Here is a 70,918-nt window from a genome sequence, read left to right as displayed (position 1 = left end):
TGCGTCTGTGTTACTGGGTATCAGTGTCTGTCTTTGTTACTTGGTGTAAGTGTGTGTCTGTGTTACTGGGTATCAGTGTATGTCTTTGTGACTTGGTGTCAGTGAATGTCTTTGTTACTGGGTGTCAGTGTGTGCCTTTGTTACTTGGTGTCAGTGTATGTCTTTGTTACTTGGTGTAAGTGTGTGTCTGTGTTACTGGGTATCAGTGTATGTCTTTGTGACTTGGTGTCAGTGTATGTCTTTGTTACTGGGTGTCAGTGTGTGTCTTTGTTACTTGGTGTCAGTGGATGTCTGTGTTACTTGGTGTAAGTGTGTGTCTGTGTTACTGTGTATCAGTGTATGTCTTTGTTACTTGGTGTCCGTGTGTGTCTGTGTTACTGGGTGTCAGTTTATGTCTTTGTTACTTGGTGTCTGTGTATGTCTTTGTTACTTGGTGTAAGTGTGTGTCTGTTTTACTGGGTATCAGTGTCTGTCTTTGTTACTTGGTGTAAGTTTGTGTCTGTGTTACTTGGTGTAAGTGTGTGTCTGTGTTACTGGGTATCAGTGTATGTCTTTGTTACTTGGTGTAAGTGTGTGTCTGTGTTACTGGGTATCAGTGTATGTCTTTGTTACTTGATGTCAGTGTATGTCTTTGTTACTTGGTGTAAGTGTATGTATTTGTTACTTGGTGTCATTGTATGTCTTTGTTGCTTGGTGTAAGTGTATGTCTTTGTTACTGGGTGTCAGTGTGTGTCTGTGTTACTTGGTGTAAGTGTGTGTCTTTGTTACTTGGTGTCCGTGTGTGTCTGTGTTACTGGGTGTCAGTGCATGACTTTGTTACTTGGTGTCAGTGTATGTCTGTGCTACTTGGTGAATGTGTGTGTCTGTGTTACTGTGTATCAGTGTATGTCTTTGTTTCTTGGTTTCAATGTATGTCTTTGTTACTTGGTGTAAGTGTATGTCTTTGTTACTTGGTGTAAGTGTGTGTCTGTGTTACTGGTTATCAGTGTCTGTCTTTGTTACTCGGTGTAAGTGTGTGTCAGTGTCACTGGGTATCAGTGTCTGTCTTTGTTACTTGGTGTCAGTGTATGTCTGTGTTACTTGGTGTAATTGTGTGTCTCTATTTCTTGGTATCAGTGTATGTCTTTGTGACTTGGTGTCAGTGTATGTCTTTGTTACTGGGTGTTAGTGTGTGTCCTTGTGACTTGGTGTCAGTGTATGTCTTTGTTACTTGGTGTAAGTGTGTGTCTTTGTGACTTGGTGTCAGTGTATGTCTTTGTTACTTGGTGTAAGTGTGTGTCTGTGTTACTGGTTATCAGTGTCTGTCTTTGTTACTTGGTGTAAGTGTGTGTCAGTGTTACTGGGTATCAGTGTCTGTCTTTGTTACTTGGTGTCAGTGTATGTCTGTGTTACTTGGTGTAATTGTGTGTCTCTATTTCTGGGTATCAGTGTATGTCTTTGTGACTTGGTGTCAGTGTATGTCTTTGTTACTGGGTGTCAGTGTGTGTCTTTGTGACTTGGTGTCAGTGTATGTCTTTGTTACTTGGTGTAAGTGTGTGTCTGTGCTACTGGGTATCAGTGACTGTCTTTGTTACTTGGTGTAAGTGTGTGTCTGTGTTACTGGGTATCAGTGTATTTCATTGTTACTTGGTGTCAGTGTATGTCTGTGTTACTTGGTGTAAGTGTGCTTCTGTGTTACTGGGTATCAGTGTTTGTCTTTGTTACATGGTGTAAGTGTGTGTCTGTGTTACTGGGTGTCAGTGTGTGTCTTTGTTACTTGGTGTCAGTGTATGTCAAAATACTTGGTGCAAGTGTATGTCTTTGTTACTTGGTGAAATTGTCTGTCTTTGTTACTTGGTGTCAGTGTATGTCTGTGTTACTTGGTGTAAGTGTGTGTCTTTGTTACTTGGTGTCAGTGTATGTCTGTGTTACTTGGTGTAAGTGTGTGCCTGTGTTACTGGGTATCAGTGTATGTCTTTGTTACTTGGTGTCAGTGTATGTCTGTGTTACTTGGTGTAAGTGTGTGTCTGTGTTACTTGGTGTCAGTGTATGTCTTTGTTACTTGGTATAAGTGTATGTCTTTGTTATTTGGTGTCATTGTATGTCTTTGTTACTTGGTGTCTGTGTGTGTCTGTGTTAATGGGTGTCAGTGTATGTCTTTGTTACCTGGTGTCAGTGTTTGTCTGTGTTACGTGGTGTAAGTGTGTGTCTGTGTTACTGGGTGTCAGTGTATGTCTTTGTGACTTGGTGTCAGTGTATGTCTTTGTTGCTGCGTGTCAGGGTGTGTCTTTGTGACTTGGTGTCAGTGTACGTCTTTGTTGCTTGGTGTAAGTGTGTGTCTGTGTTGCTGGGTATCAGTGTATGTCTTTGTTACTTGGTGTCAGTGTATGTCAGTTTTACTTGGTGTAAGTGTGTGTCTTTGTTACTGGGTATCAGTGTATGTCTTTGTTACTTGGTGTAAGTGTGCTTCTGTGTTACTGGGTATCAGTGTTTGTCTTTGTTACATGGTGTAAGTGTGTGTCTGTGTTACTGGGTGTCAGTGTGTGTCTTTGTGACTTGGTGTCAGTGTATGTCTTTGTTACTGGGTGTCAGTGTGTGTCTTTGTGACTTGGTGTCAGTGTATGTCTTTGTTACTTGGTGTAAGTGTGTGTCTGTGCTACTGGGTATCAGTGACTGTCTTTGCTACTTGGTGTAAGTGTGTGTCTGTGTTACTGGGTATCAGTGTATTTCATTGTTACTTGGTGTCAGTGTATGTCTGTGTTACTTGGTGTAAGTGCGCTTCTGTGTTACTGGGTATCAGTGTATGTCTTTGTTACATGGTGTAAGTGTGTGTCTGTGTTACTGGGTGTCAGTGTGTGTCTTTGTTACTTGGTGTCAGTGTATGTCAAAATACTTGGTGCAAGTGTATGTCTTTGTTACTTGGTGAAATTGTCTGTCTTTGTTACTTGGTGTCAGTGTATGTCTGTGTTACTTGGTGTAAGTGTGTGTCTTTGTTACTTGGTGTCAGTGTATGTCTTTGTTACTTGATGTCAGTGTATGTCTGTGTTACTTGGTGTCAGTGTGTGCCTGTGTTACTGGGTATCAGTGTATGTCTTTGTTACTTGGTGTCAGTGTATGTCTGTGTTACTTGGTGTAAGTGTGTGTCTGTGTTACTTGGTGTCAGTGTATGTCTTTGTTACTTGGTATAAGTGTATGTCTTTGTTATTTGGTGTCATTGTATGTCTTTGTTACTTGGTGTCTGTGTGTGTCTGTGCTAATGGGTGTCAGTGTATGTCTTTGTTACCTGGTGTCAGTGTTTGTCTGTGTTACGTGGTGTAAGTGTGTGTCTGTGTTACTGGGTATCAGTGTATGTCTTTGTGACTTGGTGTCAGTGTATGTCTTTGTTGCTGCGTGTCAGGGTGTGTCTTTGTGACTTGGTGTCAGTGTACGTCTTTGTTGCTTGGTGTAAGTGTGTGTCTGTGTTGCTGGGTATCAGTGTATGTCTTTGTTACTTGGTGTCAGTGTATGTCAGTGTTACTTGGTGTAAGTGTGTGTCTTTGTTACTGGGTATCAGTGTATGTCTTTGTTACTTGGTGTCAGTGTATGTCTTTGTTACTTGGTGTAAGTGTGTGTCTGTGTTACTAAGTGTCAGTGTGTGTCTGTGTTACTTGGTGTAAGTCTGTGTCTTTGTTACTTGGTGTCCGTGTGTGTCAGTGTTACTGGGTGTCAGTTTATGTCTTTGATACTTGGTGTAAGTGTATGTCTTTGTTACTTGGTGTAAGTGTGCGTCTGTGTTACTGGGTATCAGTGTCTGTCTTTGTTACTTGGTGTAAGTGTGTGTCTGTGTTACTGGGTATCAGTGTAAATTTGTGACTTGGTGTCAGTGAATGTCTTTGTTACTGGGTGTCAGTGTGTGCCTTTGTTACTTGGTGTCAGTGTATGTCTGTGTTACATGGTGTAAGTGTGTGTCTGTGTTACTGGGTATCAGTGTATGTCTTTGTGACTTGGTGTCAGTGTATGTCTTTGTTACTGGGTGTCAGTGTGTGTCTTTGTTACTTGGTGTCAGTGGATGTCTGTGTTACTTGGTGTAAGTGTGTGTCTGTGTTACTGTGTATCAGTGTATGTCTTTGTTACTTGGTGTCCGTGTGTGTCTGTGTTACTGGGTGTCAGGTTATGTCTTTGTTACTTGGTGTCTGTGTATGTCTTTGTTACTTGGTGTAAGTGTGTGTCTGTTTTACTGGGTATCAGTGTCTGTCTTTGTTACTTGGTGTAAGTTTGTGTCTGTGTTACTTGGTGTAAGTGTGTGTCTGTGTTACTGGGTATCAGTGTATGTCTTTGTTACTTGGTGTAAGTGTGTGTCTGTGTTACTGGGTATCAGTGTATGTCTTTGTTACTTGATGTCAGTGTATGTCTTTGTTACTTGGTGTAAGTGTATGTATTTGTTACTTGGTGTCATTGTATGTCTTTGTTGCTTGGTGTAAGTGTATGTCTTTGTTACTGGGTGTCAGTGTGTGTCTGTGTTACTTGGTGTAAGTGTGTGTCTTTGTTACTTGGTGTCCGTGTGTGTCTGTGTTACTGGGTGTCAGTGCATGACTTTGTTACTTGGTGTCAGTGTATGTCTGTGCTACTTGGTGAATGTGTGTGTCTGTGTTACTGTGTATCAGTGTATGTCTTTGTTTCTTGGTTTCAATGTATGTCTTTGTTACTTGGTGTAAGTGTATGTCTTTGTTACTTGGTGTAAGTGTGTGTCTGTGTTACTGGTTATCAGTGTCTGTCTTTGTTACTCGGTGTAAGTGTGTGTCAGTGTCACTGGGTATCAGTGTCTGTCTTTGTTACTTGGTGTCAGTGTATGTCTGTGTTACTTGGTGTAATTGTGTGTCTCTATTTCTTGGTATCAGTGTATGTCTTTGTGACTTGGTGTCAGTGTATGTCTTTGTTACTGGGTGTCAGTGTGTGTCCTTGTGACTTGGTGTCAGTGTATGTCTTTGTTACTTGGTGTAAGTGTGTGTCTTTGTGACTTGGTGTCAGTGTATGTCTTTGTTACTTGGTGTAAGTGTGTGTCTGTGTTACTGGTTATCAGTGTCTGTCTTTGTTACTTGGTGTAAGTGTGTGTCAGTGTTACTGGGTATCAGTGTCTGTCTTTGTTACTTGGTGTCAGTGTATGTCTGTGTTACTTGGTGTAATTGTGTGTCTCTATTTCTGGGTATCAGTGTATGTCTTTGTGACTTGGTGTCAGTGTATGTCTTTGTTCCTGGGTGTCAGTGTGTGTCTTTGTGACTTGGTGTCAGTGTATGTCTTTGTTACTTGGTGTAAGTGTTTGTCTGTGCTACTGGGTATCAGTGACTGTCTTTGTTACTTGGTGTAAGTGTGTGTCTGTGTTACTGGGTATCAGTGTATTTCATTGTTACTTGGTGTCAGTGTATGTCTGTGTTACTTGGTGTAAATGTGCTTCTGTGTTACTGGGTATCAGTGTTTGTCTTTGTTACATGGTGTAAGTGTGTGTCTGTGTTACTGGGTGTCAGTGTGTGTCTTTGTTACTTGGTGTCAGTGTATGTCAAAATACTTGGTGCAAGTGTATGTCTTTGTTACTTGGTGAAATTGTCTGTCTTTGTTACTTGGTGTCAGTGTATGTCTGTGTTACTTGGTGTAAGTGTGTGTCTTTGTTACTTGGTGTCAGTGTATGTCTTTGTTACTTGATGTCAGTGTATGTCTGTGTTACTTGGTGTAAGTGTGTGCCTGTGTTACTGGGTATCAGTGTATGTCTTTGTTACTTGGTGTCAGTGTATGTCTGTGTTACTTGGTGTAAGTGTGTGTCTGTGTTACTTGGTGTCAGTGTATGTCTTTGTTACTTGGTATAAGTGTATGTCTTTGTTATTTGGTGTCATTGTATGTCTTTGTTACTTGGTGTCTGTGTGTGTCTGTGTTAATGGGTGTCAGTGTATGTCTTTGTTACCTGGTGTCAGTGTTTGTCTGTGTTACGTGGTGTAAGTGTGTGTCTGTGTTACTGGGTATCAGTGTATGTCTTTGTGACTTGGTGTCAGTGTATGTCTTTGTTGCTGCGTGTCAGGGTGTGTCTTTGTGACTTGGTGTCAGTGTACGTCTTTGTTGCTTGGTGTAAGTGTGTGTCTGTGTTGCTGGGTATCAGTGTATGTCTTTGTTACTTGGTGTCAGTGTATGTCAGTTTTACTTGGTGTAAGTGTGTGTCTTTGTTACTGGGTATCAGTGTATGTCTTTGTTACTTGGTGTCAGTGTATGTCTTTGTTACTTGGTGTAAGTGTATGTCTTTGTTACTTGGTGTCATTGTATGTCTTTGTTACTTGGTGTAAGTGTGTGTCTGTGTTACTAAGTGTCAGTGTGTGTCTGTGTTACTTGGTGTAAGTCTGTGTCTTTGTTACTTGGTGTCCGTGTGTGTCAGTGTTACTGGGTGTCAGTTTATGTCTTTGATACTTGGTGTAAGTGTATGTCTTTGTTACTTGGTGTAAGTGTGCGTCTGTGTTACTGGGTATCAGTGTCTGTCTTTGTTACTTGGTGTAAGTGTGTGTCTGTGTTACTGGGTATCAGTGTATGTCTTTGTGACTTGGTGTCAGTGAATGTCTTTGTTACTGGGTGTCAGTGTGAGCCTTTGTTACTTGGTGTCAGTGTATGTCTGTGTTACTTGGTCTAAGTGTGTGACTGTGTTACTGGGTATCAGTGTATGTCTTTGTGACTTGGTGTCAGTGTATGTCTTTGTTACTGGGTGTCAGTGTGTGTCTTTGTTACTTGGTGTCAGTGGATGTCTGTGTTACTTGGTGTAAGTGTGTGTCTGTGTTACTGTGTATCAGTGTATGTCTTTGTTACTTGGTGTCCGTGTGTGTCTGTGTTACTGGGTGTCAGTTTATGTCTTTGTTACTTGGTGTCTGTGTATGTCTTTGTTACTTGGTGTAAGTGTGTGCCTGTTTTACTGGGTATCAGTGTCTGTCTTTGTTACTTGGTGTAAGTGTGTGTCTGTGTTACTTGGTGAAAGTGTGTGTCTGTGTTACTGGGTATCAGTGTATGTCTTTGTTACTTGGTGTAAGTGTGTGTCTGTGTTACTGGGTATCAGTGTATGTCTTTGTTACTTGATGTCAGTGTATGTCTTTGTTACTTGGTGTAAGTGTATGTATTTGTTACTTGGTGTCATTGTATGTCTTTGTTGCTTGGTGTAAGTGTATGTCTTTGTTACTGGGTGTCAGTGTGTGTCTGTGTTACTTGGTGTAAGTGTGTGTCTTTGTTACTTGGTGTCCGTGTGTGTCTGTGTTACTGGGTGTCAGTGCATGACTTTGTTACTTGCTGTCAGTGTATGTCTGTGCTACTTGGTGTATGTGTGTGTCTGTGTTACTGTGTATCAGTGTATGTCTTTGTTTCTTGGTTTCAATGTATGTCTTTGTTACTTGGTGTAAGTGTATGTCTTTGTTACTTGGTGTAAGTGTGTGTCTGTGTTACTGGTTATCAGTGTCTGTCTTTGTTACTCGGTGTAAGTGTGTGTCAGTGTTACTGGGTATCAGTGTCTGTCTTTGTTACTTGGTGTCAGTGTATGTCTGTGTTACTTGGTGTAATTGTGTGTCTCTATTTCTTGGTATCACTGTATGTCTTTGTGACTTGGTGTCAGTGTATGTCTTTGTTACTGGGTGTCAGTGTGTGTCTTTGTGACTTGGTGTCAGTGTATGTCTTTGTTACTTGGTGTAAGTGTGTGTCTTTGTGACTTGGTGTCAGTGTATGTCTATGTTAGTGGGTGTCAGTGTGTGTCTTTGTGACTTGGTGTCAGTGGATGTCTTTGTTACTTGATGTAAGTGTGTGTCTGTGCTACTGGGTATCAGTGACTGTCTTTGTTACTTGGTGTAAGTGTGTGTCTGTGTTACTGGGTATCAGTGTATTTCATTGTTACCTGGTGTCAGTGTATGTCTGTGTTACTTGGTGTAAGTGTGCTTCTGTGTTACTGGGTATCAGTGTATGTCTTTGTTACTGGGTGTCAGTGTATGTCAAAATACTTGGTGCAAGTGTATGTCTGTGTTATTGGTGAAATTGTCTGTCTTTGTTACTTGGTGTCAGTGTATGTCTGTGTTACTTGGTGTAAGTGTGTGTCTTTGTTACTTGGTGTCAGTGTATGTCTTTGTTACTTGATGTCAGTGTATGTCTGTGTTACTTGGTGTAAGTGTGTGCCTGTGTTACTGGGTATCAGTGTATGTCTTTGTTACTTGGTGTCAGTGTATGTCTGTGTTACTTGGTGTAACTGTGTATGTGTTACTTGGTGTCAGTGTATGTCTTTGTTACTTGGTATAAGTGTATGTCTTTGTTACTTGGTGTCATTGTATGTCTTTGTTACTTGGTGTCTGTGTGTGTCTGTGTTAATGGGTGTCAGTGTATGTCTTTGTTACCTGGTGACAGTGTTTGTCTGTGTTACGTGGTGTAAGTGTGTGTCTGTGTTACTGGGTATCAGTGTATGTCTTTGTGACTTGGTGTCAGTGTATGTCTTTGTTGCTGGGTGTCAGGGTGTGTCTTTGTGACTTGGTGTCAGTGTACGTCTTTGTTGCTTGGTGTAAGTGTGTGTCTGTGTTGCTGGGTATCAGTGTATGTCTTTGTTACTTGGTGTCAGTGTATGTCAGTGTTACTTGGTGTAAGTGTGTGTCTTTGTTACTGGGTATCAGTGTATGTCTTTGTTACTTGGTGTAAGTGTATGTCGGTGTTACTTGGTGTAAGTGTGTGTCTGTGTTACTGGGTATCACGTGGATGTCTTTGATACTTGGTGTAAGTTTGTGTCTCTGTTACTGGGTATCAGTGTATGTCTTTGTTACTTGGTGTCAGTGTATGTCTGTGTTACTTGGTGTAAGTGTGTGTCTGTGTTACTGGGTATCAGTGTGTGTCTGTGTTACTTGGTGTAAGTGTGTGTCTGTGTTACTAAGTGTCAGTGTGTGTCTGTGTTACTTGGTGTAAGTCTGTGTCTTTGTTACTTGGTGTCCGTGTGTGTCAGTGTTACTGGGTGTCAGTTTATGTCTTTGATACTTGGTGTAAGTGTATGTCTTTGTTACTTGGTGTAAGTGTGTGTCTGTGTTACTGGGTATCAGTGTCTGTCTTTGTTACTTGGTGTAAGTGTGTGTCTGTGTTACTGGGTATCAGTGTATGTCTTTGTGACTTGGTGTCAGTGAATGTCTTTGTTACTGGGTGTCAGTGTGTGTCTTTGTTACTTGGTGTCAGTGTATGTCTGTGTTACTTGGTGTAAGTGTGTGTCTGTGTTACTGGGTATCAGTGTATGTCTTTGTGACTTGGTGTCAGTGTATGTCTTTGTTACTGGGGGTCAGTGTGTGTCTTTGTTACTTGGTGTCAGTGGATGTCTGTGTTACTTGGTGTAAGTGTGTGTCTGTGTTACTGTGTATCAGTGTATGTCTTTTTTACTTGGTGTCCGTGTGTGTCTGTGTTACTGGGTGTCAGTTTATGTCTTTGTTACTTGGTGTCTGTGTATGTCTTTGTTACTTGGTGTAAGTTTGTGTCTGTTTTACTGGGTATCAGTGTCTGTCTTTGTTACTTGGTGTAAGTGTGTGTCTGTGTTACTTGGTGTACGTGTGTGTCTGTGTTACTGGGTATCAGTGTATGTCTTTGTTACTTGGTGTAAGTGAATGTCTGTGTTACTGGGTATCAGTGTATGTCTTTGTTACTTGATGTCAGTGTATGTCTTTGTTACTTGGTGTAAGTGTATGTATTTGTTACTTGGTGTCATTGTATGTCTTTGTTGCTTGGTGTAAGTGTATGTCTGTGTTACTGGGTGTCAGAGTGTGCCTGTGTTACTTGGTGTAAGTCTGTGTCTTTGTTACTTGGTGTCAGTGTATGTCTTTGTTACTGGGTGTCAGTGTGTGTCTTTGTTACTTGGTGTCAGTGTATGTCTGCGTTACTTGGTGTAAGTGTGTGTCTGTGTTACTGGGTATCAGAGTATGTCTTTGTTACTTGGTGTCAGTGTATGTCTTTGTTACTTTATGTAAGTGTGTGTCTGTGTTACTGGGTGTAAGTGTGTGTCTGTGTTACTTGGTGTAAGTGTGTGTCTTTGTTACTTGCTCTCCGTGTGTGTCTGTGTTACTGGGTATCAGAGTATGTCTTTGTTACTTGGTGTCAGTGTATGTCTTTGTTACTTTATGTAAGTGTGTGTCTGTGTTACTGGGTGTAAGTGTGTGTCTGTGTTACTTGGTGTAAGTGTGTGTCTTTGTTACTTGCTCTCCGTGTGTGTCTGTGTTACTGGGTGTCAGTTTATGTCTTTGTTACTTGGTGTCAGTGTATGCCTTTGTTACTTGGTGTAAGTGTGTGTCTGTGTTACTCGGTATCAGTGTCTGTCTTTGTTACTTGGTGTAAGAGTGTGTCTGTGTTACTGGGTATCAGTGTATGTCTTTGTTACTTGGTGTCAGTGTATGTCTGTGCTACTTGGTGTAAGTGTGTGTCTGTGTTCCTGGGTATCAGTGCATGTCTTTGTTACTTGGTGTTAGTTTGTTTCTGTGTTACTGGGTATCAGTGTATGTCTTTGTTACTTGGTGTCAGTCTATGTCTTTGTTACTTGGTGTAAGTGTATGTCTTTGTTACTTGGTGTCAGTGTATGTCTTTGTTACTTGGTGTAAGTGTGTGTCTGTGTTACTGGGTGTCAGTGTGTGTCTGTGTTACTTGGAAAAAGTTTGTGTCTTTGTTACTTGGTGTCCGTGTGTGTCTGTGTTACTGGGTGTCAGTGTATGTCTTTGTTACTTGGTGTCAGTGTATGTCTTTGTTACTTGGTGTAAGTGTGTGTCTGTGTTACTTGGTATCAGTGTCTGTCTTTGTTACTTGTTGTAAGTGTGTGTTTGTGTTACTGGGTATCAGTGTATGTCTTTGTTACTTGGTGTCAGTGTATGTCTGTGCTACTTGGTGTAAGTGTGTGTCTGTGTTACTGGGTATCAGTGTATGTCTTTGATACTTGGTGTAAGTTTGTGTCTCTGTTACTGGGTATCAGTGTATGTCCTTGTTACTTGGTGTCAGTGTATGTCTTTGTTACTTGGTGTAAGTGTGTGTCTGTGTTACTGGGTGTCAGTGTGTGTCTGTGTTACTTGGTGTAAGTGTGTGTCTTTGTTACTTGGTGTCCGTGTGTGTCTGTGTTACTGGGTGTCAGTTTATATCTTTGTTACTTGGTATCAGTGTATGTCTTTGTTACTTGGTGTAAGTTTGTGTCTGTGTTACTGGTTACCAGTGTATGTCTTTGTTACTTGGTGTCAGTGTGTGTCTTTGTTACTTGGTGTCAGTGTATGTCTGTGTTACTTGGTGTAAGTGTGTGTCTGTGTTACTGGGTATCAGTGTATGTCTTTGTTACTTGGTGTCAGTGTATGTCTGTGTTACCTTGTGTAAGTGTGTGTCTGTGTTACTTGGTGTCAGTGGATGTCTGTGTTACTTGGTGTAAGTGTGTGTCTGTGTTACTGTGTATCAGTGTATGTCTTTGTTACTTGGTGTCCGTGTGTGTCTGTGTTACTGGGTGTCAGTTTATGTCTTTGTTACTTGGTGTCTGTGTATGTCTTTGTTACTTGGTGTAAGTTTGTGTCTGTTTTACTGGGTATCAGTGTCTGTCTTTGTTACTTGGTGTAAGTGTGTGTCTGTGTTACTTGGTGTAAGTGTGTGTCTGTGTTACTGGGTATCAGTGTATGTCTTTGTTACTTGGTGTAAGTGTGTGTCTGTGTTACTGGGTATCAGTGTATGTCTTTGTTACTTGATGTCAGTGTATGTCTTTGTTACTTGGTGTAAGTGTATGTATTTGTTACTTGGTGTCATTGTATGTCTTTGTTGCTTGGTGTAAGTGTATGTCTGTGTTACTGGGTTTCAGAGTGTGTCTGTGTTACTTGGTGTAAGTCTGTGTCTTTGTTACTTGGTGTCAGTGTATGTCTTTGTTACTGGGTGTCAGTGTGTGTCTTTGTTACTTGGTGTCAGTGTATGTCTGCGTTACTTGGTGTAAGTGTGTGTCTGTGTTACTGGGTATCAGAGTATGTCTTTGTTACTTGGTGTCAGTGTATGTCTTTGTTATTTATGTAAGTGTGTGTCTGTGTTACTGGGTGTAAGTGTGTGTCTGTGTTACTTGGTGTAAGTGTGTGTCTTTGTTACTTGCTCTCCGTGTGTGTCTGTGTTACTGGGTGTCAGTTTATGTCTTTGTTACTTGGTGTCAGTGTATGCCTTTGTTACTTGGTGTAAGTGTGTGTCTGTGTTACTCGGTATCAGTGTCTGTCTTTGTTACTTAGTGTAAGAGTGTGTCTGTGTTACTGGGTATCACTGTATGTCTTTGTTACTTGGTGTCAGTGTATGTCTGTGCTACTTGGTGTAAGTGTGTGTCTGTGTTCCTGGGTATCAGTGCATGTCTTTGTTACTTGGTGTTAGTTTGTTTCTGTGTTACTGGGTATCAGTGTATGTCTTTGTTACTTGGTGTCAGTCTATGTCTTTGTTACTTGGTGTAAGTGTATGTCTTTGTTACTTGGTGTCAGTGTATGTCTTTGTTACTTGGTGTAAGTGTGTGTCTGTGTTACTGGGTGTCAGTGTGTGTCTGTGTTACTTGGAAAAAGTTTGTGTCTTTGTTACTTGGTGTCCGTGTGTGTCTGTGTTACTGGGTGTCAGTGTATGTCTTTGTTACTTGGTGTAAGTGTATGTCTTTGTTACTTGGTGTAAGTGTGTGTCTGTGTTACTGGGTATCAGTGTCTGTCTTTGTTACTTGGTGTAAGTGTGTGTCTGTGTTACTGGGTATCAGTGTATGTCTTTGTGACTTGGTGTCAGTGAATGTCTTTGTTACTGGGTGTCAGTGTGTGTCTTTGTTACTTGGTGTCAGTGTATGTCTGTGTTACTTGGTGTAAGTGTGTGTCTGTGTTACTGGGTATCAGTGTATGTCTTTGTGACTTGGTGTCAGTGTATGTCTTTGTTACTGGGGGTCAGTGTGTGTCTTTGTTACTTGGTGTCAGTGGAAGTCTGTGTTACTTGGTGTAAGTGTGTGTCTGTGTTACTGTGTATCAGTGTATGTCTTTTTTACTTGGTGTCCGTGTGTGTCTGTGTTACTGGGTGTCAGTTTATGTCTTTGTTACTTGGTGTCTGTGTATGTCTTTGTTACTTGGTGTAAGTTTGTGTCTGTTTTACTGGGTATCAGTGTCTGTCTTTGTTACTTGGTGTAAGTGTGTGTCTGTGTTACTTGGTGTAAGTGTGTGTCTGTGTTACTGGGTATCAGTGTATGTCTTTGTTACTTGGTGTAAGTGTGTGTCTGTGTTACTGGGTATCAGTGTATGTCTTTGTTACTTGATGTCAGTGTATGTCTTTGTTACTTGGTGTAAGTGTATGTATTTGTTACTTGGTGTCATTGTATGTCTTTGTTGCTTGGTGTAAGTGTATGTCTGTGTTACTGGGTGTCAGAGTGTGCCTGTGTTACTTGGTGTAAGTCTGTGTCTTTGTTACTTGGTGTCAGTGTATGTCTTTGTTACTGGGTGTCAGTGTGTGTCTTTGTTACTTGGTGTCAGTGTATGTCTGCGTTACTTGGTGTAAGTGTGTGTCTGTGTTACTGGGTATCAGAGTATGTCTTTGTTACTTGGTGTCAGTGTATGTCTTTGTTACTTTATGTAAGTGTGTGTCTGTGTTACTGGGTGTAAGTGTGTGTCTGTGTTACTTGGTGTAAGTGTGTGTCTTTGTTACTTGCTCTCCGTGTGTGTCTGTGTTACTGGGTGTCAGTTTATGTCTTTGTTACTTGGTGTCAGTGTATGCCTTTGTTACTTGGTGTAAGTGTGTGTCTGTGTTACTCGGTATCAGTGTCTGTCTTTGTTACTTGGTGTAAGAGTGTGTCTGTGTTACTGGGTATCAGTGTATGTCTTTGTTACTTGGTGTCAGTGTATGTCTGTGCTACTTGGTGTAAGTGTGTGTCTGTGTTCCTGGGTATCAGTGCATGTCTTTGTTACTTGGTGTTAGTTTGTTTCTGTGTTACTGGGTATCAGTGTATGTCTTTGTTACTTGGTGTCAGTCTATGTCTTTGTTACTTGGTGTAAGTGTATGTCTTTGTTACTTGGTGTCAGTGTATGTCTTTGTTACTTGGTGTAAGTGTGTGTCTGTGTTACTGGGTGTCAGTGTGTGTCTGTGTTACTTGGAAAAAGTTTGTGTCTTTGTTACTTGGTGTCCGTGTGTGTCTGTGTTACTGGGTGTCAGTGTATGTCTTTGTTACTTGGTGTCAGTGTATGTCTTTGTTACTTGGTGTAAGTGTGTGTCTGTGTTACTTGGTATCAGTGTCTGTCTTTGTTACTAGTTGTAAGTGTGTGTTTGTGTTACTGGGTATCAGTGTATGTCTTTGTTACTTGGTGTCAGTGTATGTCTGTGCTACTTGGTGTAAGTGTGTGTCTGTGTTACTGGGTATCAGTGTATGTCTTTGATACTTGGTGTAAGTTTGTGTCTCTGTTACTGGGTATCAGTGTATGTCTTTGTTACTTGGTGTCAGTGTATGTCTTTGTTACTTGGTGTAAGTGTGTGTCTGTGTTACTGGGTGTCAGTGTGTGTCTGTGTTACTTGGTGTAAGTGTGTGTCTTTGTTACTTGGTGTCCGTGTGTGTCTGTGTTACTGGGTGTCAGTTTATATCTTTGTTACTTGGTATCAGTGTATGTCTTTGTTACTTGGTGTAAGTTTGTGTCTGTGTTACTGGTTACCAGTGTATGTCTTTGTTACTTGGTGTCAGTGTGTGTCTTTGTTACTTGGTGTCAGTGTATGTCTGTGTTACTTGGTGTAAGTGTGTGTCTGTGTTACTGGGTGTCAGTTTATATCTTTGTTACTTGGTATCAGTGTATGTCTTTGTTACTTGGTGTAAGTTTGTGTCTGTGTTACTGGTTACCAGTGTATGTCTTTGTTACTTGGTGTCAGTGTGTGTCTTTGTTACTTGGTGTCAGTGTATGTCTGTGTTACTTGGTGTAAGTGTGTGTCTGTGTTACTGGGTATCAGTGTATGTCTTTGTTACTTGGTGTCAGTGTATGTCTGTGTTACCTTGTGTAAGTGTGTGTCTGTGTTACTGGGTATCAGTGTATGTCTTTGTGACTTGGTGTCAGTGTATGTATTTGTTACTGGGGGTCAGTGTGTGTCTTTGTTACTTGGTGTCAGTGGATGTCTGTGTTACTTGGTGTAAGTGTGTGTCTGTGTTACTGTGTATCAGTGTATGTCTTTGTTACTTGGTGTCCGTGTGTGTCTGTGTTACTGGGTGTCAGTTTATGTCTTTGTTACTTGGTGTCTGTGTATGTCTTTGTTACTTGGTGTAAGTTTGTGTCTGTTTTACTGGGTATCAGTGTCTGTCTTTGTTACTTGGTGTAAGTGTGTGTCTGTGTTACTTGGTGTAAGTGTGTGTCTGTGTTACTGGGTATCAGTGTATGTCTTTGTTACTTGGTGTAAGTGTGTGTCTGTGTTACTGGGTATCAGTGTATGTCTTTGTTGCTTGATGTCAGTGTATGTCTTTGTTACTTGGTGTAAGTGTATGTATTTGTTACTTGGTGTCATTGTATGTCTTTGTTGCTTGGTGTAAGTGTATGTCTGTGTTACTGGGTTTCAGAGTGTGTCTGTGTTACTTGGTGTAAGTCTGTATCTTTGTTACTTGGTGTCAGTGTATGTCTTTGTTACTGGGTGTCAGTGTGTGTCTTTGTTACTTGGTGTCAGTGTATGTCTGCGTTACTTGGTGTAAGTGTGTGTCTGTGTTACTGGGTATCAGAGTATGTCTTTGTTACTTGGTGTCAGTGTATGTCTTTGTTACTTTATGTAAGTGTGTGTCTGTGTTACTGGGTGTAAGTGTGTGTCTGTGTTACTTGGTGTAAGTGTGTGTCTTTGTTACTTGCTCTCCGTGTGTGTCTGTGTTACTGGGTGTCAGTTTATGTCTTTGTTACTTGGTGTCAGTGTATGCCTTTGTTACTTGGTGTAAGTGTGTGTCTGTGTTACTCGGTATCAGTGTCTGTCTTTGTTACTTAGTGTAAGAGTGTGTCTGTGTTACTGGGTATCAGTGTATGTCTTTGTTACTTGGTGTCAGTGTATGTCTGTGCTACTTGGTGTAAGTGTGTGTCTGTGTTCCTGGGTATCAGTGCATGTCTTTGTTACTTGGTGTTAGTTTGTTTCTGTGTTACTGGGTATCAGTGTATGTCTTTGTTACTTGGTGTCAGTCTATGTCTTTGTTACTTGGTGTAAGTGTATGTCTTTGTTACTTGGTGTCAGTGTATGTCTTTGTTACTTGGTGTAAGTGTGTGTCTGTGTTACTGGGTGTCAGTGTGTGTCTGTGTTACTTGGAAAAAGTTTGTGTCTTTGTTACTTGGTGTCCGTGTGTGTCTGTGTTACTGGGTGTCAGTGTATGTCTTTGTTACTTGGTGTCAGTGTATGTCTTTGTTACTTGGTGTAAGTGTGTGTCTGTGTTACTTGGTATCCGTGTCTGTCTTTGTTACTTGTTGTAAGTGTGTGTTTGTGTTACTGGGTATCAGTGTATGTCTTTGTTACTTGGTGTCAGTGTATGTCTGTGCTACTTGGTGTAAGTGTGTGTCTGTGTTACTGGGTATCAGTGTATGTCTTTGATACTTGGTGTAAGTGTGTGTCTTTGTTACTTGGTGTCCGTGTGTGTCTGTGTTACTGGGTGTCAGTTTATATCTTTGTTACTTGGTATCAGTGTATGTCTTTGTTACTTGGTGTAAGTTTGTGTCTGTGTTACTGGTTACCAGTGTATGTCTTTGTTACTTGGTGTCAGTGTATGTCTTTGTTACTTGGTGTAAGTGTATGTCTTTGTTACTTGGTGTCATTGTATGTCTTTGTTGCTTGGTGTAAGTGTATGTCTTTGTTACTGGGTGTCAGTGTGTGTCTGTGTTACTTGGTGTAAGTGTGTGTCTTTGTTACTTGGTGTCCGTGTGTGTCTGTGTTACTGGGTGTCAGTGCATGACTTTGTTACTTGGTGTCATTGTATGTCATTGTTACTTGGTGTAAGTGTATGTCTGCTTTACTGGGTATCAGTGTCTGTCTTTGTTACTTGGTGTAAGTGTGTGTTTGTGTTACTGTGTATCAGTGTATGTCTTTGTTACTTGGTGTCAGTGTATGTCTGTGCTACTTGGTGTATGTGTGTGTCTGTGTTACTGGGTATCAGTGTATGTCTTTGTTTCTTGGTTTCAATGTATGTCCTTGTTACTTGGTGTAAGTGTATGTCTTTGTTACTTGGTGTCAGTGTATGTCTTTGTTACTGGGTATCAGTGTATGACTTTGTTACTTGGTGTAAGTGTGTGTCTGTGTTACTGGGTATCAGTGTATGTCTTTGTTACTTGATGTCAGTGTATGTCTTTGTTACTTGGTGTAAGTGTATGTATTTGTTACTTGGTGTCATTGTATGTCTTTGTTGCTTGGTGTAAGTGTATGTCTGTGTTACTGGGTTTCAGAGTGTGTCTGTGTTACTTGGTGTAAGTCTGTGTCTTTGTTACTTTATGTCAGTGTATGTCTTTGTTACTGGGTGTCAGTGTGTGTCTTTGTTACTTGGTGTCAGTGTATGTCTGCGTTACTTGGTGTAAGTGTGTGTCTGTGTTACTGGGTATCAGAGTATGTCTTTGTTACTTGGTGTCAGTGTATGTCTTTGTTACTTGGTGTAAGTGTGTGTCTGTGTTACTGGGTGTAAGTGTGTGTCTGTGTTACTTAGTGTAAGTGTGTGTCTTTGTTACTTGCTCTCCGTGTGTGTCTGTGTTACTGGGTGTCAGTTTATGTCTTTGTTACTTGGTGTCAGTGTATGCCTTTGTTACTTGGTGTAAGTGTGTGTCTGTGTTACTCGGTATCAGTGTCTGTCTTTGTTACTTAGTGTAAGAGTGTGTCTGTGTTACTGGGTATCAGTGTATGTCTTTGTTACTTGGTGTCAGTGTATGTCTGTGCTACTTGGTGCAAGTGTGTGTCTGTGTTCCTGGGTATCAGTGCATGTCTTTGTTACTTGGTGTTAGTTTGTTTCTGTGTTACTGGGTATCAGTGTATGTCTTTGTTACTTGGTGTCAGTCTATGTCTTTGTTACTTGGTGTAAGTGTATGTCTTTGTTACTTGGTGTCAGTGTATGTCTTTGTTACTTGGTGTAAGTGTGTGTCTGTGTTACTGGGTGTCAGTGTGTGTCTGTGTTACTTGGAAAAAGTTTGTGTCTTTGTTACTTGGTGTCCGTGTGTGTCTGTGTTACTGGGTGTCAGTGTATGTCTTTGTTACTTGGTGTCAGTGTATGTCTTTGTTACTTGGTGTAAGTGTGTGTCTGTGTTACTTGGTATCCGTGTCTGTCTTTGTTACTTGTTGTAAGTGTGTGTTTGTGTTACTGGGTATCAGTGTATGTCTTTGTTACTTGGTGTCAGTGTATGTCTGTGCTACTTGGTGTAAGTGTGTGTCTGTGTTACTGGGTATCAGTGTATGTCTTTGTTACTTGGTGTCAGTGTATGTCTTTGTTACTTGGTGTAAGTGTGTGTCTGTGTTACTGGGTGTCAGTGTGTGTCTGTGTTACTTGGTGTAAGTGTGTGTCTTTGTTACTTGGTGTCCGTGTGTGTCTGTGTTACTGGGTGTCAGTTTATATCTTTGTTACTTGGTATCAGTGTATGTCTTTGTTCCTTGGTGTAAGTTTGTGTCTGTGTTACTGGTTACCAGTGTATGTCTTTGTTACTTGGTGTCAGTGTATGTCTTTGTTACTTGGTGTAAGTGTATGTCTTTGTTACTTGGTGTCATTGTATGTCTTTGTTGCTTGGTGTAAGTGTATGTCTTTGTTACTGGGTGTCAGTGTGTGTCTGTGTTACTTGGTGTAAGTGTGTGTCTTTGTTACTTGGTGTCCGTGTGTGTCTGTGTTACTGGGTGTCAGTGCATGACTTTGTTACTTGGTGTCATTGTATGTCATTGTTACTTGGTGTAAGTGTATGTCTGCTTTACTGGGTATCAGTGTCTGTCTTTGTTACTTGGTGTAAGTGTGTGTTTGTGTTACTGTGTATCAGTGTATGTCTTTGTTACTTGGTGTCAGTGTATGTCTGTGCTACTTGGTGTATGTGTGTGTCTGTGTTACTGGGTATCAGTGTATGTCTTTGTTTCTTGGTTTCAATGTATGTCCTTGTTACTTGGTGTAAGTGTATGTCTTTGTTACTTGGTGTCAGTGTATGTCTTTGTTACTTGGAGTAAGTGTGTGTCTGTGTTACTGGTTATCAGTGTCTGTCTTTGTTACTTGGTGTAAGTGTGTGTCAGTGTTACTGGGCATCAGTGTCTGTCTTTGTTACTTGGTGTCAGTGTATGTCTGTGTTACTTGGTGTAATTGTGTGTCTCTATTTCTGGGTATCAGTGTATGTCTTTGTGACTTGGTGTCAGTGGATGTCTGTGTTACTTGGTGTAAGTGTGTGTCTGTGTTACTGGTTATCAGTGTCTGTCTTTGTTACTTGGTGTAAGTGTGTGTCAGTGTTACTGGGTATCAGTGTCTGTCTTTGTTACTTGGTGTCAGTGTATGTCTTTGTTACTGGGTGTCAGTGTGTGTCTTTGTGACTTGGTGTCAGTGTATGTCTTTGTTACTTGGTGTAAGTGTGTGTCTGTGCTACTGGGTATCACTGACTGTCTTTGTTACTTGGTGTAAGTGTGTGTCTGTGTTACTGGGTATCAGTGTATTTCATTGTTACTTGGTGTCAGTGTATGTCTGTGTTACTTGGTGTAAGTGTGCTTCTGTGTTACTGGGTATCAGTGTTTGTCTTTGTTACATGGTGTAAGTGTGTGTCTGTGTTACTGGGTATCAGTGTATGTCTTTGTTACTTGGTGTCAGTGTATGTCAAAATACTTGGTGCAAGTGTATGTCTTTGTTACTTGGTGAAATTGTCTGTCTTTGTTACTTGGTGTCAGTATATGTCTGTGTTACTTGGTGTAAGTGTGTGTCTTTGTTACTTGGTGTCAGTGTATGTCTTTGTTACTTGATGTCAGTGTATGTCTGTGTTACTTGGTGTAAGTGTGTGCCTGTGTTACTGGGTATCAGTGTATGTCTTTGTTACTTGGTGTCAGTGTATGTCTGTGTTACTTGGTGTATGTGTGTGTCTGTGTTACTTGGTGTCAGTGTATGTCTTTGTTACTTGGTATAAGTGTATGTCTTTGTTATTTGGTGTCATTGTATATCTTTGTTACTTGGTGTCTATGTGTGTCTGTGTTACTGGGTGTCAGTGTATGTCTTTGTTACCTGGTGTCAGTGTTTGTCTGTGTTACGTGGTGTAAGTGTGTGTCTGTGTTACTGGGTATCAGTGTATGTCTTTGTGACTTGGTGTCAGTGTATGTCTTTGTTGCTGGGTGTCAGGGTGTGTCTTTGTGACTTGGTGTCAGTGTACGTCTTTGTTGCTTGGTGTAAGTGTGTGTCTGTGTTGCTGGGTATCAGTGTATGTCTTTGTTACTTGGTGTCAGTGTATGTCAGTGTTACTTGGTGTAAGTGTGTGTCTTTGTTACTGGGTATCAGTGTATGTCTTTGTTACTTGGTGTCAGTGTATGTCTTTGTTACTTGGTGTAAGTGTATGTCTTTGTTACTTGGTGTCATTGTATGTCTTTGTTACTTGGTGTAAGTGTGTGTCTGTGTTACTAAGTGTCAGTGTGTGTCTGTGGTACTTGGTGTAAGTCTGTGTCTTTGTTACTTGGTGTCCGTGTGTGTCAGTGTTACTGGGTGTCAGTTTATGTCTTTGATACTTGGTGTAAGTGTATGTCTTTGTTACTTGGTGTAAGTGTGTGTCTGTGTTACTGGGTATCAGTGTCTGTCTTTGTTACTTGGTGTAAGTGTGTGTCTGTGTTACTGGGTATCAGTGTATGTCTTTGTGACTTGGTGTCAGTGAATGTCTTTGTTACTGGGTGTCAGTGTGTGTCTTTGTTACTTGGTGTCAGTATATGTCTGTGTTACTTGGTGCAAGTGTGTGTCTGTGTTACTGGGTATCAGTGTATGTCTTTGTGAATTGGTGTCAGTGTATGTCTTTGTTACTGGGTGTCAGTGTGTGTCTTTGTTACTTGGTGTCAGTGGATGTCTGTGTTACTTGGTGTAAGTGTGTGTCTGTGTTACTGTGTATCAGTGTATGTCTTTGTTACTTGGTGTCCGTGTGTGTCTGTGTTACTGGGTGTCAGTTTATGTCTTTGTTACTTGGTGTCTGTGTATGTCTTTGTTACTTGGTGTAAGTGTGTGTCTGTGTTACTGGGTATCAGTGTCTGTCTTTGTTACTTGGTGTAAGTGTGTGTCTGTGTTACTTGGTGTAAGTGTGTGTCTGTGTTACTGGGTATCAGTGTATGTCTTTGTTACTTGGTGTAATTGTGTGTCTGTGTTACTGGGTATCAGTGTATGTCTTTGTTACTTGATGTCAGTGTATTTCTTTGTTACTTGGTGTAAGTGTATGTATTTGTTACTTGGTGTCATTGTATGTCTTTGTTTCTTGGTGTAAGTGTATGTCTGTGTTACTGGGTGTCAGTGTGTGTCTGTGTTACTTGGTGTAAGTCTGTGTCTTTGTTACTTGGTGTCAGTGTATGTCTTTGTTACTGGGTGTCAGTGTGTGTCTTTGTTACTTGGTGTCAGTGTATGTCTGCGTTACTTGGTGTAAGTGTGTGTCTGTGTTACTGGGTATCAGAGTATGTCTTTGTTACTTGGTGTCAGTGTATGTCTTTGTTACTTGGTGTAAGTGTGTGTCTGTGTTACTGGGTGTCAGTGTGTGTCTGTGTTACTTGGTGTAAGTGTGTGTCTTTGTTACTTGCTCTCCGTGTGTGTCTGTGTTACTGGGTGTCAGTTTATGTCTTTGTTACTTGGTGCAAGAGTGTGTCTGTGTTACTGGGTATCAGTGTCTGTCTTTGTTACTTGGTGTCAGTGTATGTCGGTGTTACTTGGTGTAAGTGTGTGTCTGTGTTACTGGGTATCAGTGTATGTCTTTGATACTTGGTGTAAGTGTATGTCTTTGTTACTTGGTGTCAGTGTATGTCTTTGTTACTTGGTGTAAGTTTGTGTCTCTGTTACTGGGTATCAGTGTTTGTCTTTGTTACTTGGTGTCAGTGTATGTCTTTGTTACTTGGTGTAAGTGTATGTCTTTGTTACTTGGTGTCAGTGTATGTCTTTGTTACTTGGTGTAAGTGTGTGTCTGTGTTACTGGGTATCAGTGTATGTCTTTGTTACTTGATGTCAGTGGATGTCTTTGTTACTTGGTTTAAGTGCATGTATTTGTTACTTGGTGTCATTGTATGTCTTTGTTACTTGGTGTAAGTGTGTGTCTGTGTTACTGGGTGTCAGTGTGTGTCTGTGTTACTTGGTGTAAGTCTGTGTCTTTGTTACTTGGCGTCAGTGTATGTCTTTGTTACTGGGTGTCAGTGTGTGTCTTTGTTACTTGGTGTCAGTGTATGTCTGCGTTACTTGGTGTAACTGTGTGTCTGTGTTACTGGGTATCAGTGTATGTCTTTGTTACTTGGTGTAAGTGTGTGTCTGTGTTACTGGGTATCAGAGTATGTCTTTGTTACTTGGTGTCAGTGTATGTCTTTGTTACTTGGTGTAAGTGTGTGTCTGTGTTACTGGGTGTCAGTGTGTGTCTGTGTTACTTGGTGTAAGTGTGTGTCTTTGTTACTTGCTCTCCGTGTGTGTCTTTGTTACTGGGTGTCAGTTTATTTCTTTGTTACTTGGTGTCAGTGTATGTCTTTGTTACTTGGTGTAAGTGTGTGTCTGTGTTACTGGGTATCAGTGTCTGTCTTTGTTACTTGGTGTAAGAGTGTGTCTGTGTTACTAGGTATCAGTGTATGTCTTTGTTACTTGGTGTCAGTGTATGTCGGTGTTACTTGGTGTAAGTGTGTGTCTGTGTTACTGGGTATCAGTGTATGTCTTTGTTACTTGGTGTCAGTGTATGTCTGTGCTACTTGGTGTAAGTGTGTGTCTGTGTTCCTGGGTATCAGTGTATGTCTTTGTTACTTGGTGTAAGTTTGTGTCTGTGTTACTGGGTATCAGTGTATGTCTTTGTTACTTGGTGTAAGTGTATGTCTTTGTTACTTTGTGCAAGTGTGTGTCTGTGTTACTGGGTGTCAGTGTGTGTCTTTGTTACTTGGTGTAAGTTTGTGTCTTTGTTACTTGGTGTCCGTGTGTGTCTGTGTTACTGGGTGTCAGTGTATGTCTTTGTTACTTGGTGTCAGTGTATGTCTTTGTTACTTGGTGTAAGTGTGTGTCTGTGTTACTGGGTATCAGTGTATGTCTTTGTTACTTGTTGTAAGTGTGTGTTTGTGTTACTGGGTATCAGTGTATGTCTTTGTTACTTGGTGTCAGTGTATGTCGGTGTTACTTGGTGTAAGTGTGTGTCTGTGTTACTGGGTATCACGTGTATGTCTTTGAGACTTGGTGTAAGTTTGTGTCTCTGTTACTGGGTATCAGTGTATGTCTTTGTTACTTGGTGTCAGTGTATTTCTTTGTTACTTGGTGTAAGTGTGTGTCTGTGTTACTGGGTATCAGTGTGTGTCTGTGTTACTTGGTGTAAGTGTGTGTCTTTGTTACTTGGTGTCCTTGTGTGTCTGTGTTACTGTGTGTCAGTTTATGTCTTTGTTACTTGGTGTCAGTGTATGTCTTTGTTACTTGGTGTACGTGTGTGTCTGTATTACTGGGTGTCAGTTTATGTCTTTGTTACTTGGTGTCAGTCTATGTCTTTGTTACTTGGTGTAATTGTGTGTCTGTGTTACTGGATATCAGTGTATGTCTTTGTTTCTTGGTGTCATTGTATGTCTGTGCTACTTGGTGTAACTGTGTGTCTGTGTTACTGGGAATCAGTGTATGTCTTTGTTACTTCGTGTAAGTTTGTGTCTGTGTTATTGGTTATCAGTGTATGTCTTTGTTACTTGGTGTCAGTGTATGTCTTTGTTACTTGGAGTAAGTGTATGTCTTTGTTACTTGGTGTCAGTGTATGTCTTTGTTACTTGGTGTAAGTGTGTGTCTGTGTTACTGGGTGTCAGTGTGTGTCTGTGTTACTTGGTGTAAGTGTGTGTCTTTGTTACTTGGTGTCCGTGTGTGTCTGTGTTACTGGGTGTCAGTGTATGACTTTGTTACTTGGTGTCAGTGTATGTCTTTGTTACTTGGTGTAAGTGTGTGTCTGTGTTACTGAGTATCAGTGTCTGTCTTTGTTACTTGGTGTCCGTGTGTGTTTGTGTTACTGGGTATCAGTGTATGTCTTTGTTACTTGGTGTCAGTGTATGTCTGTCCTACTTGGTGTAAGTGTGTGTCTGTGTTACTGGGTATCAGTGTATGTTTTTGTTACTTGGTGTCAATGTATGTCTTTGTTACTTGGTGTAAGTGTATGTCTTTGTTACTTGGTGTCAGTGTATGTCTTTGTTACTTGGTGTACGTGTGTGTCTGTGTTACTGGGTATCATTGTCTGTCTTTGTTACTTGGTGTAAGTGTGTGTCTGTGTTGCTGGGTATCAGTGTATGTCTTTTTTACTTGGTGTCAGTGTATGTCTGTGTTACTTGGCATAATTGCGTGTCACTGTTTCTGGGTATCAGTGTATGTCTTTGTGACCTGGTGTCAGTGTATGTCTTTGTTACTGGGTGTCAGTGTGTGTCTTTGTGACTTGGTGTCAGTGTATGTCTTTGTTACTTGGTGTAAGTGTGTGTCTGTGCTACTGGGTATCAGTGTCTGTCTTTGTTACTTGGTGTATGTGTGTGTCTGTGTTACTGGGTATCAGTGTATTTCTTTGTTACTTGGTGTCAGTGTATGTCTGTGTTACTTGGTGTAAGTGTGCTTATGTGTTACTGGGTGCAGTGTATGTCTTTGTTACTTGGTGTAAGTGTGTGTCTGTGTTACTGGGTATCAGTGCATGTCTTTGTTACTTGGTGTCAGTGTATGTCTTTGTTACTTGGTGTAAGGATGTGTCTGTGTTACTGGGCGTCAGTGTGTGTCTGTGTTACTTGGTGTAAGTGTGTGTCTGTTTTACTGGTTATCAGTGCATGTCTTTGTTACTTGGTGTCAGTGTATGTCTTTGTTACTTGGAGTAAGTGTATGTCTTTGTTACTTTGTGTCAGTGTATGTCTTTGTTACTTTGTGTAAGTGTGTGTCTGTGTTACTGGGTGTCAGTGTGTGTCTGTGTTACTTGGTGTAAGTGTGTGTCTATGTTACTTGGTGTCCGTGTGTGTCTGTGTGACTGGGTGTCTGTGTATGACTTTGTTACTTGGTGTCAGTGTATGTCTTTGTTATTTGGTGTAAGTGTGTGTCTGTGTTACTGGGTATAAGTGTCTGTCTTTGTTACTTGTTGTCCGTGTGTGTTTGTGTTACTGGGTATCAGTGTATGTCTTTGTTACTTGGTGTCAGTGTATGTCTGTGCTACTTGGTGTAAGTCTGTGTCTGTGTTACTGGGTATCAGTGTATGTCTTTGTTACTTGGTGTCTATGTATGTCTTTGTTACTTGGTGTAAGTGTATGTCTTTGTGACTTGGTGTCAGTGTCTGTCTTTGTTACTTGGTGTAAGTGTGTGTCTGTGTTACTGGGTATCAGTGTATGTCTTTGTTACTTGGTGTCAGTGTATGTCTGTGTTACTTGGTGTAATTATGTGTCACTGTTTCTGGGTATCAGTGTATGTCTTTGTGACTTGGTGTCAGTGTATGTCTTTGTTACTGGGTGTCAGTGTGTGTCTTTGTGACTTGGTAACAGTGTATGTCTTTGTTACTTGGTGTAAGTGTGTGTCTGTGCTACTGGGTATCAATGTCTGTCTTTGTTACTTGGTGTAAGTGTGTGTCTGTGTTACTGGGTATCAGTGTATTTCTTTGTTACTTGGTGTCAGTGTATGTCTGTGTTACTTGGTGTAAGTGTGCTTATGTGTTACTGGGTATCAGTGTATGTCTTTGTTACTTGGTGTAAGTGTGTGTCTGTGTTACTGGGTATCAGAGTATGTCTTTGTTACTTGGTGTCAGTGTATGTCTTTGTTACTTGGTGTAAGTGTGTGTCTGTGTTACTGGGTGTCAGTGTGTATCTGTGTTACTTGGTGTAAGTGTGTGTCTTTGTTTCTTGCTCACCGTGTGCGTCTGTGTTACTGGGTGTCAGTTTATGTCTCTGTTACTTGGTGTCAGTGTATGTCTTTGTTACTTGGTGTAAGTGTGTGTCTGTGTCACTGGATATCTGTGTCTGTCTTTGTTACTTGGTGTAAGAGTGTGTCTGTGTTACTGGGTATCAGTGCATGTCTTTGTTACTTGGTGTCAGTGTATGTCGGTGTTACTTGGTGTAAGTGAGTGTCTGTGTTACTTGGTGTAAGTGTGTGTCTTTGTTACTTGCTCTCCGTGTGTGTCTGTGTTACTGGGTGTCAGTTTATGTCTTTGTTACTTGGTGTCAGTGTATGTCTTTGTTACTTGGTGTAAGTGTGTGTCTGTGTTACTGGGTATCAGTGTCTGTCTTTGTTACTTGGTGTAAGAGTGTGTCTGTGTTACTGGGTATCAGTGCATGTCTTTGTTACTTGGTGTCAGTGTATGTCGGTGTTACTTGGTGTAAGTGTGTGTCTGTGTTACTGGGTATCAGTGTATGTCTTTGATACTTGGTGTAGTTTTGTGTCTCTGTTACTGGGTATCAGTGTATGTCTTTGTTACTTGGTGTCAGTGTATGTCTTTGTTACTTGGTGTAAGTGTATGTCTTTGTTACTTGGTGTCAGTGTATGTCTTTGTTACTTGGTATAAGTGTGTGTCAATGTTACTGGGTGTCAGTGTGTGTCTGTGTTACTTGGTGTAAGTGTGTGTCTTTGTTACTTGGTGTCCGTGTGTGTCTGTGTTACTGGGTGTCAGTTTACGTCTTTGTTACTTGGTGTCAGTGTATGTCTTTGTTACTTGGTGTAAGTGTGTGTCTGTGTTACTTTGTATCAGTGTATGCCTTTGTTACTTGGTGTAAGTGTGTGTCTGTGTTACTGGATATCAGTGTATGTCTTTGTTACTTGGTGTCAGTGTATGTCTTTGTTACTGGGTGTCAGTGTGTGTCTGTGTTACTGGGTGTCAGTTTATGTCTTTGTTACTTGGTGTCAGTGTATGTCTTTGTTACTTGGTGTAAGTGTGTGTCTGTGTTACTGGATATCAGTGTATGTCTTTGTTACTTGGTGTCAGTGTATGTCTGTGCTACTTGGTGTAAGTGTGTGTCTGTGTTCCTGGGTATCAGTGTATGTCTTTGTTACTTGGTGTAAGTTTGTGTCTGTGTTACTGGGTAGCAGTGTATGTCTTTGTTACTTGGTGTCAGTCTACGTCTTTGTTACTTGGTGTAAGTGTATGCCTTTGTTACTTGGTGTAAGTGTATGTCTTTGTTACTTGGTGTAAGTGTGTGTCTGTGTTACTGGGTGTCAGTGTGTGTCTGTGTTACTAGGAAAAAGTTTGTGTCTTTGTTACTTGGTGTCCGTGTGTGTCTGTGTTACTGGGTGTCAGTGTATGTCTTTGTTACTTGGTGTCAGTGTATGTCTTTGTTACTTGGTGTAAGTGTGTGTCTGTGTTACTTGGTATCCGTGTCTGTCTTTGTTACTTGTTGTAAGTGTGTGTTTGTGTTACTGGGTATCAGTGTATGTCTTTGTTACTTGGTGTCAGTGTATGTCTGTGCTACTTGGTGTAAGTGTGTGTCTGTGTTACTGGGTATCAGTGTATGTCTTTGATACTTGGTGTAAGTTTGTGTCTCTGTTACTGGGTATCAGTGTATGTCTTTGTTACTTGGTGTCAGTGTATGTCTTTGTTACTTGGTGTAAGTGTGTGTCTGTGTTACTGGGTGTCAGTGTGTGTCTGTGTTACTTGGTGTAAGTGTGTGTCTTTGTTACTTGGTGTCCGTGTGTGTCTGTGTTACTGGGTGTCAGTTTATATCTTTGTTACTTGGTATCAGTGTATGTCTTTGTTACTTGGTGTAAGTTTGTGTCTGTGTTACTGGTTACCAGTGTATGTCTTTGTTACTTGGTGTCAGTGTATGTCTTTGTTACTTGGTGTAAGTGTATGTCTTTGTTACTTGGTGTCATTGTATGTCTTTGTTGCTTGGTGTAAGTGTATGTCTTTGTTACTGGGTGTCAGTGTGTGTCTGTGTTACTTGGTGTAAGTGTGTGTCTTTGTTACTTGGTGTCCGTGTGTGTCTGTGTTACTGGGTGTCAGTGCATGACTTTGTTACTTGGTGTCATTGTATGTCATTGTTACTTGGTGTAAGTGTATGTCTGCTTTACTGGGTATCAGTGTCTGTCTTTGTTACTTGGTGTAAGTGTGTGTTTGTGTTACTGTGTATCAGTGTATGTCTTTGTTACTTGGTGTCAGTGTATGTCTGTGCTACTTGGTGTATGTGTGTGTCTGTGTTACTGGGTATCAGTGTATGTCTTTGTTTCTTGGTTTCAATGTATGTCCTTGTTACTTGGTGTAAGTGTATGTCTTTGTTACTTGGTGTCAGTGTATGTCTTTGTTACTTGGAGTAAGTGTGTGTCTGTGTTACTGGTTATCAGTGTCTGTCTTTGTTACTTGGTGTAAGTGTGTGTCAGTGTTACTGGGTATCAGTGTCTGTCTTTGTTACTTGGTGTCAGTGTATGTCTGTGTTACTTGGTGTAATTGTGTGTCTCTATTTCTGGGTATCAGTGTATGTCTTTGTGACTTGGTGTCAGTGGATGTCTGTGTTACTTGGTGTAAGTGTGTGTCTGTGTTACTGGTTATCAGTGTCTGTCTTTGTTACTTGGTGTAAGTGTGTGTCAGTGTTACTGGGTATCAGTGTCTGTCTTTGTTACTTGGTGTCAGTGTATGTCTTTGTTACTGGGTGTCAGTGTGTGTCTTTGTGACTTGGTGTCAGTGTATGTCTTTGTTACTTGGTGTAAGTGTGTGTCTGTGCTACTGGGTATCACTGACTGTCTTTGTTACTTGGTGTAAGTGTGTGTCTGTGTTACTGGGTATCAGTGTATTTCATTGTTACTTGGTGTCAGTGTATGTCTGTGTTACTTGGTGTAAGTGTGCTTCTGTGTTACTGGGTATCAGTGTTTGTCTTTGTTACATGGTGTAAGTGTGTGTCTGTGTTACTGGGTATCAGTGTATGTCTTTGTTACTTGGTGTCAGTGTATGTCAAAATACTTGGTGCAAGTGTATGTCTTTGTTACTTGGTGAAATTGTCTGTCTTTGTTACTTGGTGTCAGTGTATGTCTGTGTTACTTGGTGTAAGTGTGTGTCTTTGTTACTTGGTGTCAGTGTATGTCTTTGTTACTTGATGTCAGTGTATGTCTGTGTTACTTGGTGTAAGTGTGTGCCTGTGTTACTGGGTATCAGTGTATGTCTTTGTTACTTGGTGTCAGTGTATGTCTGTGTTACTTGGTGTAAGTGTGTGTCTGTGTTACTTGGTGTCAGTGTATGTCTTTGTTACTTGGTATAAGTGTATGTCTTTGTTATTTGGTGTCATTGTATGTCTTTGTTACTTGGTGTCTATGTGTGTCTGTGTTACTGGGTGTCAGTGTATGTCTTTGTTACCTGGTGTCAGTGTTTGTCTGTGTTACGTGGTGTAAGTGTGTGTCTGTGTTACTGGGTATCAGTGTATGTCTTTGTGACTTGGTGTCAGTGTATGTCTTTGTTGCTGGGTGTCAGGGTGTGTCTTTGTGACTTGGTGTCAGTGTACGTCTTTGTTGCTTGGTGTAAGTGTGTGTCTGTGTTGCTGGGTATCAGTGTATGTCTTTGTTACTTGGTGTCAGTGTATGTCAGTGTTACTTGGTGTAAGTGTGTGGCTTTGTTACTGGGTATCAGTGTATGTCTTTGTTACTTGGTGTCAGTGTATGTCTTTGTTACTTGGTGTAAGTGTATGTCTTTGTTACTTGGTGTCATTGTATGTCTTTGTTAATTGGTGTAAGTGTGTGTCTGTGTTACTAAGTGTCAGTGTGTGTCTGTGGTACTTGGTGTAAGTCTGTGTCTTTGTTACTTGGTGTCGGTGTGTGTCAGTGTTACTGGGTGTCAGTTTATGTCTTTGATACTTGGTGTAAGTGTATGTCTTTGTTACTTGGTGTAAGTGTGTGTCTGTGTTACTGGGTATCAGTGTCTGTCTTTGTTACTTGGTGTAAGTGTGTGTCTGTGTTACTGGGTATCAGTGTATGTCTTTGTGACTTGGTGTCAGTGAATGTCTTTGTTACTGGGTGTCAGTGTGTGTCTTTGTTACTTGGTGTCAGTATATGTCTGTGTTACTTGGTGCAAGTGTGTGTCTGTGTTACTGGGTATCAGTGTATGTCTTTGTGAATTGGTGTCAGTGTGTGTCTGTGTTACTGTGTATCAGTGTATGTCTTTGTTACTTGGTGTCCGTGTGTGTCTGTGTTACTGGGTGTCAGTTTATGTCTTTGTTACTTGGTGTCTGTGTATGTCTTTGTTACTTGGTGTAAGTGTGTGTCTGTGTTACTGGGTATCAGTGTCTGTCTTTGTTACTTGGTGTAAGTGTGTGTCTGTGTTACTTGGTGTAAGTGTGTGTCTGTGTTACTGGGTATCAGTGTATGTCTTTGTTACTTGGTGTAATTGTGTGTCTGTGTTACTGGGTATCAGTGTATGTCTTTGTTACTTGATGTCAGTGTATGTCTTTGTTACTTGGTGTAAGTGTATGTATTTGTTACTTGGTGTCATTGTATGTCTTTGTTGCTTGGTGTAAGTGTATGTCTGTGTTACTGGGTGTCAGTGTGTGTCTGTGTTACTTGGTGTAAGTCTGTGTCTTTGTTACTTGGTGTCAGTGTATGTCTTTGTTACTGGGTGTCAGTGTGTGTCTTTGTTACTTGGTGTCAGTGTATGTCTGCGTTACTTGGTGTAAGTGTGTGTCTGTGTTACTGGGTATCAGAGTATGTCTTTGTTACTTGGTGTCAGTGTATGTCTTTGTTACTTGGTGTAAGTGTGTGTCTGTGTTACTGGGTGTCAGTGTGTGTCTGTGTTACTTGGTGTAAGTGTGTGTCTTTGTTACTTGCTCTCCGTGTGTGTCTGTGTTACTGTGTGTCAGTTTATGTCTTTGTTACTTGGTGCAAGAGTGTGTCTGTGTTACTGGGTATCAGTGTCTGTCTTTGTTACTTGGTGTCAGTGTATGTCGGTGTTACTTGGTGTAAGTGTGTGTCTGTGTTACTGGGTATCAGTGTATGTCTTTGATACTTGGTGTAAGTGTATGTCTTTGTTACTTGGTGTCAGTGTATGTCTTTGTTACTTGGTGTAAGTTTGTGTCTCTGTTACTGGGTATCAGTGTATGTCTTTGATACTTGGTGTAAGTCTGTGTCTTTGTTACTTGGTGTCAGTGTATGTCCTTGTTACTTGGTGTAAGTGTGTGTCTGTGTTACTGGGTATCAGTGTATGTCTTTGATACTTGGTGTAAGTGTTTGTCTTTGTTACTTGGTGTCAGTGTATGTCTTTGTTACTTGGTGTAAGTGTATGTCTTTGTTACTTGGTGTCAGTGTATGTCTTTGTTACTTGGTGTAAGTGTGTGTCTGTGTTACTGGGTATCAGTGTATGTCTTTGTTACTTGATGTCAGTGGATGTCTTTGTTACTTGGTTTAAGTGCATGTATTTGTTACTTGGTGTCATTGTATGTCTTTGTTACTTGGTGTAAGTGTGTGTCTGTGTTACTGGGTGTCAGTGTGTGTCTGTGTTACTTGGTGTAAGTCTGTGTCTTTGTTACTTGGCGTCAGTGTATGTCTTTGTTACTGGGTGTCAGTGTGTGTCTTTGTTACTTGGTGTCAGTGTATGTCTGCGTTACTTGGTGTAACTTTGTGTCTGTGTTACTGGGTATCAGTGTATGTCTTTGTTACTTGGTGTAAGTGTGTGTCTGTGTTACTGGGTATCAGAGTATGTCTTTGTTACTTGGTGTCAGTGTATGTCTTTGTTACTTGGTGTAAGTGTGTGTCTGTGTTACTGGGTGTCAGTGTGTGTCTGTGTTACTTGGTGTAAGTGTGTGTCTTTGTTACTTGCTCTCCGTGTGTGTCTGTGTTACTGGGTGTCAGTTTATTTCTTTGTTACTTGGTGTCAGTGTATGTCTTTGTTACTTGGTGTAAGTGTGTGTCTGTGTTACTGGGTATCAGTGTCTGTCTTTGTTACTTGGTGTAAGAGTGTGTCTGTGTTACTGGGTATCAGTGTATGTCTTTGTTACTTGGTGTCAGTGTATGTCGGTGTTACTTGGTGTAAGTGTGTGTCTGTGTTACTGGGTATCAGTGTATGTCTTTGTTACTTGGTGTCAGTGTATGTCTTTGTTACTTGGTGTAAGTTTGTGTCTGTGTTACTGGGTATCAGTGTATGTCTTTGTTACTTGGTGTAAGTTTGTGTCTGTGTTACTGGGTATCAGTGTATGTCTTTGTTACTTGGTGTAAGTGTATGTCTTTGTTACTTGGTGTAAGTGTATGTCTTTGTTACTTTGTGCAAGTGTGTGTCTGTGTTACTGGGTGTCAGTGTGTGTCTGTGTTACTTGGTGTAAGTTTGTGTCTTTGTTACTTGGTGTCCGTGTGTGTCTGTGTTACTGGGTGTCAGTGTATGTCTTTGTTACTTGGTGTCAGTGTATGTCTTTGTTACTTGGTGTAAGTGTGTGTCTGTGTTACTGGGTATCAGTGTATGTCTTTGTTACTTGTTGTAAGTGTGTGTTTGTGTTACTGGGTATCAGTGTATGTCTTTGTTACTTGGTGTCAGTGTATGTCGGTGTTACTTGGTGTAAGTGTGTGTCTGTGTTACTGGGTATCACGTGTATGTCTTTGAGACTTGGTGTAAGTTTGTGTCTCTGTTACTGGGTATCAGTGTATGTCTTTGTTACTTGGTGTCAGTGTATTTCTTTGTTACTTGGTGTAAGTGTGTGTCTGTGTTACTGGGTATCAGTGTGTGTCTGTGTTACTTGGTGTAAGTGTGTGTCTTTGTTACCTGGTGTCCTTGTGTGTCTGTGTTACTGGGTGTCAGTTTATGTCTTTGTTACTTGGTGTCAGTCTATGTCTTTGTTACTTGGTGTAATTGTGTGTCTGTGTTACTGGATATCAGTGTATGTCTTTGTTTCTTGGTGTCATTGTATGTCTGTGCTACTTGGTGTAACTGTGTGTCTGTGTTACTGGGAATCAGTGTATGTCTTTGTTACTTGGTGTAAGTTTGTGTCTGTGTTATTGGTTATCAGTGTATGTCTTTGTTACTTGGTGTCAGTGTATGTCTTTGTTACTTGGAGTAAGTGTATGTCTTTGTTACTTGGTGTCAGTGTATGTCTTTGTTACTTGGTGTAAGTGTGTGTCTGTGTTACTGGGTGTCAGTGTGTGTCTGTGTTACTTAGTGTAAGTGTGTGTCTTTGTTACTTGGTGTCCGTGTGTGTCTGTGTTACTGGGTGTCAGTGTATGACTTTGTTACTTGGTGTCAGTGTATGTCTTTGTTACTTGGTGTAAGTGTGTGTCTGTGTTACTGGGTATCAGTGTCTGTCTTTGTTACTTGGTGTCCGTGTGTGTTTGTGTTACTGGGTATCAGTGTATGTCTTTGTTACTTGGTGTCAGTGTATGTCTGTCCTACTTGGTGTAAGTGTGTGTCTGTGTTACTGGGTATCAGTGTATGTCTTTGTTACTTGGTGTCAATGTATGTCTTTGTTACTTGGCGTAAGTGTATGTCTTTGTTACTTGGTGTCAGTGTATGTATTTGTTACTTGGTGTACGTGTGTGTCTGTGTTACTGGGTATCATTGTCTGTCTTTGTTACTTGGTGTAAGTGTGTGTCTGTGTTGCTGGGTATCAGTGTATGTCTTTTTTACTTGGTGTCAGTGTATGTCTGTGTTACTTGGTATAATTGCGTGTCACTGTTTCTGGGTATCAGTGTATGTCTTTGTGACCTGGTGTCAGTGTATGTCTTTGTTACTGGGTGTCAGTGTGTGTCTTTGTGACTTGGTGTCAGTGTATGTCTTTGTTACTTGGTGTAAGTGTGTGTCTGTGCTACTGGGTATCAGTGTCTGTCTTTGTTACTTGGTGTATGTGTGTGTCTGTGTTACTGGGTATCAGTGTATTTCTTTGTTACTTGGTGTCAGTGTATGTCTGTGTTACTTGGTGTAAGTGTGCTTATGTGTTACTGGGTGCAGTGTATGTCTTTGTTACTTGGTGTAAGTGTGTGTCTGTGTTACTGGGTATCAGTGCATGTCTTTGTTACTTGGTGTCAGTGTATGTCTTTGTTACTTGGTGTAAGGATGTGTCTGTGTTACTGGGCGTCAGTGTGTGTCTGTGTTACTTGGTGTAAGTGTGTGTCTGTTTTACTAGTTATCAGTGCATGTCTTTGTTACTTGGTGTCAGTGTATGTCTTTGTTACTTGGAGTAAGTGTATGTCTTTGTTACTTTGTGTCAGTGTATGTCTTTGTTACTTTGTGTAAGTGTGTGTCTGTGTTACTGGGTGTCAGTGTGTGTCTGTGTTACTTGGTGTAAGTGTGTGTCTTTGTTACTTGGTGTCCGTGTGTGTCTGTGTGACTGGGTGTCTGTGTATGACTTTGTTACTTGGTGTCAGTGTATGTCTTTGTTATTTGGTGTAAGTGTGTGTCTGTGTTACTGGGTATAAGTGTCTGTCTTTGTTACTTGTTGTCCGTGTGTGTTTGTGTTACTGGGTATCAGTGTATGTCTTTGTTACTTGGTGTCAGTGTATGTCTGTGCTACTTGGTGTAAGTCTGTGTCTGTGTTACTGGGTATCAGTGTATGTCTTTGTTACTTGGTGTCTATGTATGTCTTTGTTACTTGGTGTAAGTGTATGTCTTTGTGACTTGGTGTCAGTGTCTGTCTTTGTTACTTGGTGTAAGTGTGTGTCTGTGTTACTGGGTATCAGTGTATGTCTTTGTTACTTGGTGTCAGTGTATGTCTGTGTTACTTGGTGTAATTATGTGTCACTGTTTCTGGGTATCAGTGTATGTCTTTGTGACTTGGTGTCAGTGTATGTCTTTGTTACTGGGTGTCAGTGTGTGTCTTTGTGACTTGGTAACAGTGTATGTCTTTGTTACTTGGTGTAAGTGTGTGTCTGTGCTACTGGGTATCAATGTCTGTCTTTGTTACTTGGTGTAAGTGTGTGTCTGTGTTACTGGGTATCAGTGTATTTCTTTGTTACTTGGTGTCAGTGTATGTCTGTGTTACTTGGTGTAAGTGTGCTTATGTGTTACTGGGTATCAGTGTATGTCTTTGTTACTTGGTGTAAGTGTGTGTCTGTGTTACTGGATATCAGTGTCTGTCTTTGTTACTTGGTGTAAGAGTGTGTCTGTGTTACTGGGTATCAGTGCATGTCTTTGTTACTTGGTGTCAGTGTATGTCGGTGTTACTTGGTGTAAGTGAGTGTCTGTGTTACTTGGTGTAAGTGTGTGTCTTTGTTACTTGCTCTCCGTGTGTGTCTGTGTTACTGGGTGTCAGTTTATGTCTTTGTTACTTGGTGTCAGTGTATGTCTTTGTTACTTGGTGTAAGTGTGTGTCTGTGTTACTGGGTATCAGTGTCTGTCTTTGTTACTTTGTGTAAGAGTGTGTCTGTGTTACTGGGTATCAGTGCATGTCTTTGTTACTTGGTGTCAGTGTATGTCGGTGTTACTTGGTGTAAGTGTGTGTCTGTGTTACTGGGTATCAGTGTATGTCTTTGATACTTGGTGTAGGTTTGTGTCTCTGTTACTGGGTATCAGTGTATGTCTTTGTTACTTGGTGTCAGTGTATGTCTTTGTTACTTGGTGTAAGTGTATGTCTTTGTTACTTGGTGTCAGTGTATGTCTTTGTTACTTGGTATAAGTGTGTGTCTGTGTTACTGGGTGTCAGTGTGTGTCTGTGTTACTTGGTGTAAGTGTGTGTCTTTGTTACTTGGTGTCCGTGTGTGTCTGTGTTACTGGGTGTCAGTTTACGTCTTTGTTACTTGGTGTCAGTGTATGTCTTTGTTACTTGGTGTAAGTGTGTGTCTGTGTTACTTTGTATCAGTGTATGCCTTTGTTACTTGGTGTAAGTGTGTGTCTGTGTTACTGGATATCAGTCTATGTCTTTGTTACTTGGTGTCAGTGTATGTCTTTGTTACTGGGTGTCAGTGTGTGTCTCTGTTACTGGGTGTCAGTTTATGTCTTTGTTACTTGGTGTCAGTGTATGTCTTTGTTACTTGGTGTACGTGTGTGTCTGTGTTACTGGATATCAGTGTATGTCTTTGTTACTTGGTGTCAGTGTATGTCTGTGCTACTTGGTGTAAGTGTGTGTCTGTGTTCCTGGGTATCAGTGTATGTCTTTGTTACTTGGTGTAAGTTTGTGTCTGTGTTACTGGGTAGCAGGGTATGTCTTTGTTACTTGGTGTCAGTCTACGTCTTTGTTACTTGGTGTAAGTGTATGCCTTTGTTACTTGGTGTAAGTGTATGTCTTTGTTACTTGGTGTAAGTGTGTGTCTGTGTTACTGGGTGTCAGTGTGTGTCTGTGTTACTTGGTGTAAGTTTGTGTCTTTGTTACCTGGTGTCCGTGTGTGTCTGTGTTACTGGGTGTCAGTGTATGTCTTTGTTACTTGGTGTCAGTGTATGTGTTTGTTACTTGTTGTAAGTGTGTGTCTGTGTTACTGGGTATCAGTGTCTGTCTTTGTTACTTGTTGTAAGTGTGTGTTTGTGTTACTGGGTATCAGTGTATGTCTTTGTTACTTGGTGTCAGTGTATGTCTTTGTTACTTGGTGTAAGTGTGTGTCTGTGTTACTGGGTATCACGTGTATGTCTTTGATACTTGGTGTAAGTTTGTGTCTCTGTTACTGGGTATCAGTGTCTGTCTTTGTTACTTGGTGTCAGTGTATGTCTTTGTTACTTGGTGTAAGTGTGTGTCTGTGTTACTGGGTGTCAGTGTGTGTCTGTGTTACTTGGTGTAAGTGTGTGTCTTTGTTACTTGGTGTCCGTGTGTGTCTGTGTTACTGGGTGTCAGTTTATGTCTTTGTTACTTGGTGTCAGTGTATGTCTTTGTTACTTGGTGTAAGTGTGTGTCTGTGTTACTGGGTGTCAGTTTATGTCTTTGTTACTTGGTGTCAGTCTATGTCTTTGTTACTTGGTGTAAGTGTGTGGCTGTGTTACTGGATATCAGTGTATGTCTTTGTTTCTTGGTGTCAGTGTATGTCTGTGCTACATGGTGTAACTGTGTGTCTGTGTTACTGGGTATCAGTGTATGTCTTTGTTACTTGGTGTAAGTGTGTGTCTGTGTTACTGGGTATCACGTGTATGTCTTTGATACTTGGTGTAAGTTTGTGTCTCTGTTACTGGGTATCAGTGTCTGTCTTTGTTACTTGGTGTCAGTGTATGTCTTTGTTACTTGGTGTAAGTGTGTGTCTGTGTTACTGGGTGTCAGTGTGTGTCTGTGTTACTTGGTGTAAGTGTGTGTCTTTGTTACTTGGTGTCCGTGTGTGTCTGTGTTACTGGGTGTCAGTTTATGTCTTTGTTACTTGGTGTCAGTGTATGTCTTTGTTACTTGGTGTAAGTGTGTGTCTGTGTTACTGGGTGTCAGTTTATGTCTTTGTTACTTGGTGTCAGTCTATGTCTTTGTTACTTGGTGTAAGTGTGTGGCTGTGTTACTGGATATCAGTGTATGTCTTTGTTTCTTGGTGTCAGTGTATGTCTGTGCTACATGGTGTAACTGTGTGTCTGTGTTACTGGGTATCAGTGTATGTCTTTGTTACTTGGTGTAAGTTTGTGTCTGTGTTACTGGTTATCAGTGCATGTCTTTGTTACTTGGTGTCAGTGTATGTCTTTGTTACTTGGAGTAAGTGTATGTCTTTGTTACTTGGTGTCAGTGTATGTCTTTGTTACTTGGTGTAAGTGTGTGTCTGTGTTACTGGGTGTCAGTGTGTGTCTGTGTTACTTGGTGTAAGTGTGTGTCTTTGTTACTTGGAGTCCGTGTGTGTCTGTGTAACTGGGAGTCTGTGTATGACTTTGTTACTTGGTGTAAGTGTGTGTCTGTGTTACTGGGCATCAGTGACTGTCTTTGTTACTTGGTGTCCGTGTGTGTTTGTGTTACTGGGTATCAGTGTATGTCTTTGTTACTTGGTGTCAGTGTATGTCTGTGCTACTTGGTGTAAGTGTGTGTCTGTGTTACTGGGTATCAGTGTATGTCTTTGTTACTTGGTGTCAATGTATGTCTTTGTTACTTGGTGTAAGTGTATGTCTTTGTTACTTGGTGTCAATGTATGTCTTTGTTCCTTGGTGTAATTGTGTGTCTGTGTTACTGGGTATCATTGTCTGTCTTTGTTACTTGGTGTAAGTGTGTGTCTGTGTTGCTGGGTATCAGTGTATGTCTTTGTTACTTGGTGTCAGTGTATGTCTGTGTTACTTGGTGTAATTGTGTGTCACTGTTTCTGGGTGTCAGTGTATGTCTTTGTTACTTGGTGTAAGTGTGTGTCTGTGTTACTGGGTGTCAGTGTGTGTCTGTGTTACTTGGTGTAAGTGTGTGTCTGTGTTACTGGGTGTCAGTGTGTGTCTGTGTTACTTGGTGTAAGTGTGTGTCTTTGTTACTTGGTGTCCGTGTGTGTCTGTGTTACTGGGTGTCAGTTTATGTCTTTGTTACTTGGTGTCAGTCTATGTCTTTGTTACTTGGTGTAAGTGTGTGTCTGTGTTACTGGATATCAGTGTATGTCTTTGTTTCTTGGTGTCAGTGTATGTCTGTGCTACTTGGTGTAACTGTGTGCCTGTGTTACTGTGTATCAGTGTATGTCTTTGTTACTTGGTGTAAGTTTGTGTCTGTGTTACTGGTTATCAGTGTATGTCTTTGTTACTTGGTGTCAGTGTATGTCTTTGTTACTTGGAGTAAGTGTATGTCTTTGTTACTTGGTGTAAGTGTGTGTCTGTGTTACTGGGTGTAAGTGTGTGTCTTTGTTACTTGGTGTCCGTGTGTGTCTGTGTAATTGGGTGTCTGTGTATGACTTTGTTACTTGGTGTCAGTGTATGTCTTTGTTACTTGGTGTAAGTGTGTGTCTGTGTTACTGAGTATAAGTGTCTGTCTTTGTTACTTGTTGTCCGTGTGTGTTCGTGTTACTGGGTATCAGTGTATGTCTTTGTTACTTGGTGTCAGTGTATGTCTGTGCTACTTGGTGTCTATGTATGTCTTTGTTACTTGGTGTAAGTGTATGTCTTTGTTACTTGGTGTCAGTGTATGTCTTTGTTACTTGGTGTCAGTGTATGTCTGTGTTACTTGGTGTAATTGTGTGTCACTGTTTCTGGGTATCAGTGTGTGTCTTTGTGACTTGGTGTCAGTGTATGTCTTTGTTACTGGGTGTCAGTGTGTGTCTTTGTGACTTGGTGTCAGTGTATGTCTTTGTTACTTGGTGTAAGTGTGTGTCTGTGCTACTGGGTATCAATGTCTGTCTTTGTTACTTGGTGTAAGTGTGTGCCTGTGTTACTGGGTATCAGTGTATTTCTTTGTTACTTGGTGTCAGTGTATGTCTGTGTTACTTGGTGTAAGTGTGCTTATGTGTTACTGGGTATCAGTGTATGTCTTTGTTACTTGGTGTAAGTGTGTGTCTGTGTTACTGGGTATCAGTGTATGTCTTTGTTACTTGGTGTCTATGTACGTCTTTGTTACTTGCTGTAAGTGTATGTCTTTGTTACTTGGTGTCAGTGTTGTCTTTGTTACTTGGTGTAAGTGTGTGTCTGTGTTACTGGGTATCAGTGTATGTCTTTGTTACTTGGTGTCAGTGTATGTCTGTGTTACTTGGTGTAATTGTGTGTCACTGTTTCTGGGTATCAGTGTGTGTCTTTGTGACTTGGTGTCAGTGTATGTCTTTGTTACTGGGTGTCAGTGTGTGTCTTTGTGACTTGGTGTCAGTGTATGTCTTTGTTACTTGGTGTAAGTGTGTGTCTGTGCTACTGGGTATCAATGTCTGTCTTTGTTACTTGGTGTAAGTGTGTGCCTGTGTTACTGGGTATCAGTGTATTTCTTTGTTACTTGGTGTCAGTGTATGTCTGTGTTACTTGGTGTAAGTGCGCTTATGTGTTACTGGGTATCAGTGTATGTCTTTGTTACTTGGTGTAAGTGTGTGTCTGTGTTACTGGGTATCAGAGTATGTCTTTGTTACTTGGTGTCAGTGTATGTCTTTGTTACTTGGTGTAAGTGTGTGTCTGTGTTACTGGGTGTCAGTGTGTGTCTGTGTTACTTGGTGTAAGTGTGTGTCTTTGTTACTTGCTCTCCGTGTGTGTCTGTGTTACTGGGTGTCAGTTTATGTCTTTGTTACTTGGTGGCAGTGTATGTCTTTGTTACTTGGTGTAAGTGTGTGTCTGTGTTACTGGGTATCAGTGTCTGTCTTTGTTACTTGGTGTAAGAGTGTGTCTGTGTTACTGGGTATCAGTGCATGTCTTTGTTTCTTGGTGTCAGTGTATGTCGGTGTTACTTGGTGTAAGTGTGTGTCTGTGTTACTTGGTGTAAGTGTGTGTCTTTGTTACTTGCTCTCCGTGTGTGTCTGTGTTACTGGGTGTCAGTTTATGTCTTTGTTACTTGGTGTCAGTGTATGTCTTTGTTACTTGGTGTAAGTGTGTGTCTGTGCTACTGGGTATCAATGTCTGTCTTTGTTACTTGGTGTAAGTGTGTGTCTGTGTTGCTGGGTATCAGTGTATTTCTTTTTTACTTGGTGTCAGTGTATGTCTGTGTTACTTGGTGTAAGTGTGCTTATGTGTTACTGGGTATCAGTGTATGTCTTTGTTACTTGGTGGCAGTGTATGTCTTTGTTACTTGGTGTAAGTGTGTGTCTGTGTTACTGGGTATCAGTGTCTGTCTTTGTTACTTGGTGTAAGAGTGTGTCTGTGTTACTGGGTATCAGTGCATGTCTTTGTTTCTTGGTGTCAGTGTATGTCGGTGTTACTTGGTGTAAGTGTGTGTCTGTGTTACTTGGTGTAAGTGTGTGTCTTTGTTACTTGCTCTCCGTGTGTGTCTGTGTTACTGGGTGTCAGTTTATGTCTTTGTTACTTGGTGTCAGTGTATGTCTTTGTTACTTGGTGTAAGTGTGTGTCTGTGCTACTGGGTATCAATGTCTGTCTTTGTTACTTGGTGTAAGTGTGTGTCTGTGTTGCTGGGTATCAGTGTATTTCTTTGTTACTTGGTGTCAGTGTATGTCTGTGTTACTTGGTGTAAGTGTGCTTATGTGTTACTGGGTATCAGTGTATGTCTTTGTGACTTGGTGTCAGTGTATGTCTTTGTTACTGGGTGTCAGTGTGTGTCTGTGTTACTGGGTATCAGTGCATGTCATTGTTACTTGGTGTCAGTGTGTGTCAAAATACTTGGTGTCAGTGTATGTCTTTGTTACTGTCTGTCGGTGTGTGTCTTTGTGTCTTGGTGTCATTGTATGTCTTTGTTACTTGGTGTAAGTGTGTGTCTGTGTTTCTGGGTATCAGTGCATGTCTTTGCTACTTGGTGTAAGTGTATGTCTCTGTTACTTGGTGTAAGTGTGTGTCTGTGTTACTGGGTATCAGTGTATGTCTTTGTTACTTGTTGTCAGTGTATGTCTTTATTACTTGGTGTATGTGTATGTCTTTGTAACTTGGTGTCAGTGTATGTCTTTGTTACTTGGTGTAAGTGTGTGTCTGTGTTACTGGTTATCAGTGTATGTCTTTGTGAAACGGTGTCAGTGTATGTCTTTGTTACTTGGTGACAGTGTGTGTCTGTGTGTCAGTGTATGTCTTTGTTACTGTGTATCAGTGTTTCTCTATGTTACTGGGTGTCAGTGTGTGTTTGTTTGTGTTACTGGGTGTCAGTATTTAGTTTAGTGATACAGCACTGAAACAGGCCCTTCGGCCAACCGAGTCTGTGCCGACCATCAACCACCCATTTATCCTAATCCAACACTAATCCCGTATTCCTATCACATCCCCACCTGTCCCTATATATTTCCCTACCACCTACCTGTACTAGGGGCAATTTATAATGGCCAATTAACCGATCAACCTGCAAGTCTTTGGCATGTGGGAGGAAACCGGAGCACCCGGAGGAATCCCACGCAGACACAGGGAGAACTTGCAAACAACGCACAGGCAGTACCGAGAATCGAGCCCGCGTCCCTGGAGCTGTGAGGCTGCTAACCACTGTGCCAATGTGCCGCCCAGTGTGTGTCTGTGTTACTGGGTATCAGTGTATGTCTTTGTTACTTGGTGTCAGTGTATGTCTGTGTTACTTGGTGTAAGTGTGTGTCTGTGTTACTTGGTATCAGTGTATGTCTTTGTTACTTGGTGTCAGTGTGTGTCTCCGTTAGTCTTTGTTACTTGGTGTCAGTGTCTGTCTGTGTATGTCTTTGTTACTGTGTTTCAGTGTTTCTCTATGTAACTGGGTGTCAGTGTGTGTTTGTTTGTGTTACTGGGTGTCAGTGTGTGTCTGTGTTACTTGGTGTAAGTATATGTCTTTGTTTCGTGGTGTCAGTGGATGTCTTTGTTACCTGGTGTATGTGTGTGTCTGTGTTGCTGGGTATCAGTGTATGTCTTTGGGACTTGGTGTCAGTGTATGTCTTTGTTACTGGGTGTCAGTGTATGTCTTTGTTATTTGGTGTAAGTGTGTGTCTGTGTAACTGGGTATCAGTGTATGTCTTTGTTTCTTGGTGTCAGTGTATGTCTTTGTTACTTGGGGTCAGTGTATGTCTGTTTACTGGGTATCAGTGCATGTCTTTGTTACATGGTGTCAGTGTATGTCTGTGTTACTTGGTGTAAGTGTGTGTCTTTGTTACTTGGTGTAATTGTATGTCTTTGTTACTTGGTGTCAGTGTATGTCTGTGTTACGTGGTGTAAGTGTATGTCTTTGTTACTTGGTGTCAGTGTATGTCTTTGTTACTTGGTGTCAGTGTGTGTCTGTGTTACTTGGTGAAAGTGTGTGTCTGTGTTACTTGGTATCAGTGTATGTCTTTGTTACTTGGTGGAAGTGTGTGTCTGTGTTACTGGGTATCAGTGTATGTCTTTGTAACTTGGTGTCAGTGTATGTCTGTGTTACTTGGTGTAAGTGTGTGTCTTTGGTACTTGGTGTAATTGTATGTCTTTGTTACTTGGTATCAGTGTATGTCTTTGTGACTTGGTGTCAGTGTATGTCTTTGTTACTTGGTGTAAGTGTGTGTCTGTGTTAATGGGTATCAGTGTATGTCTTTGTTACTTGGTGTATGTGTGTCTGTGTTACTGGGTATCAGTGCATGTCTTTGTTACATGGTGTCAGTGTATGTCTGTGTTACTTGGTGTAAGTGTGTGTCTTTGTTACTTGGTGTAATTGTATGTCTTTGTTACTTGGTGTCAGTGTATGTCTGTGTTACTTGGTGTAAGTGTATGTCTTTGTTACTTGGTGTAGGTGTATGTCTTTGTTACTTGGTGTAAGTGTGTGTCTGTGTTACTTGGTGTAAGTATGTGTCTGTGTTACTTGGTATCAGTGTATGTCTTTGTTACTTGGTGTAAGTGTGTGTCTGTGTTACTTGGTGTAATTGTATGTCTTTGTTACCTGGTGTCAGTGTATGTCTGTGTTACTTGGTGTAAGTGTATGTCTTTGTTACTTGGTGTAAGTGTGTGTCTGTGTTACTTGGTGTAATTGTATGTCTTTGTTACTTGGTGCCAGTGTATGTCTTTGTAACTTGGTGTAAGTGTGTGTTTGTGTTACTTGGTGTAAGTGTATGTCTTTGTTACTTGGTGTAAGTGTGTGTCTGTGTTACTGGGTATCAATGTCTGTCTTTGTTACTTGGTGTAAGTGTGTGTCTGTGTTACTGAGTATCAGTGTATGTCTTTGTTACTTGGTGTCAGTGTATGTCTGTGTAACTTGGTGTAAGTGTGCGTCTGTGTTACTGGGTATCAGTGTATGTCTTTGTGACTTGTTGTCAGTGTATGTCTTTGTTATTGGGAGTCAGTGTGTGTCTTTGTGACTTGGTGTCAGTGTATGTCTTTGTTACTTGGTGTCAGTGTATGTCTTTGTTACTTGGTGTAAGTGTGTGTCTGTGTTACTGGGTATCAGTGTATGTCTTTGTTACTTGGTGTAATTGTAGGTCTTTGTTACTTGGTGTCTGTGTCTGTCTTTGTTACTTGGTGTGAGTGTATGTCTTTGTTACTTGGTGTCTGTGTCCGTCTTTGTTACTTGGTGTCAGTGTGTGTCTGTGTTACTGGGTTTCAGTGTATGTCTTTGTGACTCGGTGTCAGTGTATGTCTTTGTTACTGGGTGTCAGTGTATGGCTTTGTTACTTGGTGACAGTGTTTCTCTGTGTGTCAGTGTATTTCTTTGTTACTGTGTATCAGTGTTTCTCTATGTTTCTGGGTGTCAGCGTGTGTTTGTTTGTGTTACTGGGTGTCAGTATTTAGTTTAGTGATGCAGCACTGAAACAGGCCCTTCGGCCAACCGAGTCTGTGCCGACCATCAACCACCCATTTATACTAATCCTACACTAATCCCGTATTGCTATCACATCCCCACCTGTCCCTATATATTTCCCTACCACCTACCTATACTAGGGGCAATTTATAATGGACAATTAACCTATCAACCTGCAAGTCTTTGGCATGTGGCAGGAAACCGGAGCATCTGGAGGAAACCCACGAAGACACAGGGAGAACTTGCAAACTCCGCACAGGCTGCACCCAGAATCGAGCCCGGACCCTGGAGCTGTGAGGCTGCTAACCACTGTGCCAATATGCCGCCCAGTGTGTGTCTGTGTTACTGGGTATCAGTGTATGTCTTTGATACTTGGTGTCAGTGTGTGACTGTGTTACTTGGTGTAAGTGGGTGTCTGTGTTACTGGGTGTCAGTGTATGTCTTTGTTACTTGGTGTCAGTGTATGTCTGTGTTACTTGGTGTAAGTGTGTGTCTTTGTTACTTGGTGTAATTGTATGTCTTTGTTACTTGGTGTCAGTGTATGTCTGTGTTACTTGGTGTAAGTGTATGTCTTTGTTACTTGGTGTCAGTGTATGTCTTTGTTACTTGGTGTAAGTGTGTGTCTGTGTTACTTGTTGTAAGTGTGTGTCTGTGTTACTTGGTATCAGTGTATGTCTTTGTTACTTGGTGTAAGTGTGTGTCTGTGTTACTGGGTAACGGTGTATGTCTTTGTTACTTGGTGTCAGTGTATGTCTGTGTTACTTGGTGTAAGTGTGTGTCTTTGTTACTTGGTGTAATTGTATGTCTTTGTTACTTGGTGTCAGTGTATGTCTTTGTTACTTGGTGTAAGTGTGTGTTTGTGTGACTTGGTGTAAGTGTGTGTCTGTGTTACTTTGCATCAGTGGATGTCTTTGTTACTTGGTGTAAGTGTGTGTCTGTGTTACTGGGTAACAGTGTATGTCTTTGTTACTTGGTGTCATTGTATGTCTGTGTTACTTGGTGTAAGTGTGTGTCTTTGTTACTTGGTGTAATTGTATGTCTTTGTTACTTGGTGTCAGTGTATGTCTGTGTTACTTGGTGTAAGTGTATGTCTTTGTTACTTGCTGTCAGTGTATGTCTTGGTTACTTGGTGTAAGTGTGTGTCTGTGCTACTGGGTATCAGTGTATGTCTTTGTGACTTGGTGTCAGTGTATGACTTTGTTACTGTGTCAGTGTATGTCTTTGTGCCATGGTGTCAGTGTATTTCTTTGTTACTGTGTGTCAGTTTATGTCTGTGTTACTTGGTGTAAGTGTGTGTCTTTGTTACTTGGTGTAAGTGTGTGTCTGTGTTACTGGGTATCAGTGTATGTCTTTCTTACTTGGTGACAGTGTATGTCTTTGTTACTTGGTGTAAGTGTGTGTCTGTGTTACTGGGTGTCAGTGTATGTCTGTGTTACATGGTGTCAGTGTGTGTCTTTGTTACTGGGTGTCAGTGTATGTCTTTGTTTCTTGGTGTCAGTGTATGTTACTTGACCAACTGTTTTCATTCAAGGAAAGGAATACATAATTGGAACAACCAGACATAGATCCGCAAGACCTGTAAATAAGATGCCATTTGAATTACCATATAAAAGATTGGTCAAAAGCACAGAACGAATATCAATGGAGAAGAGGAATAATTTAGTATTTGAAGCTTCCAAGAACCATGGAATCATAAAAGCATAAAATGTCGAAGGCACAGAAAGAGGCCACTTTGACCCATCCTGGCTGAGCCAGCCGTAAAAGGATCCACCTATTCCACTCCCACCTTCTAGCATTTGGTTCATAGCCCTGCAGATTATGGGAGCTGAGGTGCATATCCAGACTCCTTTTCAATGAGTAGAGAGTCTCTGCCTCAGCTACCCTTTCAGGCTGTGAGGTTCAGATCACTACCATCCTCTGGGTGAAAAAATGTTGTCCTCATCTCCCCTCCATTTTTCTAGCAATCACTTCAAAGCTCTGCCCCCTCGTCACTGACCTCTCTGATAAGGCGAATAAATCCTTCACCTCCACTCTATCCAGGCTCCTCAGATTTTGTACATTTCAATCAGATCTCCTCTCAGCCTTCTCTGTTCCAAGGAGAATAACCACACCAGTTCAATCTTTCCTCGTGCCTGCATTTTTCCAGTCCTGGCAACATCCTCGTAAATCTCCTCTGTACCCTCTATCGTGCAATTACATCGTTTATGTAATGAGGTGACCAGAACTGCACACAGTACTCAAGTTGTGACCGAACCAATGAGTTATACAGTTCCAGCGTAACCCCCCTGCTCTTACATTCTATACTGCAGCTAATAAAATAAAGGATTCCATATGCCTTCTGAACCACCTTATCGACCTGTCCTGCTACCTTCAGGGATCTGTGGACATTGACTCCAAGGTCCCTCACTTCTCAGTATGTTCTCATTTATCGTGTCCTCCTTTGTCTTGTTTGACCTCCTAAAATGCACCACCTCGCATTTCTCTGGCTGGAATACCATTTGTCACTTTGTGCCCATCTGAGCAGACCATCAATATCTTCCTGCATCCTACAGCTATCCCCCTTGCTATCTACCAAAAAAGCCAATCTACGTCTGGTCTGCAAACTTCTTGATCATGCCCCCTACATTTACGTCCAAATCATTGTTATACCACAAAAAGCAGGGGACCCAGTTCTGAGCTCCCCGGAATGTCACTGGAAATAGCCTTCCCGTCATTAAGACGCCAATCAACAATTACCCTTTGTTTCCTGCCACAAAGTCAATTTTGTATCCACCTAGGATTTTGTGATAATTACTGTTTCTAAATTACCACATATATCTGGACAGAAGGAACTCATCTGGTTGCAAGCCGAATGGACCTTGTGTTCTTTGTTTCTCTAAATAAGTGGACCATATGGTCACAGAGATCAATCAACTCCAGCAGCTTAAGAATTCTGCAACATTTATGACAGCATGTTAATATTTTGATCTGAAGGCTTGGCCTTCTTTTTTTAAAAAGTCAGGAATTGGCATTAATTCATTCATACATCTGTTTCTATTTGTTATCTTTCCAGAGAAAGTCTTTGTAATTATTTGTGGTCAGCTTGCATAACAACTGAACACATTAGTGTCTCTGATAAATTCATCTGAAACCATGAAACATGGAAATAATTGTTTATGACATTTGAATCAATAATAAATAAATTAATATGTGTTGCTATTCCAAGCACTCTGAAGGAAGTCTACCTGAGTTTAAAGGGATATAAACATGTGTAATTTTCAAAAAAGTTAGTGGGAATACTGTCTAGGTGGTTGCTGAATATTGAGGAAAACCTTTTTTTAAGATAAATAAACGAAAGATATTATCAACTGATGACACCATTATTTGAATTTGGGAAACTTAGATGAAAAATAAATCAGTATGATTCGGTGCGTTTCCTATCAACAGTAAAGGGGTATCTGAGGTAAATAATAAGCCAGCGAGCATTATCTGTTGTTTTAATTGTATGTACTTACATGATAATAGTTTAGGAATTAACAGCACTCCTGTGAAAGGATAATGACTTTCATCGAGTGAGGTGATCAGCAGGTGTGGTGACAGTTTTCAATCTGAGGAGTGTCAATGACGTCTTAACAGATAATAACATTCTTCATCATCAGCAGTCATTTGGGGTTATGATATTTTAGAAGGTAAGAACATGCATACTTTGTGCAGATCACACCACGCATGAGCTAGAGAAGAGAACGAGTGGTCAACAACAATAATGAGATGAAGGAGGAGGCAGATTTTGTCCTGTGGGGAATTGGAGGTTCTTGGAATGGTGTTTTAAAATGACTAACGTTACTTAATCCTCATAATAATTAATCAGTGGACTCATTAAGAAAGAAATTAGTCAATGTCATACTTTGTGAATGGTAACATGATTAGTAAATGGTTTGTAACTTTTCCTGGGATTCACAATTAAACATCCATCAACAATATAAATGTGTTAATGTGGGGTAAAATCAGTTGAGCTGCATTTATCTTTAAATAGGCAACTTTTTTGTTGCAACATGCAATAAGTCATTTGAGTTATAAGAGAATCCAGTTTCTGATTTAACCTAACTTACATCAAGCAAATAGGAGAGAAAATATTTGAGTATGACCACTGGGATTTAGAAGTGCAACAACAGCTGAGACAAAGACAAAGCGACGATTATTGGAGGAATCAAATGAATAGAAAAACAAAACATGGCAAGGCCTGGAATCAAATGGAATGTCGATAGTTGAAACAAAAAATAAGCATTTTAAATATTGTCTTCGATAATAAACTTTCTTCAATGCTCAAGAATGCGTAACTGTTGTGAGAGAATAACTCCAAGTAGCTGGGTTGGAAAGTAAAGGGAAAGGGAAAGGTCTACAGTTTTGTTTTAATATAGTAGTTTTTTTTTTCGGGACCCAAGGTCCTTTGTGTAAATAATCTAATTGTTGGGCAATTTATGGGTATAAATTCAGGGTAAGTTACGGCAGGGCAGCTCAGCAACCTGGAGTGCTCCTCTTGAGCGATCTGGGAAGTCAGGGACACTTCCAATGTCCAGGGTGAACACGTGTGCAGGAGGTGTCTCCAGCTGCAGCAACTCAAAATCCGCGTTTCGGATCTTGAGCGGCAGTTGGGGACACTGTGGAGCATCTGCGAGGTTGATGTCATCGTGGATAGCACGTTCAGGGAGGTGGTCACACTGCAGGTAAAGACTGCTCATGTTGAAAGGGAATTGTGTGACCCCCACATGCAGAGCAGAAGAACTAGGCAGATAGTGCAGGTGTCCCCTTGGTCCATTTCCAATTCTAACAGATGTTCCACTTTGGATACTGTTGGGGGAGATAGCTTCTCAGGGGAACGCGCAAAAGCCAGGTCAGTGGCACCACCGGTGGCTCAGCTGCACAGCAGGGTAGGAAAAAGTGTGAGGGAACTATTGTGATGGGGGATTCTATCGTAACGGGTACAGACACGCGTTTATGTGTCCGCATAAGTGACGCCAGAATGGTATGTTTCTTGCCTGGCGCTAGGGCCAAGGATCTCACGGAACGGCTGCAAGACATTATGAAGGGGGAGGGTGAACAGTCAGAGGTTGTGGTACACATTGCTACCAGCGACATAAGTAGAAAGAGGGATGAGGTGATGCAACAAGTACTTAGGGTGCTTAGTAGCAAATTAAAAAGCAGGACCGCAAACGTTCTAATCTCTGGATTACTCCCAGTGCCACGTGCTAGTGAGTCTAGGAATAAGAGGATAGAGCATATGAATGCATGACAGGAGGAAGGGCGTTAGTTTCCTGGACCACTGGGTCTGTTTCTGGCAAAGGTGGGACCTGTACAAGTTAGATGGGTTGCACCTGAACTGCAATGGGACCAACATCCTTGCTGGGAGTTTTGCTCGTGACGTTTGGGGGTGGGAGTGGTTAGACTAATTTGGCAGGTGGATGGGATACAGAGTGAAGGTACAGTAGGGGTGATGTACAGTCAAATATAGACGAGAAACTGAGTGAGACTGGAAGGCTCAGCAAATATAGACCAGGACCCTTGACTGGTTCCCTTCGACATGAATCAATGAGTCGTTCCAAGGCTGGCAGGAGGGTTTATGGGAGACCAGAGAGAACCCCGACCTTGTCAGCACTTTTCAAACAGAAAACCAACATTGCATTCGCAGTGATATTAATAAAACCCTTAGGAAGACAGAAGGAGGCCATTCGGCCCCTGGGACATGTCCCAACCATTCAATCAGGTCATGGCTGATTTGCTTCTTGTCCACATCAAGCTGTCTCGGCTCCGTAAATATTAATACCCTTTCCTAACAAATCTTTACCAGTAATCAGGGTGGAGCAAAGCGTTACAAGGGGTCATAAATTTAAGGTGAAGGGTGGGAGATATAAGGGGGATGTCAGGGGAAGGTTCTTTACCCAGAGAGTGGTCGGGGCATGGAATGCCTTGCCCGGGGAAGTTGTTGAGTCAGAAACTTTAGGGACTTTCAAAAGGCTTTTGGATAGGTATATGGATAAAGGAGAATGATGGGGTATAGATTAAATTGTCCTTGACAGAGGACAAAGGATCGGCACAACATTGTGGGCCGAAGGGCCTGTTCTGTGCTGTATGTTCTATGTTCTATGTTCTATGTTCTAATGCCGCTGCCTGTTAACACTCGGGAATTACTTTTCACAACCTCTCTGCCTCTCTACCTCTCATTCTTGCTTAAAGACATTCCTTAAAACTAACCTTTTTGACCAAGCTTTTGGTCATCAGCCTTAATCTCTCCTGATGTGTGTTTGGTGTCAGATTTTGTTTTATAATGCACCCTGCACAGTATCTTTGGGACATTTAATACTGGCCTTCTCCCTCACCCCATCTCAATGTCTCACTCTCTCTCTCTCTCTCCTCGCCTCGAAGGCAAGTACATCCTTCCTGAACACCAACATTTAACAGTTTATCACCATTTGAAAAATGTTCTGTGTTTCTATTCTTCCTGCCGAAGAGAAGAACCTCACATTTCTCCACATGATATTCCAGCTTCCAATATCTTGCCCACTCACTTCACCTTTCAATCTTCCTTTGCAGTCTCTTTGTGCCCTCGTCACAGCTTGCTGTCCCACCAATCTTTGCATCATCAACCCAGATAAACCCAAGAAAGGCCGCATTTGAGAGAGGCACTTTTGTTCTGACAAGTATAATGAAACAACTGGTTGATATTTTGTGCAGGCTATTTCGGTATATTCATAGGAGTTGTTAAGATGAAACATCTTTATTCAGAGATTTTTGGAACATAGGAAGGTAGGAACAGGATTAGGCCATTCAGCCCCTCGAGCCTGTCTCACCATTCAATGAGATCATGGCTGATCCGCAGCCTAACTCCATATACCTGCCTTTGGCACATATCCCTTAATATCTTTACTTAACAAAAATGTATCTCAGATTTAAAGCTAACCACTGTTCTGGATTCAACCGCTGTTTGTGGGAGAGAGTTCCAAACCTCTACCACCCTTTGCGTGAAGAAGGGCTTCCTAACATCTCCGCTGAATGGACTGGCCCTACTTTTTAGACTATGTCCCCTCGTTTTAGAATTTTCGAACAGTGGAATAGCTTATCTTTATCTAGCCTATCTTTTCCTGTGAATATCTTGAAGACTTCGATCAAATTACCCCTCAACCTTCTAAATTCGAGCGAGAAAAGGCCTAATTTGTGTAATCTCTCCTCGTATCTTAACCCCTGTTGTCCAGGTGTCATTCTAGTAAACCTACATTTCACTCCCTCTAAGGCCAATATATCCTTCCTCAGGTGTGGTGCCCAGAACTGCTCACAGTATTCCAAGTGGGGTCGAACCAGAGTTTTGTACAGCTGCAGCATAACCTCTGTGTCTTTATACTCCAGTCTTCTTGATATAAAGGCTGGCATTCCATGAGCCTTTTTGAATAATTTCTGCACTTGCTTGTGGCATTTTTAAGATCTATGCACCTGAACCCCCAAGTCTCTTTGGTCATCCACTGTGCTTAACCTCTTTCCATTTAGAAGTCCCCTGCTCGATTCTTTTTTGGTCCAAAATGGATAACCTCACACTTGCCCACATTGACATCCATCTGCCACTGTTTTTTTTCCATTCACCAAGTCTGTCTATATCTCCTTGTAACTTTATGCTATCATCTAAACTTTCTACAATGCCACGTAACTTCGCATCATCAGCAAGTCTGAATATGTGACTTACGATGCCATCATCCAAGTCTTTAATGAATAATGTGAATAATTGAGGCACCAACACAGGTCCCTGTTGGACACCACTAGTTACATCCTGCCAATGGGAATACTTACCCATTATCCCCACTCTCTGTCACCGACCACTCAACCAGCTTCCTAACCATGTCAATAATTTGCCCTCAACTCCCTGGGTGTCTACCTTAATTAACAGTCTCTTATGTGGGACTTTATCAAATGCCTTCTGGAAAGTCCATGTAACCCGGTTTCCTTCGGGTGCTCCGGTTTCCTCCCACATGCCAAAGACTTGCAGGTTGATAGGTAAATTGGCCATTAGCAATTGCCCCTAGTATAGGTAGGTGGTAGGGAAATATAGGAACAGGTGGGGATGTGGTAGGAATATGGAATTAGTGTAGGATTAGTATAAATGGGTGGTTGATGGTCGGCACAGACTCGGTGGGCTTAAGGGCCTGTTTCAGTGCTGTATCTCTAAACTAAACTAAACTAAACTAAACTAAACTAAATAACATCCATCGACATTCACCTGTCCAGTACCTTAGTCACCTCTTTAAAAAAAGTATCAATGAGATTTGTCAGGCATGACCTCCCGTCATGAATCCACGTTGGCTGTCCCTGATTAACTGAAATTTTTCTCGGCGTCCAGTCACGGTATCCTTGATTAAATACTCCAGCAAGATGCCCACCACAGATGTCAGGCTAACTCATCTGTAATTTCCTTGGTTCCCCCTTTCACTCTTCTTCAAAAATGGAGTGATATGTACAACTTTCCAGCCCAGAGGGAGCACTCCTGAATCCCGGTAACTCTGAAAGACTATAGTTAAGGTATCGACAACGTGCTCACCTACTTCCTTTAACACCATCGCATGGAAACCATCAGTATCTGGAGATTTCCCACTGTTTAGTTGCATTAATTTCTTTGTTACTGATGTTTTACTGAACGTTAATTGTATTAAGTCCCTGGCACCTATCGGCTATTAATTTTTCGGGATTGCTGGTAAGTTATCCTCCTTTTCAACTGTGAATAGTGGGGCAAAGTAATTGTTCAACATGTCTGCCATTTCTGCATTATCAATGACAATATCTCCATTTTCAGCTTTTAGTGGGCCAACTTTGCTCTTGACCACCCGATTTCCCCTTATGTAACTATAAAATTTCTTCTTATTGATTTTGATGTCCCTTGAAAGTTTCATTTCATCATCTCTTTCAGTAACTCCTTTAAGCTGCTTTGTGACCCTTTGCTGGTCTTTGTGTCTATCCAATTCGGCCGGATCTGTGTTGTGTTTTGCATTTTTGTAAGCCCTTGCTTTTACGTTTGTACTGTCCCTAATCTCTTTGGTTGTTCATGGCTGTTTTTTCTATGAAGTGGAGCTTTTTCCTCTCAGGGGTATATACTCGCTCTGTATTACGTTAAATGTTTCTTTCAATATTCTCCACTGTTATTCAGTTGTTTGACCCAGAAAGAGATCTTCCCAGTTTACTGTGGAAAGTCTCTGTCTAATCCTGGTAAAGTCAGCCCGACCCAAGTCTAAAATTCTAGCAGCTGATTCGTGCATTTCACTTTCAAACGATGCCTTGATTTCAATCATGTTGTGACCACTATTTGATAAATATTCACGCCAGTTAGGCTGCTAATTAAATTTGTCTAGTTACTCATAACTAAATCTAATATTGCCTCTCCCCTTGTTACATCTAGGACACATGGCTGTCTGAAAGTATCCCAGACACATTCCCAAAATTCACTACCTTTCTGACAGATGCTAGTCTGCCTCTGCCAATCTATGTGTAAGTTAAAATCCCACACTAATACGACTTTGCCTTTGTTACACACTTGCCTAATTTGTGCAGTTATACAATCTGACACCTCAGAACTGCGACCAGGGGGTCTATACACAAAACCTCTTCCAGGTTTAGATCGTTTTCTGTTCCTCAGTTCCACCCATAAAGTCACCATTGGATGAAAGACTCTCCTTCAGTGTCCTATCCCACACAGACAGAAAGACAGCCAAATACACACAGGCAGACTGACATGTCCAGATAAACACACACACACACATAGAAATCCACAGCCAGACACAGCCATTCCCACTGACCGAGAGAGAGAGAGAGAGAGAGAGAGAGAGAGAGAGAGAACCCACACAGAGACACATATATTCACATTGACCAACTGGGAAAGATAAACACAAACACATCCCTCTGTGTAAAGAATGTTTTTAGAAACATCAAAATCTCTCTTTTCGCCTTTTATATTTCACTCTCGGGGCTTCAATTTATTGTCAATCTGATTTCACAGGGAGCAGGATAATTTTTGCTTTCCTTTTCTTGTCTTTGGGGTCAGGAGGTAATGGGACAGTCCCAGAGACTGACAGTCTGTAACCCGTGACCCAGCGCTGTGACCACGAGTGGGGTAGGGGGAGGGGGCAACATGGAGAGGGTCAGTCCCAACATCTTAAAGGGACCCTGCACCACCAGAACTGCTCCTTCGGTTTAAACCTTCGAGTGAGTCAGGAGGTGTTTGAACAAGGATGGGAACAAAGTGAAATTGAATCTTCCAATATTTATTTGTTCAGCGATGTTAATAAACACCAAATAACTGTCAAGCCCAAATTCACACAAGTAAAATTGTGAATTCAGAGTGATAATTTTAAAGGAGAAACTATTGTTAATTAATTCCATTTCATTTGCTAAACATTATCATCATAACCTTGTTTTGTTCAGGATGTAATATTAAAAAGCCCTGAGGAAGAGAGGAAGAGGCCGTTCGGTCCCTCGAGCCCATCCTTTCTCTTTGAGACATTTTATTCTTCACCCTCTCCCTTACTGTGTGTGTCTCTCGGTCCCTCAGCCATTCTCTCTTGCCTCCTTACCCGTCTCTTTCCCTCCCTCACCCCATTTCTCTTTCCCTCCCTCACTCTCTCTCTCTCTCTCTCTCTCTCTCTCTCACTCACACACACACACAACGGTTAACTTTAAAAATAGAGATGTTTTCTTTCGAGCTCTCTGACAAACAAAAAGAATTCCTTGGCCAAATGCTCAGTAATTCCTGAAGAAGAGAGGAAGAAGAAGAGGAAGAACTGTCCCTTTTTGGTTTGGTGTCACAAATGCATGCAGATGGCAGTCAGTAGGACATTTCTAGAAGGTTTCTTTCCAGGCGACGTTGAAGATCAGTCTGATAGGCTTTCCAAGAAAAATATGACAGCAGGGGTTGCTGGCAGGCCTTTCAGTCGGAATGCAACGTCAATTTATGGATCTCTTACATTCGCTTCAAAGTACATCTACAAGACATGGAACAGGGTGCTTATTGTGACTGCTTGCTTGGCTGGTTTTCTCCAGCTGACTTCAAAACAGTTAACACCCCGAAGACACCGTCTAAAGCGAAACCAAAAGCAATATCTCAATGGTCTAGCTCCAGATCCCCAGAAATCCTGACCTGTCAGTTCTCTGGACAAAATCTCCCCCAAGTCACAAAGCCTCTGCTGGGTCTTTATCTGAAGACAGGTGGCTTCCAGTAAAGGTTGTTTTCAAATAGGAAAATGAAAAGTAAATCCATAGAATCATTTTCAATTTCCACAAATAATACAATCCTACAATTGCAAAATACACGAGTCCCCAAAACATTTTAACAAAAATGTAGAAGCGCCGTCAGAACACACACTTTAAAAAGTGCTTTACTGTTTTGCGAACGAGGTGAATAACCTCACAGATCCCCATTATTTCTCAGCTTCCACCTTGTTACCCATTCACTTAAACTGCCTACATATATTTTGTCTCAGCCTCACAGCATGCATTTGTACCTAGCTTTGTATCGTCAGCAAATCTAGCAGCATTGCACTCACTTTCTTCGTCTACGTCCCGAATATAGATGGTAAATAGCTGGAGCAACAGCAATGATCATTGTGACACTCCACTAGTTACAGCCTGACAACCTGAAAATGCCCCGTTTATCTCGACTCACTACTTCAGATTAAACAGTGAATCGTCAGAAGATTAAACACAGGGCCGGGGGAAACCAGTGCAGTGAACAGTCACAAGATTAAACACAGGGCCAGAGGGAACCTGCAATATGAATAACCAAAAGTTTAAACACAGGGCCCAGGGGAACCTACTGAGTGAATTGTCAGAAGTTGAAACACGGTGCCCAGGGAAACCTGCACTGTGAATATTTACACTATCAAAACACATGGCCCAGGGTGGTCATGCACAGTGAACGATCGCAATATTAAATACAGGGCCTGTCAGGATTCTACACTGTAAATAGTCGCAAGTTTAAACAAAGGGCTCGGGGGAACCGTCAGAGTGAATTGTCACAAGTTTAATCACAGTGCGTGATGAGGAAACCTGCACAATAAAAACCCACAATTGTAAAAAAACAAGGCCGAAGTGAACCTGAACAGTGAATAGTCACAAATTTAAACTGAGGTTTGGGGAGGAACGTGCACAACGAATAGTCACATTTTTAAACACAGGGCCCAGGGGGAAGCTGCACGGTGAATAGTCCCAGATTTAGACACAGGGCCCAGGGGAACATCCACAATGAATAGTCACAAGTTTTAAAAACAGGGCCAAGGGGAATCTGAACAGTGAATAGTCACAATAATAATCACATGGCCCGGGGGGATCCTGCACACTGATTCGTGTCAAATTACAAAACAGGGCCCAGCGGGAACCTGCACCGTGAATAGTCACAATTCGAAATACAGGGCCCGGGACGATCCTTCACAGTGAATAGTCACATGTTTCAACAGAGGGCCAGGGGGATCCTGCACAGTGATTTATGTCACGTTTAAACACAGAGCCTGGGGAGCCTGCAGAGTGAATAGTCGCAGTTTAAACACAGGGCCCTGGGGAACCAGTGAATCGTGACGAGATTAAAAACGCAACCAGGGGTGTACCTGCACAGTGCTCTTACCATTCCCTCTCGTAAATATGATCGCCAAGAGTTGGGCTCTAATTCTGGTGTACTTGCTGGAGCGTTCCAGTTACACCAACTCTGGAAGCGAACCGTTTGCTCACAGTGGAGTTAAACCTCTTTCTGCACTTTTCAAGGCATATGATGCCAAGAGGGCCAAAACTACTGGTGTGGACTCCCTGTGCTGCTTCGCCAGCTCAGAAGGTTAGTACAGAAGAGCACAGCACTGTGAAAAGTGAGCTGTCCAGGCCTTCATGTGGGTGCCAGTTACCTGCCAAAGAAGCAGGTTGATGACTTTTAACAACAAAGTAAGTTGTATTAGCATCCAGCACCCAACCACCACTACTAAACAAACCACTCCCCGAACGTCTCTCTACCCCCAGCATAAGTACAGTGTTCTAAGAGGAGATGTGGGTGGCAGACGTGGGGTAGCTGGGTACTGGTGATGTGACTGTAATGGTATAGACACTAACCCAAATGAGATACCCTCATATTGACCCCACAACCTTCGACACTGAGGAAACACACCATGCGATACAAGCCTTGCAACACAATAAGAGGGCATACGTGGGCTTCAGATGCAAAATTGGCAGTCAATGCCTCCATAGTTGAACAGCCGGCAACCACTCAGTTCGACGACTCACATGTGACGAACAGATACTTGGGTAAGCTAGTGGGGAACGACTAACACATGCAAAATTGGAATTCAGTGGAATTACAGGCTTCAACAGAAGACAAGTTCGGAGCAGCCATTGCACAGTACACCAGCTTGTATTTATACAGTAGCTTTGAGGTAGCAAATTGTCCCAAGGCACTTCACAGGAGCATTATCAAAGAAAAGATGGCACGAAGACAGGGGATATTTTGATCAAATGTCCAAAGGAGAGATTAGAACAAATGACCAAAAACCTGATCAAAGAGGAACGTTTTAAGGAGTGTATGAAAAGTAGGATAGAGAGTGAAGCAGTTTAACGATGGTATATCGGCTCATCGTATCCATGCTGTTTCTGCACGGAGCTATACAGTCATTCCCACTCCCCCACTTAATCCCCATAGACCTGCCAGTTTATTTCCGTCACTTTACTGTACAATTTCAATTTGAAATCATTGGTTGTCTCTGCTTTCACCACCCTTGTGGGCAGCAGAATCCAGATCATTACCACCCGCTGCAAAAAAAAGTTCTGAATAATATTTCACCTGTATCTCTTGCCCAAAGCCTACAATCTGTGTCCTGTGGTTCTTGTACCATTAGTTGGTGGGGATGTTGGCCACCTCGAGGACTTCTGTGTTGGAGATACGGTCCTGCCACCTGATGCCAAGGGTTCTCTGGAGGCAGCGAAGATGGAATGAATTGAAACATCGCTTTTGGCTGACAGACGTTGTCCAGGCCTCGCTGCCGGAGAGCAAGGTACTGAGGACACAGGTTTGATGCACTCGGACTTTTGTGTTCTGTGGTCTATATATATATATATATATATATATATATATATATATATATATATGTGTGTGTGTATCGTGTTCAGATGAAAGTCTTTCGCTGAACATGTTTGTTTAGTGGCTGTAATGAATGTCGTTTTTCATAAGGCCCAATTAAATTTCTTTGCTATGAATCAGATTTTCATTGCAATCTCATTCTCGCAAAACGTCCAAGAGAGTAGCAATTCAGGGACAGCCGTGTATCAGCCGCTCTATAGGGAGGGAGAGAAGGGATCAACGTCTGAGAAGATTAGTTTGGAAGAGTATGATCTCCGAGCTTCAATGTGTATAGTCAAACGACCATATACTGTCTTTTGAAATTGGGATATATATTGCAGTTTTCGGTGTGCTGTATCCGACTCGCTGATGCTGGTGTTCCTGGTGAGACTCGATGTCCAAATATTGATGTCTCCAGATTTTCTTAGAAATATAGACGGTTCTGGGATTGTGTATCGATATTTCCGGGTATTCCATGGAATTGAGAGTAATTGAACAGGATCTCTGGGAGTCTGCTTATATCTTCTGGGGGGTCAGTGTGAATGTCAATGAATTTACAGATCAGGCATCTGTCTGCATTTGTCGAACCCACTCCCACACTTCCACCCTCACTCCTACCCCTGCCTCCCAGAAGAGTTTCAGGGATCTCCTTGCCCTCACTTTCCACCCAGCAGCTTCCACGTCCAAGATTTTTTCTTCCCCCATTTCCGCCACATCCAGCGTGATGCAACCAACCAAACACATCATCCCCTCCCCTTCATGTCAGCGTTCTGAACGGACAATTCCCTCTGCGACACGCTGGCCCACTCCTCCATCGCCCACCAACTTGTTCCCTTTGCATGGCACCGTCCCATGCAATTGCGGGACGTGTAATACCTTTGACCTCCCCTCTCCTCATCATCCAAGGCTGCAAGCAATCTTTCCAGGTGAAGCAATGATTTACTTGTACTTCTTTCAATTTAGAATACTGATACGACAAGAGTTGATTCAGTCTCACGACTCCACAGGTCACAACATATTCGTAAAGTTTTCCAGCAACCAGAAAAACACCCACTTTAAACACTTTATTTGCACCCCCCCCCCCACCGCAGAATATAGCATACCAAGCCAGATTACAAAATTAACAATTTTCAGAAACTAAATCTTAAACAATAATGAATCAAATCTATAGATGAAAAGATGATATAACTTCTTAATCTTCCTATCTCTTATGCACACACAAATATACATGAAAACACCAGTTAACCGGGGGAAAAGGCTTTTCCCTTTCCAACTGTTTCCTGAGAATAATAAAATAACTTGGTCAAAATATTCTGGTCAGATATTCCCGGGTCGGTGAGGTGTCCCTGAGTCCAATAGTCGGATGCCACTTGAAATCTCTGCAGGCGGGTTCAATGAACAGTTTGTGATGGTTTGGTGTTCAAGGCAATTCGTCTGCAGCAGGCGTCACACAGATCTTTCAGCAAAGGATGTAGCAACTGGCCTACTTGGATTTTGAAGCAGCTGTCTCGCAATATAAACTTTCTTGAGCTATCTGGGTTTTCTAAAATATAACAGGCAACAGGAATCAGTCTTGAGGCAGAGAATATTCAGAGACTGGAGGCAATATGATTCTGTTCCTTTAACAATGCAGGGCTTCCTTTCTGCAAAGTAGTTTTCCACCACAGAATGTAGCAACTTGTATTTGCTGCTTGACTACGAGCTTCCAATTACTTGCCATTTTAATTCACCACCCTGCTCTCACACCCACATTTCTGTACTTGGCCTCCTGCAGTGTTCCAGTGACGCTCAACACAAGCTCGAAGAAAGCAAATCGTCTTCTGATTCGACACTCTACAGCCTTCTGGACTCAACATCGAGTTCAACGATCTCAGTTCATGACTGCCATTAGTTTTTTAAAAATTTATTTGATTTCATTTTATTTTTAACCATGTGTCAGTTTGGCGTGCTTTTCCTTTTGGACAGAGCTTATCATTGCACTGCAATTAATACCCTCTCTGGAATAATACTATGTCTTTCTACTACAACTCTTAGCACTCCCTTTTCCTTTTATTCTGTGTTATCTCTGTTATTTCACACATCTGGAATTAAAAGTTAGTGTAATGGTGACCGTGAACCGATTGTCGATTGTTGAAAAAATTCCATCTCGTTCACTCAAGTCCTTTACGAAACGAAATCTGCTGTCCTTACCCGGTCTGGCCGACAGTAGAATCCGACCCACAGCAATGTGGTTGACTCATAAAATGTCCTCTGAGCTAGTCTAGCAAGCCACTCAGTTGTATCAAACCACTAACAAGCCTAAGGAATGGAATGAATCCAGAAGAACCATCCAGCATTGACCTCGGCTCTGGAAACACAGCCCTGTCGACTCTGCAAAATCCTCCTTCGTATCATCTGGGGGCAGGTGCCAAAATTGGAAGGGATGTCCCACAGGCTATGCAAGCAACAGCCTGACTTGGTCATACTTATGGAATCATACATAACGGACAATGTCGCAGACACCACCATCATCATCCACAGATATGTCCTGTCACACTGTAAGGACATGTCCACCGACTCTGGTGGCATAGCGGTAGACAGTCAGGATGAAGTTGCCTTGGAAGCCCTCAACACTGACTCTGGACCCCATGATTTCTGATTGCATCAGATCAAACATGGCCAAGGAAACCTCCCGCTGATTGCCACCTCGCCTGCATGCACCCTCCCCCACGTCTTGGCTGAAGAATCAGTGCTTATCCATATTGAATACCAATTGGAAGAAACGCTTAGCGCAGCAAGAGCATAATATGTACTCTGGGTGGGAGACTTCAATGTCCATCAGCAAGAGTGGCTAGGTAGTACCACTGCTGACCAAGCTGGCTGAGTCCTAAAGCGCACAACATCGAGACTGCATCTGTGGCAGCTGCTGAGGGGACCAACAAGAGGGAAAAACCTACTTGACCTCGTCTTTACCATTCTACCTGATGCAGATGAATCTGTCAATAGCAGTATTGGTAGGAGTGACCACTACACAGTCATTGTGGAGACGAAGTCCTGTCTTTACATTGAGGTATATTCACCATTGTGCTGTGTGGCACTGCCACCATGCTAAAATGATTGCAAAACAGATCTAGCAACTCCAAACTGGGTATCCATGAGGCGCTTTGGGCCATCAGTAACAGCAGAATTATATTCGAGCACAATGTGTAACTTCATGGCACGGCATATCTCTCACTTTGCCATTACCAGCAAGCCGTGGGATCAACCATGGTTCAATGAGAGTGCAGGAGGGTTAAAATTCTAGCACTCCCTTCCTTACAGCACTATGGGTGCACCTACACTCCCAGGACTAGCAGTTAAAGAAGGCAACTCACACCATCTCAAAAGCAATCAAGGATGGTCAATAAATGCTGGTCTCGTCAGGGGCGCCCACTCCCCATTAATGAATAATAATAAAAACATAATCTCTCCTGCCCTACATCCTATCGTACATCTTAACTTTATTTCTTCTTGACCCCTTTTTTTCACTTTCAAAAAATAAACTATGACATTTCTCATCTTTCCCTGTTCTGCTGAAAGTTCACAGACCTGAAATGCTAATTTTGTCTCCTCAGATGTTGTCAGATCTGTTGAGTATTTCCCACACTTTCTGATTTAAGGTCAATGTTTATTGGTTTGCCCGAGTGTCAGGTTATTAATTGGGATCCCAGAAAATGACAGTGTTGGCAGACAGATCCTCAGATCTCTATTTGCATACGACATTCCCTGAAGCGAAATTCTGAGGAGATCTTGCATGTGTAACATAATTTATATAAGTTAATAGCTGAGTATCAGTGCTTACTGCAAGTTCCTTGGTTAGTATTACAATTTTAAGTATATTCATGTGTAAGTGCCACTGTTTCCAGGATTGATCAGTTCCTCGCAGACACAAGGAATTGACCCAAGTATCTTAAACCTACACCATTCTGTGCGTGTGCTTCAAGTTTCTCTGACAACCGGTTGCTGTCATCACCCATGTCTCATACTGAAATTGTCAGTCTGTGATATCTGCAAAACACACCTCAGGGGGAGGAGTCTATCAGATTGTGAAAGGACCGGATACACCTGCAGATATACTGTGGTGCAGTGGTTAGCACCGCAGCCTCACAGCTCCAGCGACCCGGGTTCAATTCTGGGTACTGCCTGCGTGGAGTTTGCAAGTTCTCCCTGTGTCTGCATGGGTTTCCTCCGGGTGCTCCGGTTTCCTCCCACATGCCAAGGACTTGCTGGTTGATAGGTTAATTGGCCATTGTAAATTGCCCCTAGTATAGGTAGGTGGCAGGGAAATATAGGGGCAGGTGTGAATGTAGTAGGAATATGGAATCAGTGTAGGATTAGTATAAAATGGGTGGTTGATGGTCGGCACAGACTCGGTGGGCTGAAGGGCCTGTTTCAGTGCTGTATCTCTAAACTAAAACTAAAACCAAGGAGAATGTGGCATCGTCTTGATGGAGATGGTAAGAGGGGACAGTAACAGCAGTGAGACAGGGACACCAGCAGATGGAGATGGTGAGAAAGGAGACAGCAACTGCAGGGAGACAGGGACACCAGTAAATGGAGATGGTGAGAGGGGGATAGTAACTGCAGTGAGACAGGTACATAACATTGGGGGATGACAAAAGCACTTCTCCTCTTTGACAAATATTTATATTTCCCTCCCACTGCGCTGTATCAGCAGCCAGACCTGGAACCCATACTGAGAGATGGCTCGTGCCAGTCACTGCACTGTCATCGTGCAGGCAGAATTGGAGACCACACCGAAAGCTGACCATGTGGTGCCTGGCATGGCACGGTGATGCAGCGAGTAACATGAGAAGTCTGAGAACAAGTGATTAAACATCGGATGCATTGAAATGCTGCCGACACCCCTTCCTCCCACCCCTGCACCCAGAGATCCACGAACATCATTCTTCTCTTACATTTAGCTCAGATTTCCACTGCACCTGGACAGAGAAAATCCCTCCATGAGGCATTCACATGCCCATACACTGTGAAGCAACTAAAGTTATTAACAAAACAATCTGCACAGGTTGACACGGATAAACGTTTAACTAATATTACATTCACGAATTACACTCAAATTAATATTCATTCATGTGCCACCCAATAGTGCTTCCTTGAAGGCTGTGTGTTTTCTAATTCTAGAGCTGCCCCTTTGACCTCAGTGTGGTGGACGCTTACTGCAGTCGTAAAAATGGCACCGCAGATATTTACAACCGGAACTTTCGGCAGTGCGACCGAGAGTGGGACTGACTTCTGGTTGGAGCACCTCGACTAACTTGGTGGTGCCTGCATGGGCATCGAACGAGGGTCTGTCAAGGGCGCAGATGCACTCCCCTCTTGAGAGGGGACACCGCCTGCAGCTCCCATAGCACCAGTCTGCTCCCATGGGGCTGTACATTATAACTCACTGATCTGCATGAGAGAAATCTAAAGGACATCAGGGATCCGACCAAAGCTCCTCTCCATTCGAACCACTAAATCTCTCAATGCTGCCTCTCTACTTTTCGAAGCTGGAAGGGATTGAGGGAACCAGTGCCCCAACAGCAGCAGGTTGGGCTTTAATCAAAGCTGGCCTGTGTGAGTTGGTGTATCTTTGTGTGTGTGCGTGTGTGTTTGTATATCTGCCTTGCTCTGTGCCTGGGTTTTGATCAGTGTGTGTGTGTGTGTGTGTGTCTGTCTGTCTGTCTCTGTTTGTGTCTCTGTGTTTGTATATTTGTCTGATTCAGTGCCTGGTGTCTGATCGGTGTGTGTGTGCGTGTTTGTGTGTGTGTGTGTGTGTGTGTTTGTGTGTGTGCTTGTGTGAGTGTGTGTGTGTGTGTGTGTGTGTGTGTGTGTGTGTGTGTGTGTGTTTGCCTGTCTGCCGGGCTGGGTGCCTGGGTTCTGATCGGTGTGTGTGTGGCGTGTGTCTTTGTTTGTATCTCTGTCTGGCTCAGTGCCTCGTGTCTGATCGTTGTGTGAGTGAGTTTGTGTTTGTGTCTGTGTGCACAGTGTGTGTGTTTGTCTTTGTAGATCTGTCTGGCTTGCTGTCTGGGTTCTGATCGGTGTGCGTGTGTGTGTTTGTGTGTGAGTCTGTCTCTCTCTGTTTGTGTTTATGTGTTCGTATATCTGCCTTATTCAGTGCCTGGGGTATGATCGGTGTGTGTGTCTGTTTGTGTGTGTGTCTCTGTCTGTCTGTATGTATGTGCATCCATATCTGTCTGGCTCAGTGCCTGTGGTCTGATTGGTGTGTCGTTGGTGAGTATTTGTCTGTCTGTCTATTTTTGTGTGTGGGTATGTGTGTGTGTTTGTATATCGGTCTGGCTCAGTGCCCGGTGTCTGATGTGTGTGTGTGTATGTGTGTGTGTGTGTTTGTGTGTGTTTGTGTGTGGCTCTGTCTGTGTGTTTGTATATCTGTCTGGCTCAGTGCCTGAGGTCCGATCGGTGTGCATTTGTGGGTGTGTGGTTTGTGTCTGTGTTTGATTGCATGTGCTTGTCTATCGGTCTGTCTCAGTGCCTGCGGTCTGATCAGTGTTTGTGTGTATGTGTTTGTGTGTATATGTATATCTGTCTGGCTCAGTGCTTGTGGTCTGATCTGTGTTTGTGTGTATGTGTTTGTGTGTATATGTATATCTGTCTGGCTCACTGCTTGTGGACTGTTCTGTGTTTGTGAGCGCGTGTGTGTTTGTGTGTGTGTGCCTGTCTGTCTCTCTTTGTGAGTGTGTGTTTGTACATATGTCCGTTTCAGTGCCTGTGTTCTGATCGGTGTGTGTGTGTTTGTGTCTGTCTCTGTTTGTGTCTCAGTGTTTGTATAACTGTCTGCCTCAGTGCCGGGGGTCTGATTGGTGTGTGTCTGTGTGTATGTGTCTGTCTGTCTCTCTGTGAGCGTGTGTGTGTATATCACTCGAGCTCAGTGCCTGGAGTCTGATCAGTGCATGTGCGTATAATCTGTCTGGCTCAGTGCTTGTGGTGTGATCGGTGTGTGTATGTCTGTAGGAGCAGGAGTAGGCCATTCGGCCATTCGGCCCTGCTCCGTCATTCATTATGATCATGGCTGATCACCTAACTCAGTAACCTGTTCCCGCTTTCGCCCCATATCCTTTGATCCCCTTAAACCCAAGAGCTATATATAACTCCTTCTTGAAAACATACAATGTTTTGGCCTCAACTGCTTTCTGTGGTAACGAATTCCACAGGCTCACCACTCACTGGGTGAAGACATTTCTCCGCATCTCAGTCCTTCATGGTTAACCCCGTATACTTAGACTATGACCCCTGGTTATGGACGACCCCACCATCGTTAACATCATTCCTGCATCTACCCTGTCAAGCCCTGTTAGAGTTTTATAGGTTTCTATGAGATCCCCCCTCACTCTTCTGAACTCCAGAGAATATAATCTGAACCCACTCAATATCTCCACAGACGTCAGTCCTGCCATCCCAGGAATCAATCTGGCAAACCTTCGCTGCACTCCCTCGATAGCAAGAACATACTTCCTCAGAGACCAAGACTGCACACAATATTCCTGGTGTGGCCTCACCAAGGCCCTGTATAATTGCAGCAAGACATCCCTGCTCCTGTACCTGTTGGACTTGCATGCTTACCTTCAGCGACTGATGTATGAGAACACACAGGACTCATTTCATATTTCCCTTTCTCAGTTTTTAAGCCGTTGAGATAATAATCTGCCTTCCTGTGTTTGCTGCCAGACTGGATAACCTCACATTTGTCCACATTATACTGCATCCGCCGTGCATTTGCCGACTCACGCAACTTATCCAAATCACCCTGAAGCCTCTCTGCATCCTCCTCACAACTCATCCTCTCAACCAGTTTTGTGTCTTCTGCAAATTTGGAGATATTACATTTAGTTTCCTCATCTAAATCTTAAATATATATTGTGAATAGCTGGGGTCCAAGCACCGATCCCTGTGGTATCCTACTAGTTACTGCCTGCCATTCGGAAAACGACCCATTTATCCCGACTCCTTTTTTCCTGTCTGCCAACCAATTTTCTATCCATCGCAATACAGTACCCCCAGTCCCATGCGTTTTAATTCTACATGCTAATCTCTTATGTAGGAATTTTTCAAATGCCTTATGAAAGTCCAAATAAACCACATCCACTGGCTCCCCCTCATCATCTCTCCTAGTTACATCCTCGAAGGATTACAGTTGATTTGCCAAGCATGATTTGCCTTTCGTAAATCCATGCTGACTCCAGCCGATTCTACCACTGTCCTCCAAGTGCTCTGCTATAAAATCTTTGATAATGGACTCTAGAATTTTCCCCACTACCGACGTCAGGCTTACTGGTCTATAATACCCTGCTTTCTCGCTACCTCCCTTTTTAAATCGTGGGGTTCCTTTAGCTACCCAACAATCTGTAGGAACTGTTCCAGAGTCGATATAATCTTGGAAGATGAGCACCAATGCATCCACCATTTCAAGGCACTTCCTTAAGTACTCTGGGATTCAGACCATTAGGCCTTGGGAATTTATCAGCCTTCAATCCCACCAATTTCCCAACACCAATTCTCTACTGATACTGATTTCCTTCAGTTCCCATCTCTGACTTAGCCCTGTGTTCCGCAACATTTCTGGTATGATATTTGTGTCCTCCTTTGTGAAGACAGAAACAAAGTATACAATTAGTTGGTCAGCCATCTCTGTGTTCCCCATAATAAATTCCCTGTTTCTGACTGTAAGGGACCTACATTTGTCTTCACTAATCTTTTTATCTTCACATATCTATATAAACCTTTACAGTCAGTTTTTATGTTCTCCACAAGCTTGCTCTCATTCTCTATGTTCCCCTTCTTAATCAATCCCTTGGTCCTCCTTTGCTGAATTCTAAACTGCTCCTAATCCTAAGGTTTGTTGCTTTTTTTTCAAGCGAATTTATGTGCATCTTCCTTGGATCTAATGCTTTCTCTAATTTCCCTTGTAAGTCATAGATTGGCTACCTTTCCTGTTTTACTTTTGCGCCAGGCAGAAATAAACAATTGTTTCAGTCCATCCATGCACACTTTGAATGTTTGCCATTGCTTTTCCACCGTCGTCCCTTTAAGTAACGTTTCCCAGCCCATCATAGACAATTCGCGCCTTATACCTTCATACTTTACTTTACTAAGATTCAGCACCCCAGTCTCAGAATCAAATATGTCACTCCCCGTCTTGATGAAGAATTCTATCATATTATGGTCGTTCTTCCCCATGGGGTCTCGCACAACCAGATTGTCAATTATTCCTCTGTCATTGCACAATACCCAGTCTAGGATGACCTCTTCTCTAATTGGTTCCTCAACGCATTGGTCCAGAAAACCATCCCGTATATACTCCAAGAATTCCACCTCTCCGGTATTGTGACTGATTTGATTTGCCCAATCTATCGGCTGATTAAAGACACCCGAAAATACAAATGTTCCTGTATTGCATGTGTCTCTAATTTCCTGTTTCGTGCCATTCGGAACATCACCAATATTGCTTGGGGGGTCTCTATACAACCTCCACTAACCTTTTCTGCCCCTTTGTGTTTCTCAGCTCTACCCATACATATCCCACATCGTCAGAGCTAATATCCTTCCTCATTACTGCATGAAAAACCTCTTTAACCAGCAATGCAACTCCGCTGCCTTTTGCTTTTTGTCTGTCCTTCCAAAATACTGAATACCCCTGGATGTTCATTTCCCATCCCTGGTCAACCTGCAGCCATGTCTCTGTAATCCCGACTGTATCACACTCGTTTATTTGCGCGATTAATTCATCCACTTTATTGTGAATGCTCCACGCTTTAAGGCACATAGCCTTACAGCTTGTCTTTTTAACATTATTTGGTCCCTTCCCACTAGTTTTCACTGCGGCCTTGTTTGATTCTGGCCCTTGTTTTCTCTGCCTTTCACTGTTCCTATTCACCTGACTGTCTTTTGCCCTTGTCTTTGATCATTCGTCCTCTGACTCTTTGCAAGGTGCCCATCCCACCGTGTGTGTGTGTGTGTGTGTGTGCGTGTGTGCGTGTGCGTGTGTGTGTGTGTGTGTGTGTGTGTGTGTGATTGTGTGTGTTTGTGTGTGTTTGTATATCTGACTGGCTCAGGACCTGGGGTATGATCGGTGTGTGTGTGTGTGATTCTCTTTCTCTGTCTGTGTATGTGGTTGGATATCTGTCTCGCTCAGTGCCTGGGGTCTGATCGGTGTGTATGTGTGCCTGTGTGTGTGTTTTATCAACATCCTTGCTGGTAGATTTGCTAGTGCTGTTGGGGTGGGAGGGGGGCTGTTGGGGGTGAAATTAATTTGGCAACACAATGGTACAAGACTGGAAGTACAGTAGGGGTGATGCACAGTCAAAGAAAGAAGATAATCCAAATCAGTTTGGAACGCAGAGCAAATACAGACCTGTTAAGGCATGAGCGAATAATGCAAGGTTTGCATCTATTTTATTAATGCGAGGAGTCTTACAAGAAGGCAAATGATTTGAGGGCATTAATGGGATTATGATATTAATGCTATTACAGAAACATATTTGTGGGAAGGGCAGGACTGGCAGCTCAGTATTTAAGGGTATAGAATCTTCAGGCGAGACAGACGGGGGGGGTAAAAGAGGAGGTGGCATTGCACTGTTGATCAAGGAGTTAATTACTGCAGTAAGAAGGGATAATATCTGAGAGGGATCCTCAAATGAGGGCTTATGGGTAGAACTTCAAAACAAAAAACGGGGCCATCACTTGGCTGGGAGTGTACAACAGGCCACCAAACAGTCAGGGAGAGATAGAGGAGCAGATACGTAGGCAAATCTGAGGCAGGTGTAACACTGATAGGGCTATAGTACGGGAGTTCATGTTCCCCCAAAATTAGCTGGGACATGCTTTGTGCAAAAGGCTTAATGGGGGCGGAATTCTTAAAATGCATACAGGAGAGATTTTTGAGCCAGTAGGTAGATCGTCCAACAATACAAAGGGCAGTCCTGGACCTAATCCGAGGAAATGAAGCTGGTCAAGTAATAAAAGTATCAGTGGGGGAGCATTTCCGGCTTAGTGGTCATAACTCTGTAAGATTTAAGGTAACTATGGAAAAGGACCAGGAGGGACCGGAAATAAAAGTACCGAATTGGGGGAAGGCCAATATCAATATGAAAAACAGGATCTGGCTAAAGTGGACTGGGAGCACCTACTTGAAGGAAAGTCTACATCAGGCCATTAGGAGTCATTCAAGGACAAATAGTGAGAGTTCAGAGCCAGCATGTACCCGTAAAGGTGAAGGGTAGGTCCAACAAGTCCAGGGAACTCTGGATGTTAAAGGATCTCGAGGATCGGATCAGGAAAAAAAGGGGGATTGCGGAATATTTCGAGCGCTGAAAACAGTGGAGGCCATAGAGGAGAATAGAAACATAGAAAATAGGAGCAGGAGTAGGCTATTCTGCCCCTCGAGCCTGTAGAATGTGTAGAGGGGTGGGGAGGGGGCGAGGTACGGAAAACATGTAATTAAGAGAGCGACGATGGGACATAAAAAATACTGGTGGGCAAGATAAAAGAAAGTCCCAAGGCGTTTTATAAGTATATTAAGGGCGAGAGGATAACCAGGGAAAGAGTAGGGCCCATTAGGGACCAAAGTTGCGAGCGAGGAGTGAACAGCTGGGAAGTCAATTTCCTCGGGAGTTTCGGTGGAGCAGGGACTGCTGGGTAAGTAGAAACCTATATATTTGGGCTGTGTAAATTCTCTTACCTTTTCGTTGTGCAGCTTTTCCAGGAGCACAGGCATTGCGAGCGAGGAGTGAACAGCTGGGAAGTCAATTTCATCGGGAGTTTCGGTGGTGCAGGGACTGCTGGGTAAGTAGAAACCTATATATTTGGGCTGTTTCTGAACCCGAGACACTACTCTTGCAGTGTCTCCCACCCGCCCTCCTTCTCTTACCAAAAAAAAGGACTCGGTTGTGTGTAGGTAAGGTAAGGCTTTTTCTATTTCTCTTCTTGTTTTATCGTGTGATTGGTTAAAAACTTGGGAATTTAGAATAGTGGGAATGGAGGTTAAGGCAGTTGACTGTTCCTCCTGCAGAATGTGGGAGGTAAGGGTCGCCAAGGGTGTCCCTGCTGACTGCATCTGCGGGAAGTGCACCCAGCTCCAGCTCCTCGAGTACCGCGTTAGGGAACTGGAGTTGGAGCTGGAGGAACTTCGGATCATTCGGGAGGCGGAGGGGATTATTGAGAGGAGTTATCGGGAGGCAGTCACACCTCAGGTAAAAGAAGAAGGTAGATGGGTTACCGTCAGGGGAAGGAGAGGGAACCAGCAGGCAGTGCAGGGAACCCCTGTGGCCGTTTCCCTCAACAACAGGTATACCGTTTTGGATACTGTTGGAGGGGACGACTTACCAGGGGTAGGCAATGGGATACAGGTCTCTGGCGCAGAGTCTGTCCCTGTTGCTCAGAAGGGAAGGGGTAAGAGGAGCAGAGCATTAGTCATTGGGGACTCCATAGTTAGGGGAACAGCTAGGAGGCTTTGTGGGAACGAGAGAGACTCACGGTTGGTGTGTTGCCTCCCAGGTGCCAGGGTACGTGATGTCTCGGATCGTGTTTTTGGGATCCTCAAGGGGGAGGGGGAGCAGACCCAAGTCGTGGTACACATAGGCACCAACGACATAGGTAGGAAGACAGATGGGGATTTAAGGCAGAAATTCAGGGAGCGAGGGAGGAAGATTAGAGCGAGAACAAACAGAGTTGTTATCTCTGGGTTGTTGC

This window comes from Heterodontus francisci, unplaced genomic scaffold, assembly GCF_036365525.1.
Source record: "Heterodontus francisci isolate sHetFra1 unplaced genomic scaffold, sHetFra1.hap1 HAP1_SCAFFOLD_341, whole genome shotgun sequence".
Classification (NCBI taxonomy): domain Eukaryota; kingdom Metazoa; phylum Chordata; class Chondrichthyes; order Heterodontiformes; family Heterodontidae; genus Heterodontus; species Heterodontus francisci.
This window is presented reverse-complemented; position numbering follows the sequence as displayed.